The following is a 72,089-nucleotide window of genomic DNA, read 5'->3' as shown; positions in this document are numbered from 1 at the left end:
CTGAAGCAATAGTGCTTCAGGAAGGCTTGGCTAGGACATTTTCTGATCACCCAGTTCCCTTTGCAGATCCTTACTTGCCGAGTTTCTCACACAATTGTGTAAGGTCTTATTTTAATAATACACCATATGCCATATTACTCTTGGTGGTTCTTTCCCCCTGAGTGAAGCCTGACTGATAGGGGTGTTATGGAAAAATAAAGCAAGGTAGGGGCAGAGGGAATGCTGGTGGGTATTGAGCTGCTATTTAAAATAATATAATCAGTGAAGTCCTCACCAAGGAGACACCGGAGCACAGACCCGAGGCAATAAAGAATATAATTGTAAAATCCTTTCTAAAGCACATGAGGACTATTCAAAGAATAATCAGAATAATAAAAGATTTGGCCCAGAAACACCCCAACTATATATCTTATAATGATGCATAAACATAGTAATCAAAGGAGTACTATGTGATTTTCTTTAGAGCCTTCTTTTGAAGCTGTATTTTCTTAAGCCTGATGGCATCTTGCTGAGGCAAAATCAAGGCCAGAATTGTTCGTTGGGCTTTTAGAAGGGAAAGAGCTCTGTAGGTATGAAGCCATAAGAAGAAAATGCCCTCGTTAAATCACATAGCTCAGCTGACTACTAGAGCTCAGCCATCTATTTTTCCCAACACACTCCTCCAGCTTTGTCTTGTGTTCACAAGGGTAGCAATGAAAAATAAATATGAGAGTGTAAGGAAATCAGGGAGTCAGCCCCTGAGAAGGAAAAAGTGACAAAGGCAAGTTTCTGCATTGGGATTCACGGAGATGGGCTTCTTGGCTTCAGAGCTTTAAATAAAGCAGGATCGGCACTCAGCTGATGTGCTAGGGAGACAGGAAACTGCCTAACCAAACAGGGTACAGAAAGAAGATGCTCTGCTCCCGTGTTTCCTGGTTGCAGCACCCAGGGGTTGGTCTCCTGGCAACCTGCCACCTGCTTTCCCTCTGCGGAGGCTCCTCTGCCCATAGAGGGAGCCCATCCTCCAAGGAACACCAGTGTTTGAACCATCTCTTCTGGGGATTGCAGGCTGGTCTCTAGCAGAGCACAGCTAGAGCATCTGCCAGGAAACAGTTGTTTTGAGGCAGGTATACATTTAATAAAGTGGTGTCTTGGGCCTCCTGTGCCAGGGCACAGCTGACTGCTGATGGACAAGTGTGGATCTTCTTTCGACTCTAATGTCTAAAGCTAACTAGAAGGCTCTCTTTGGATCATGGGGAGTAGAGCTCTTACCTATCTGATTGATAATCATAATAGTTCTTCGAAAGTTACATTTTGCAACAAAAATGTTTGTTTCCTTCTCAGTTTTGTTTTTTTCTTAAGTAGTTATTTGTTAGTTGAAATGGATGTGTAATAATTTTAGACATTTTAACACTGTGAGACATATGACATTTTGCATACATATTTCCCTACCTCCTGAGCTCCCTTGTGGAAGCAACATGCACAAGCTGGAAAGTGGGCAGACAGGAACCGAGAGTTTCTATTTTGAGAGGTAAAAGCTGAACTTGACCTTCTGTGCATATGGAAGCAACTTGGTAAAGGAAACTATGTCCACCCCTTCAAGTGGTATGCCTTAGCCCTATATTTCCCTGGTTCTAATAAAACATGTTTTGACCCACTAACATCAACTCAGAAGCAAGCCCACTTCACAGGCCTGTGGATGCAGCTTAAGTTAGGTCAGGAGGGAAAGCCTGTGGGTTGGAACAGGAAAGCACCTAACCTGCCCATACGTGAACTCCTCCAATGATTTGCCAGCAACTTACAATGGTCCCCATTGAGTACAGAGTTTGGAAAGGAAGGAACAAACCAACAAATGTACCTGGTACCTAGCCAAGTTCATGGCAAAGTTCAGTGGTGGGAAGAATCTTATTATTTGGGACTTCTCCTACCTTTTTGTTTTAATGTTTACATTCATTTATTCCTCTTAAGTCCCAGAGAAGCTTCTGGTATAGGCCAAGACAGTGCCGTAGGTTTCGTAGATATCACTCATTGAACTGAATTAAGGTAAACAAGCATGAAAACAAAAGCCAAGAGTCTAATATTTACCTTTTTAAACATTCAGTTTCACAAAAGCCATCAGGAAGGAGTGGGTATAGTACGAACATCACATAAATGTTCCTTATCTGACAACACTACTCAGATATGTTTATTTTTCCCAATATCTAGTGCCAGTTTGTTCTAGGAAAATATCCAACATTATCCTTTGGCTTCAGAAGTCTCACGGTGCATACCGATGTCCTAGTTTGCATCCTAATGGAGGGGAAGTCTAACCTTCCCAGCTATGATAAGTACACATAACCTGATCTGTAATTAGATACATTTCAAATGACAGTGAGCAGGTATTCACTCTTTTAAACAATCTCTATTAAGTGCTAGCTTCTTCCACGTCTCCAGCAGTTACCTGCATATGGGCAATGAAGCAGTTCATTTGCCTCCATTGTGTTACCATCAGGATCCCAGAGGATTACCTCTTTACCAAACAACCAAGGACTAGGTAAGTACAGTGAGGGCAAATATTGTAGAACAGCAGGTGGGAAGGATGGGAAGATGACATTTCCTATTCTTTATTTAAAGAAATAAAATACAACAAAGATCTTATCTGAAGTGTAAAAGCCGACTTAAATTTGAGGTTTGTAAATCTTGCCCTATAACTGAAAAGCTTGAACTCCATTTGACATATTGGGAAATCTTTCCTTTCTTATTCATCTTATTGAGGATTACTAGCTTTAAGGAAGAAAAAAAGAATCACATCTTCCTGATATTTAATTAGGAAAGTACTGCTCTAGCTAGTCATATTTTATTTTTGAGTTAGTTTATGTCAAAAGTGTACTTAGAGCAAAAATGCCTTGCCAGCATATACTTTAAAAATAAAATTGTTCTTATAGTTTGGAAATGTGACAGCATGAAAAAAAATAAATTCTAAAGAAAGCAAAATAGCTTTACATTTCCCCTACCTTTCTCTAGCTCTTATTTTAATGTCAGCAATGTTTACAAGGCTTGAATACTAGAAGTTTTCTCCCCTCATAATTATTCATGAATTTCAATTAACCTGTCATGAGATGAACAATTATGTTATCCTGGTCTTTTGGCCCCCAACAGTTAGACTTCCTAAGAGTTATCTGAGCCATGTCTTACCTAAATTTCTTCTGAATTATGTTTTTTTTTTAGATGAAAAATATTATGGAGATATCTAAGCCTCATTTTAAACAAACTATTCATATAATCAGCAAAACTATTTATAGCAATACTTAAAGAATATAAGCATGCAGACAATACTTAGCTCCTCAGCCTACCCCTTATTTCCCACAACGATTTTGCAGAAATCATCCTTATTCTTTCTGTCCCTGATAAAAACTTCCTGGGCTTGCATATAGCTCCAATAGCTTCGGGCCTTTTTAAGTTAAAGTCAGAAACCCTTATACGCTATGTCTCTTCAGATTTTTAGCCCCTTAGCAGGAAAGACATGCCTATCTCCTGCTCGCCTTTAAAACATAAAACGACCTGCTTGCCCTTCCAAATTACTGGGATCTTCCCCCTGCAGCCTGAAGCAAAAAAAAAAAAAAAAAAGTTAGAAGGAATAAAGGAAAGAATGGAAAACAATATAGGATGAAGGGAGGGGAAAGCCTCCAAACAAAAAGGAAAGAAAAGAAATTATGCAGCAGTAAATGCTACTGGTGTGCATGAAAAACCCCTATGATGGCTTGTTTCCCAATCACTGAGGAGTAATTTTCCTTCTCAAGTGAGAGACCTTCTTTGCCCTTTGAAACCAGAGTTGATGTTTACTAATTAATTTAAATAGAATGGTCCCTTAGCAACCATTTCAAACAGGATCTGTTACCTCTGCTCTCTGGATTTAAAGGTACACATCCTTTTCCAAGTCCAGTGTTGGTAGAGGCAAGCAGTACTAAAGACAGGTATCCAGTGAGGCTTCCACAACGCTGATGCGTGAAAGGGTGTCTTAGAAATTGTGATGTTGCTATTTGACATTGAAATAGGTTTTTCATATAATTTAATTTGTAGTTATTGTTATATCAGATGGGATGACCTTTAGATCACCAAAGAATTACCATCTTTGTACTTCTTTTGTCTTACACATTCCTTATTATGGAGTGTGTAACTGCTATAAGGAAATCAGATTCTGTCTGCTTTGTTCTTTGCATCCTTGGAACTTCACCCCTGGCATCGAGTAATCACTCAATAAACATTTGTAGACTAAATAAATGAATACATGGATAAGTATTTTTATTTCAATTTTGATAAAGGGGACAAAGGATAAAAATGAATATTTATTAGTTTTTCAAGATATGGTTTAAAAGGACTTTTAATGAATAACTGTAAATGCTTTCTAGGGTTTTGTAAATGATAATGGAAATTTGGATCTTATTTTCACTGCAGTGTGTTGGAAACTGGTCAGTTCCCCTTTTTGACCAGATAATGAAGTTCACACTCCCAGCCACTTCTTTTGTCAGGCTCTTAGGGTCAGGTACCACTATTAGAAACACAGCTCACTGAAATGATTCAAGCCAGTCAATCTTAAACTCTGTTACTCTGCCTCGCCCATTCCTTCCCTTGGAAGGAAACCACAATAACAGCATGTGCCCACAATTCTACTTTCTCCTTCTGCCTCATGACCCACTGGGTGCTTCCCTTGAGAGGCCCTGCATGGCTTGTGTGTGAGCATAACAAAATTGTCAAGACACTTTCTGGTTTTCCTCTCTTGATCTGTGCCTGGCCTCACCATCTCTCGTCCCAGATAATATAGGTAAAATATTCCCATAGTGGCCAGATCTCCAAGTAAGAGTACCTGCATTTCTCTGAGTGCGGTAATTCTCCTACTGTTAGAGCCAACCTTGCCATTCAAATAGGAGCTGGAAGTGCTGGGGAACTAGCACCCCCTGGGAATAGCCCTCAGACAGTGGCTCAGTGGAGTGAATGTATAAACACCCCAGCTCCCTTCTGCCCAGATCTAGAAGCTCAAAGGCACATGTTACATGCTGACTTCAGACTTTCCCCAGCAATATTAAGCTCCAGATGCTCACACTGATAGCTAGGTAACCATTTCTGATTTTTAACTGACTTCTCCCTGTCTCATTTTCCTATTCCCCTACCAATATTTTCCTTTGCCTCCCAAGTAAACTACTTGGATATTGCCTTAGTTTTCTGCAGTTGCTATAACACATTACCACAGGAGAAATATATTCTCCCACAGCTCTGGAGGCCAGAAATCCGAAATAAAGGTGTCAATGAGGCCATACCACCTCTGAAGGTTTTAGGGAGCCTTGATTACATCTTCAGTTTCTGGTGCTGCCACGCAATGCTTGGCTGTGGAAGAATAATTCCATTCTCTGGTTCTGCCATCATCTTGTCTCCTCCTCTTCTGTGGTCAAATGTTATACCTGCCTCTTCCAAGGATATTTGTTGGATTCGGGCCCACCTAATCTCTATCTGCTCTCATTTTAACATCCTTACTTAATTACATTTGCAAAGACACCCCCTGCCCCCCCCCCAAAAAAAAATAAGGTCACATATATAGGTTCTGGGTAGACATATCTCTTGAGGGGCCATCATTGAACCTACTCTAGACAAGAATCTGTGTTAGGGTCTGATTCTGGGGAAATCCAAATTTAGACTACTCTGTCATGCAAAATGAATGGCGATTGTTTCAGAGTAGCTAGGATTTCAAAATTTAGATGCTGGGGTCCAGACCCATCCTTTCTTTTGCCGATGCTCTCAGAAGGCTGCTGTCTGTGCATGGAAATATTTTCTGTTTCTCAGTTCAAATTTGGCTTCTACCCAAATGAGTAATGAAACAAAATTTTATTCTTATCTGTGAATTTTTACAGCCCTTGGAACATTTATGCAGTGATGGGAGAAGTGAACCTCATAATTCCCCAAAGAACTTGTTTTCTTTATTTCTCTTTTTTCTCCTCTGCTTTCATATGCTGCTATTTCTTCTGCTATGGATGACTGCCATTATCTTCATCAAACAGCTCATGCTTTCACACTGAGCTAATCTGTCTAATTTTAACAAAACATATGCATTAAAGCTCATTTATATATGTGCATTATTTTCAGGTAGGGAGATAGTTCAGGTATTTTAGGGTTTTGAGCTATAGATATCCTTAAATAACTGTCAATTTCTTCATTTCTTAGATTAAAAGAAATAAGGCCTATAGCACACACACACACACACACACACACACACACACACACAGAACAAAGAGCTGTCAATTGACACTCTGCATAGTGCTATGGATGGCCTAGGAAATTTCAAATTTGCTGTGCTCATTTAAATAACTATTAATTTAGAAAAAATATGTTATTACCCTGAAGAAAACTAATTATTATACTGAAAATGAGTAACTTTGCTCTATCAAAAACTGAAGTCTTTGATCTTAAGGGGTAACTTTCTGTAATCTACATGATAGAATCAAGGGGTTTGGACTAAATATCTTTTTTAAAAAATTATTTATTGTTGAAAGTTTTACCTATGTCTCCTTTTCCCCATTGACCTCTCTCCACCTGCTCCCACCCCCCAGCACATGCCCCCACCTCCCTATTGTCTGTGTCCATTGGTCATGCTCATATGCATGACACAAGTCCTTTGGTTGATCTCCTACCTCTCCCCCCACCCTCCTCTGCCTTTCCTCTGAGGTTTGATGCTTCTATGTGTCTGTATATATTTTTGTTCATCAGTTTATGTTATTCATTGTATTCCACAAATGAATGAGATCATGTGATATTTATCTTTCTCCGGCTGGCGTATTTCGCTTAGCATAATGTTCTCCAGGTACATCCATGCTGTTGCAAATGGTAAAAGTTCTTTCTTTTTTTACAGCAGCATAGTATTCCATTGTGTAGATGTACCACAGTTTTTTAATACATTCATCTGCTCATGGGCACTTAGGCTGTTTTAAACATATTAGAAGAACCCATAGGCAGCAAAATATCAGACATATGTCATAGCAATATCTTTACCGATATATCTCCTAAGACAATGGAAACTAAGGAGAAGATAAACAAATGGGATTGTATCAAAATAAAAAGCTTCTGCACAGCAAAAGAAACAATCAACAAAACAACAGGAGAGCCCATTGCATGGGAGAATATATTTGCCAATATTACATCCAATAAGGGTTTAATCTCCATAATTTATACGGAACTCATACAACTTAACAAAAGGAAGATAAACAATCCAATCAAAAAATTAACAAAGGACCTAAATAGACACTTTTTGAAAGTGGACATACAGAAGGCCAAGAAACATATGAAAACATGCTCAAAGTCACTAATTATCTGAGAGATGCAAATCAAAACGACAATGAGGTACCATCTCACACCTGTCAGAATGGCTATCATCAACAAATCAACCAACGAAAAGTGCTGGTGAGGATGTGGAGGAAAAGGAACCATTGTACACTGCTGGTGGGAATGCAGACTGGTGCAGCCACTGCGGAGAACAGTATGGAATTTCCTCAAGAAATTAAAAATGGAACTTCCATTTGACCCAGTAATCCCACTTCTAGGGATATATCCCAAGAAATCAGAAGCACCAATCAGAAAGGAATATATGTACCCCTATGTTCATAGCAGCACAATCTACAATTGGACTAAATACCATTTATACATGGGGGTCTTATATGATGCTTTCTGGATGGGTACTTTTCTCTTTGCTGATAATCCAAAGTGGTCCTGCATGAAAAGATACCTGAAGCAGCCTATGGCTTTCTTTTTACTTTTCTCCAGAAGCAATAAAGATTGAAGGGCTGACTAGACATTCCCTGGACCTTACAGACAGGATTTTCTTCATAGATGCTTCGTTCACCCATATGTTTTATCTTTTTTCTTTCTGATGTTCCACTACCCATGGGCATTTTCTGTCAAATCTCTAATCTAATAACCTTCATCCTTTCCCTAAGAACCCTTGCCCTCCTGTTCCAAAAGAAGTCTAACCCATGGGTTTCTTAAAGCTCTTGAAGAGTCTAGCAGCCTTTTGCCTTCAGCTGAATGTATATCAATACTTCCCTCTGGTTGTTCATCTCAGGCCCTCAAGGGCCTAATGAGTGCAGATCAAGGTGAGCTCATCAATTTCAGTCTAGTCTTTAGTCTCCTTCTGTGTGGGAGTCTTTTATTTTCTAACTTACTTATAAAATAAAAACATAAAGATTGTTTTTCTCGAGGACATAACAATCTAATCAAATGGTCTATGTTCCCTCTCCTTGAACCTGAGTAGACAAAATCATGACAGCAGAAGTAATGTTGTGCCACATTCAGGCTCAGGCCTTAAGAAACTAGCAGTACCCACTTCCTCTGTCTTAGAACACTGACACCAGAAACCCTGAACCACCACGAACCCTGAACCGCCACGCTGTTCTGACTATTCTGAAACCACCATGTCGGAGAGGTCACTGGGAGGTGTTTCAGTTGATAGTCACAGTTGAGCCCAGTCTTCCGGCCAAACCTGCTAAGATTCTGAACATGGGAGGATGTCACCTTCAACCCTCTCCCCAGTCCACCTGCCAGTCGAATTGATGAATGCACCTCCATCAATGCCACATGGAGAAGAAGGGTTGCTCAGCTGAGCCCTGCCAGCATTTCTGAACCCCCAAACTGTGAAATCTAATAAAATGGGGATTGTTTAAAGCCACTAAATTTTGAGGGTAGTTTGTTACATAACAATATCTAGCCAGAACAATGGATTTACTGACAGGAAAGTGGAATGAGTTTTTCTCCTTAGTGGTACTGTTACCATGAATTCAGAGAATATGCTGTGAACTCCAGTAAACTGTAATGGATGAATAGGTTTCAGAATAAAACTATAATATTTTAGCAACTAGAATAATCTCATAAGTTTTTGTTGAAAATCTTATACAACCTGGGAATATTTTATGTTCCACCTTGATTTAAATTGTGGTTCTCAGCAGTATCATTTTCTAGGAGATTATTATGAATATCTGATTTAGACCTCTGAAATTCACTTGTGAGGCTATAGACATAAATTCACATCAATTTTATTTAAGTTTTAAGATATTTCTGAAATAACTATCATTGTAACATATTCAATCTAATACTGTTTTCTGAGAATACTATGGTGCAGATGTAAGTGATAAATTAAGTTTTGTGGAACACCAGGTGCTATTTGTGATGTTCCTAATAATAATTCTTATGCTTGAAAAATAGATATTAAAGGATAAAAAGAAGTATAAGAATTATTACGATATACTGTGTGTTTAGATATGTTACTGACACTGAAAAGCAGTTAAGATAAATGCTTGAAACTTCTTCTTTATCTTATTCTCCCAGCTTCTCTCAGGTGTCCTCTCTTCACACAACACATTTCCTCAGTGTAGGGAAGGGAATTACATCTATTTTAAGGGCTTTATTTAAGGCCAGGGGGGAGGTCAATGGGGGAAAAATGAGACATATATACTAGTATTTATAATACCTAAGACAATAAAATAAAAAAAATGAAGAACTTATTATAAAGTTGAAAAAAGGGCTTCATTCATAAAATATAAATGTGAGACATACATTTGAAGAGATAGAAATTTACATTTCTAGTCTTGACATTTTTACTAAGTTTCAGACCCATATTTTCAATGGCATAAATATAGCATGTCCATCTAGATAACTCTCCAATACCTCCAACTAAAAATATCCTCAAAAGTACTTCATTGTGTTCATTTGCATGATCATTCAAGTCTATCAAGCTAGGAACTTTAGAGTGACTTTTATCATCTTTTTTCTTCATCTTATAGATAATTGAACATCAAGTCCTGGGATTTCTGTCTGTGAAACGCTGCTTCTATTCTGTCTCATGTCTCTATTTCCATACAATTTAGTCTTTCATTATCTATTTCCTACAAATGCACAATTAATCTCTCTTTTCTTTTTAAGGCAGATCACTTCTATATTAGTTGTTTAAAATATTGTTAAGAGAAAAGAAAGCCCAGCAAGAAAATAGTTTTCTTTTAACATAATGCAAGAAAAAACTATGTCCTACCTGAAAAAATAGCATACTTCATTCTGATTAAATTCCTCAAAAAATGTCTAAAGTAAAATTTGTATTAAATTATAGCATTAATACTAAAGGGTGCACAAATCATAAGTGTACAGTTCACTATGTGATCACACTTGAGTAACCACCACACATTAAAAGAAGAACCTTCTAGAACTCCTAAAGACTCTTTCATCCTCCCTCCCCAAAGTAACCACTTACAGGACTTCTAATTTTTTTTTCTTAATTGAATTTATTGGGGTGAGACTGCTAAACAAAATTATACAAATTTCAGATGCACAATTCTACAACACATCACCTGTACACTGTATTATGTGTTCACCACCCTAAGTCAAGACTTCATCCATCACTATTTATCCACCCTATCTCCTCCTCCACCACCCCAACCTTTTCTCACCACATTGTTGTTCACGTTCTTTGTTGCTTAATCCCTGTACCCACCCCCACCCATTGCTCCCCACCCCCAACAGCTCTCAGCTTGCTCTCAATCTATAAGACTGTCTCTATTTTGCTTGTTAGTTCATTTTATTCATTAGACTCCACTTATGAGTGAAATCACATGGTACTTGTCTTTCTCTGATTGACGTATATCAGTTAGGATAATGCTTTCCAGGTCCATCCATGCTGTCACAAAGGATTAAATGTTCTTTTTTGTGGCCAAGTGAATGTATCACAGAATTTTTTCCCACTCATCTACTGATGGGCACTGGGGTTGCTTCTAAATCTTGATTATCGTAAAGAACACTGCAATGAACACAAGGGTGCATATAATCTTTTGAAGAACTTCTGTACTATCAATTAGTTTGGTCTGTTTTGAACTTTACATAAATGGGATACTGGTATGATTCTTTTGTATCCATCATCTTTTGCTCAACTACAAAGTTGTTTTTTATTCATATTGTTATGTGTAACAGTAATTTGCTTATCCTCATTATTGTGTAATAACCCATTGTATGGATTAACAGAATTTATTTATCTGCTCTGCTATTGATTCACATTTAAATTTTTCATTTTGGGGTTATTCTATGATTGCTGTTATAAACATTTTTATTTGTCTATGTTAAACTATGGATGTGATTGTGTTAAGTATATTCTTTATTTTTTTTAAATTTCTTTATTGATTAAGGTGTCACATATTTGTCCTCATCCCCCCATTCCCATCCCACACCCCTCCCCACAGATGCCCCAACTCCCTGTTGAACTTAACCGTTGGATAGGCTCATATGCATGCACACAAGTCCTTTGGTTGATCTCTCCCCCCTCCCCGCAACCTCCCCTATCCTCCCTCTGAGGCCCGATAGTCTGATCGATGCCTCCTTGTTTCTGGTTCTGTTCTTGTTCCTCAGTCTATGTTGTTCGTCATTTCCCCTAGATGAGCGAGATCATGTGTCACTAGAGATATACTTATAAGAACTGAATGTGAGACGAGCAATAATAGTTATGCTGACAGGCAGATGAATCAGTCTGATAGTTTCTTTCTGGACCAACAGTTCTTTAGAGACCCAATTTTAATGTCCACCAGTTCCTTATGTGTACATGTCAGCACTGACCCCTCAGCTCTGGATGGTGGACAAATGGTGGTAACGGAGCTCCGACTCCCTCTGGTTTGGTCTCGGCCGGACCCAGGGGCATGGCTTCACCCGGACTCAGGTGAACGTGGCCTCACCCAGACCCAGGGGCGCGTGGCCTCTCCCAGACCCAGGGGAGCGTGGCCTCACCCAGACCTAGGGGCGCGTGGCCTCACCCGGATCCAGGGACACATGGCCTGACCCAGACCCAGGATTCCGGCTTCACCTGGACCCAGGGGCGCATGGCCTCACCCGGACCTAGGTGCGAGAGGCCTCACCCGGATCCAGGGACACATGTCCTCACCTGGACCCGGGGGCGCATGGCCTCTCCCAGACCCAGGGGCGCGTGGCCTCACCCGGACCCGGGACCCAGCCTCACCCAGATCCAGGGACACATGGCCTCACCTGGACCCAGGGGTGCGTGGCCTCTCCCAGACCCAGGGGCACATGGCCTCACCCGGACCTGGGTGCATGAGGCCTCACCCGGATCCAGGGACACATGGCCTCACCTGGACCCGGGGGCGCATGGCCTCTCCCAGACCCAGGGGCGCGTGGCCTCTCCCAGACCCAGGGGCGCGTGGCCTCACCCGGACCTGGGTGCACGAGGCCTCACCCGGATCCAGGGACACATGGCCTCACCTGTACCCGGGGACGCGTGGCCTCTCCCAGATCCAGGGGCGTGTGGCCTCACCCAGAGCTAGGTGTGCAAGGCCTCACCCGGACCCGGAACTCAGCCTCACCCGGATCCAGGGACACATGGCCTCACCTGGACCCGGGGGCACGTGGCCTCTTGCGCGAGGCCTCACCCGGATCCAGGGACACATGGCCTCACCTGGACCCAGGGGCTCGTGGCCTCTCCCAGACTCAGGGGCACGTGGCCTCACCCGGACCTGGGACCCAGCCTCACCCGGATCCAGGGACACATGGCCTCACCCGGACCCGGGCTCCTGCCTCACCCAGACCCAGGGGCGCGTGGCCTCCCCCGGGCCCGGGACCCAGCCTCACCCGGATCCAGGGGCACACGGCCTCACCCAGACCCGGGATCTAGCTTCACCTAGACCCAGGGGCACGTGGCCTCACCCAGACCCAGGGGCGCGTGACCTCTCCCAGACCCCTGGTCGCGTGGTCTCACCCTGATCCAGGGGCACACGGCCTCTCCCGGACCCAGGATTCCGGCTTCACCCGGACCCAGGGGCGCATGGCCTCACCCAGACCCAGGGGCGTGAGGCCTCACCTAGACCCAAGGGCGTATGACCACACCTGAGCCCAGAGGCTCGCAGCCTCACCTGGACCCGGGTCTCAGGGGGGTTTCGTCTTCTTGATCCCAATTCCTGTTGGTCAATTCCCTCTCAGCAATTCCTTTGGTCATTTTCTCAGAGCTCCAGGGCGGCTGCCGCAGAACTCGTTGGGCGGTGGGCTCGGCGAAGCTCTGGTGTGCCCGGTGCGTGGCGGGCTGGTCCGGTGTTCGCTGCGTCGGCCCTTGGGTCTGCAGCGGTGGCCGGTTGCCGAGCGTGTGCACCTGGCCGCTTCCGGGGCGTTGAGATTCTTGAAGGACTCGGAGGTCAGCAAGCGCGGAGTCTCCCACCCCATGTCTCCCAGGGGCTCGTCTGTCCGTGCTCGGCAGCGAGTGGAGCCGTCCCCTCAGCTGGAGACCACTGGGGGAACTGCGCCGAGCATGTTCCAGGCCGCCCTTGTGTTGCCTGAGCCGTAGTTCTTAAAATGTGGACTTTGGGTCACCGGCGTCAGCATCATCCCACGTACCCCTCTCTTTTATTCTAGTTGTAGAGCATCTGCTCAGCCAGCCCTCTGGTGGTTCTGGATGGTGTCTGCTCTGCTCTCCCGTCGTAGTCTCAAAATTGTTGTGGAAGGCAACGATCAGGCTTCCGCCCTATGCCTCCATCTTGGTCCTCCTTTGTATAGTTAAGTCTTGATTGTTGTTGGTGTCACTGGGAGGAATTGTCCTCCAGGCCAATTGGCCGTGAGGGCCCTCTTTGTCTATATAGGAAGAGTTGCTGTGCAGGAGACATGTTTATGGGCCGGGTCTTGATGCAGCAATGCTTTGGCGTTCACTGAGTCTGCCTCCTGAATGTGACCCTTGTGCGCGTGGTTGAAATCTGGTGTCATCTCAACACCGACCACTAGATGCCCTCGTTTCTGGGTCTCCAATGTAGTGTAGGTCAGCTACTGCCTGAGGCACTCAGCAGGAAAAAGCTTCTGCTCAGCTTGTCTGGGGCGGAGCTACAGGGTGGAGCCTACAACCTTGGCTTCCTGTCAGCCCCGCCCTATGAGGTTCCTGTGTCTGTGTCCCTCTGTATTCCTTGCAAACACCTCTGAGAGAAACGCACCCTGGAGTTTCTAGTCTCTCCCCTAATGAATCTGGATTCCCAGATTCTCGCCTGGGACTGGGTTTCAGTGTAGTTGGAACTGGGTCTCAGCGCAGTCTGGCGCTTCAGCGGCACAGGCAGCCTTCCCTCTTCTGCGCGCCTTCCCGTGCGCACCTCTGGAGTTCTGCCTTCCACCGCTCCTCTGTGCCTGCGCCCCACAGCCCAGATTCATTCCCCCAGCGTGCGCCTGGCTTCCCAGGGTTTCGGCCGGAACTGGGGTTCAGTGCAGTCGGAGCTGGTGTTCAGCGCAATCTGGAGCTTTTATCTCCTTCCTGCTAGTGAACGCCGGCCAGGCCGTCAGCCGCCCCTTCCTCTCCGGCTCCGTCCTCACCGCACGCTCGCGTGCTCGTGTCTCCGCCCATGTCTCCATACCTCAGGCTTTTACGGCTCCTCTGATTATCCTTGTGGTTTTCTCTTTCCTTCTAGTTGTGGGCATTTTAGTCCGCCAGCTTTCCTGTGGTTCTGGATGATGTCCGTTTTGACTTTTAGTTATATTTTTGAAATTGTTGTGCCCGGCTGTAGGTTAGGTGTTTAACCTATGCCGCCATCTTGGTTTTTCCTTAAGTATATTCTTAAGAGTGTAATTATTTGCTTGGCGTAACATTTGTCTTCATAAATATTACCAAGCACTTTTCCCAAATGGCTCTAACAATTTTTTTCCATCAGCTGTATATGAGAGTATCCCTTAGTCAAAATCTTGGTAGCCCTTAGTATTGTCAGTATGTTCAATATTAGCCATTTGGTGAGTATATAATTGTATTCATTATGGTTTTAATTTTCTCTCCTCAATGACCTATGAGATTGGCCACATTCTTATAATCTTATTCACAATTTGGATGTCTCTTTTTTGTGAAGTGCCTGTTCAGATGTTTTGAACTATTTATAAAACTTGTTTTCTTGCTCTGGCTTAGTTTTTTGTAGGAGGTTTTTTTTTATGTATTTGATATATGATTCCTTTGTTAGATGTGTGTGGCAAGCATTTCCTACTCTGTTACCTGTGTTTTCAATCTTATAATAAGGTCTTTTGATAAACATAGACTTTTTATATTAATATGACCCAAATTATTAAGGTTTTATATTTTGGTTAGTGTTTTATAAAAATATTTCTGCATAGAAAATATTATATTCTAGATTATTTATAATTTAAGTTTATCTTCGACAATCTGGAATTAATTTTTGTGCAAGGAGTAAGTTATAGATTAAAAATTTATGTTTTTCCATATAGATATCCAATGGGCCTGTACCATTTACTAAAAGAGCCATCTTGTCCTCATTGCAGTATACTGACATCTCTTTATAAGTCAAAGTGATATTGTATGCATGGGTCAGTATATAGAATTTCTACTAAATTGTTAGTTTATTCAGCTCTCCTTTGTTAGGATTCTCATGCTGCCTGAATGATTATAGCTTTACAATGAGTTTTGAGAGTAAGACCTCTAACTTTGTTCTGTTTCTTCAAAATTATCTCAATTGTCTACTTGTGGACTTTAGCATTAGTATATAACTTTTATTTTATTTATTTTTTAAAATATATTTTATTGATTTTTACAGAGAGGAAGGGAGAGGGAGAGAGAGTTAGAAACATCAATGAGAGAGAAACATCAATCAGCTGCCTCCTGCACACCCCCTACTGGGGATGTGCCCACAACCAAGGTATATGCCCTTGACCAGAATCAAACCTGGGACCCTTGAGTCTGCAGCCAACGCTCTATCCATTGAGCCAAACCAGTTAGGACACTATATAAATTTTATAGGAGGTTTACCAAGTTTCACAAAACTTCATGGATTTTGATTGCTTTGAATTTATAGTTCAATTTAGGAAGGATAGTTATTTTTAAATTGATTCTTCCAATCTATGAATATGGTGCATCCTTCATTTACATAGGTACTCTTCATTTTCTCTTAATAATGTTTTGTGCCATACCTGATCAAAGTCAAAATTCTTATTTTGTCATATAATCTATAATAATAAAAGCATAATATGCTAATTAGACTGGACAGCTGAACAACCTTCCAGACGTCATTCTAGATGTGCTTCCAGATGAAGCTGCCATGGCGGGGGCTGAGACATAGGCGGTTAGGAGCAATCAAGTGGGCAGACGAGTGGTTAGGGGTGATCAGGCAGGCAGGCAGAATGGTTTGGGGTGATCAGGCAGGCAGGCAGGCAAGTGGTTAGGAGCCAGCGGTCCCAGATTGCCAGAGGGTGCAGGCCAGGCTGAGGGACCCCGCCCCCCCGTGCATGAATTTTGTGCACCTGGCTTCTAGTCCTATATATATATATATATATATTTTTTTTTTTAAATATATTTTATTGCTTTTTTACAGAGAGGAAGGGAGAGGGATAGAAAGCTAGAAACATCGATGAGAGAGAAACATCGATCAGCTGCCTCCTGCACACCCCCTACTGGGGATGTGCCCGCAACCAAGGTACATGCCCTTGACCGGAATCGAACCTGGGACCCTTCAGTCCGCAGGCCGACGCTCTATCCACTGAGCCAAACCAGTTTTGGCAAGTCCTATATATTAAAAGCCTAATATGCAAAAGGAGCTGCCCCCAGCCTGCAGGCCCCAGGCCAGCCAAGGCAGGTGCCAGTGGGGGGGCGCCCTGATCGCCCTGCCAGTCGCCCCACAGAGGGAGGTGGCCAGTGGTGGCAGCGGGGAATGGGGCTGGCCAGTGGGCGGTGCCAGGCCAGCCAAGGCAGGTGCCAGTGGGGGCCCCCCAATCATCCCACTGATCCCCCCACAGATCGGCCCTGATTGCTGGCCAGACCCAGGGAACCTACCCATGCATGAATTTCATGCACCGGGCCTCTAGTACCTTTTATAATATTGTGTCAAGGATCTTTTTTTTCCACTTTATTTCCTGTCACTTCCCACCATCCATGCATGGACTGACCATTTGTGGCCTATACAAGAGGCAGAGGGCCTGGACAGCATGGCTCAGTGGTTGAGCATCCACCTATGAACCAGGAGGTCACAGTTTCATTCCAGGTCAGGGCAAATGCCTGGTTGAGGGCTCAACCCCCAGTGAGGAGCATACAGGAGGCAGATTATCAATGATTCTCTCTCATCATTGATGTTTCTCTCTCTCTCTCTCTCTCTTCCTCTCTGAAATCAATAAAAATATATTTTAAAAAAGGGACAGCAAAAGCAGTGAGTGAATTTCCCTCCCATCCAGGTCTCAGTGGCCATCTGGCTTGTGTGACATAATGAGGTACAGAAACTTTTGTCCTGTATTTTTTTCAAATGTACAGTGTGAAGACCTATTTCTTGCCCTCTTTCTACCTTGACAATATGAGCCATTTTATTGTGCCCCAGAGCTTTGTAATGAGAAAGGCCCATGGTTGTTTGACATGTCCAATGAGTTAATGGTAGAGAAGTTTATTCTGTGACACTAAAATGTTGAACTGCAGGGAAATGATGAGAACTCAGATAATTTACAGGTAAACAAAGTCAGAACAATAATCTTGAGTAGAATACAAACCAGAAGAATATTTCAACCTCACTTAATTTTGATGAGGATATTGTTTTATTTTTGTTAATTATAAATATCTCTCCACACTTTTATTTCATTTCCTGAAGTTTATACACACATAGATGGATATCTGACAGCAAGGAGGGAGAAAACTGCTGAATTTGGAACCACAGTGTTGTTTTAATTACTTGGAGAGTGTAGTTCCTGGGACATATGTTGAGATAGTAAGGCCTGATCCACTTCCAGATGGAATTCTCGCACCAAAACCACAGAAGGACTGAGAATTTCATTTCACAACTAACAATGCCTCATTTCAAATCCAGCTGCCTAAAGATCCTGTTCCAAAACAGATTTACAAGAGGGCCAACAAAGACCATGCAATAAAATGTTTCTAGACAAAGACCATGTAAAGAAATGCAAAACAATCTCAGTACTAAAGACTTCTAATTGTTATTCAGTCAAATTACTCAATGACAGGAGTGATGTGTCTTCCATTGCTAATTGAAGAAATATACTGAGAACAACAATTGTGGTTCTCCATGAGAGACAGGTAATATCAAAGTGTCCAGAAAAGATTTAGCTTCCCAAAATTTTTCTGACATTCTGGGCATAATGGAACTTCAGAAAAATGGTGGTAACATAAGTAATGTGGACCCTGTACATCCTTATAATATTAAAAGGATGCACTTACAATTGGCAGACACTAAGAGTGGTAAGCATGAAGGGTATAAGTTTACCTAAGCCAACTGCATGGTTCAAAAAGTCCCCACAATGTAACTGATAAGAGACCCAGAGGCTCCTGAAATCATGAGTTGCCCAAGGCCAATTCCAGGACTAAACTTGCTCACATGGGATGATATTAATATCTGCTCATGATATACTCTTAGTTCTCAAAATATTGTGAAAGCAAATATGTCAGGGAAACTAGATGCAATTCTCTGATCACTGACACAATATTCATCTTAGTAAAGGTGTGATAGAACCTGAAATTAATTTTGTTAATTCCATATGTGAAACAAAGATACGGAATCTAATATGAGTCCCAGCTGCAGCGAGTTGGACTATAAAGTTGCGTAATGGATCATTTGATGCCTAATGTTCATCATAATAATTACATCACTGGCATGATGTGGGCAGTGGTTCTCAACTCTGGTGGCACATGCTGGGAAGCTCTAAAAAATGCCAACCCCCACCCGACAGTTTTATTTAATAGATCTGGAGTGTGCCTTGGACGTTATCATTTTTTAAGCTCCTTCAGGTGATTCAAATGTACTACTAAGTTTATGAACCACTAACCCATTGGTGTAGGTCATTATTTCTCAACTTTGGCTATTCATTAAAATTACCTGAGAAACCTTTTTTAAAATCCCAATTTACACTGGGCCCCATCCCAGATCAATTAAATAGAAGGGGGAAACTTCTGGATATAGATAATTTTTAAAGGTTGTCTAGAGTTATTCTATTTTGCAACCAGGATTGAGAATTACTGGTAGAGGGTTAGTTTTCTCACAAAGCAAGTGAAGTGTAGTTTAGTAGTTTTCTGATTTTAAAAAATACAATAAAACATGACCTTAAAAACAGACTTTCTTGTGTTTTAGGAATCTAATATATAATATATATCAAATATACATATATGAGTATATCTTTATCATGGATTGGAACATGGAGGATATAAAGGAAAAAGACATAGTCTTGCGTTCAAAAAGTGATGAAGCAGTTTCATTGAACATGAATGTTTCCGTCAGAATTTTAATATCAAAAAATTGTCAGAAAAGGCACTAGAACTTTTTTTCTAATTTGTAAAAGTGGGAGAGATCATTCTCTGTGAGTAAAAAATCTCTACTTTAGGAGATACTGTCATTAAGCTGTTCAAACTGTAATGTGCTTGAAAAATGCTGATATGCTGGATATTTTTCCTTCCTAAAGGAGTTGCTTATGAAACATCTAAAAATGAAATACGAAACAAAAGGGGAGAGTTAATTTATAATTTCTCTGTTGAAGCATTTTATGCAAATCTTAGCAGACTGGTGATTCTATTTGAAAATATCAAAACTTGAAATCAGCAATTCTTAAGTGTATGGAACCATTATGTTCAAGAATTGTCTCTCTGTATTTGCAAATGCCAAGTAGTTTTGAATAAATGAAAGAATGAACAAAAAACCTTTTATTTTATTTGTATGTACCAAAAACATCATTATGTGTTTTTATAATCTCTTCCCCATATGATGTAATACTGATAACATTTCTGTGGTTCAGAAATGCATTTACATGTTTGAATAATGAGAAAACAGAAGTTCATAGAAATTAAGGAATTTTCTCAAAATCTCACAATTACAAGTTATCACAATTATAAGATTGGTTTGATCTCAGGTCATTTGCTACTTGAAGAGCCAGTTTTCATTAGTACCTATAAAAAAGTTTTCCTTCAATCAGAAATTAAGCTTGCATTGCCTTCTCTCTCTACATAAGCAACAACTGGAAATGGCCTTCTATACCTTTGTTCATTTGGTTTTTAATACTCAATATGGTGACTATTAGCCAGAATGCAATGGTTTTCCAGTTTCTGTTGGATCTTCCTAAAAATGTATCACTTAAAATTTTTGCCTTAGTGGGTTCTGGATGGGAAATAAGAAATATTTCTGCACTGATGGTTTAATGCCTTATGGGAACTGTCATCTTTGGGAAAATCAAGTACCATTTAAAAACTCTATAAAATGAAAAAAGTCCAACTTTTTGGGGGTGATTTACTAGTTCGTCCTAAAAGCAGTTACTCAGAAATAAACTAAGTTAATCATGACATCAACTAAGTGAGTGGTATCACATTGAAGGCAGAAGCCAAGTGGTTATTTTCTAAATCCTCAGTACATAGCAACATACCTTCCATGTAGCAGGCAGTTGGCAAAGGTTTGTGGCAATGACTGTGGTGTAGATTTGAGGGTTTATATTACCTGCCATACCTTTTCTGTTTCTCTTATTCTGTCTATATTTTAATCTCAGATTTCTGCATTTGCACACAGATGCAACATTATGAAGGGGAAGAAAAAGTTCATGTTGAAGACAGTTGCATTGGAGAGAAAACTTTATTGTTCCGAGGAGGCTTATGTTCAATAGCTTTGAAAGGAATCCTTCTAACTCTAAGTAAAGGATAAAGGTGGTAACCTGAGAATAGCTGTCCATTTAAGGAAAATGTCTCTTCTTTCATCCCTTACCATCCCCACAATATATGTTTCCTGCTGTTGTTGTAACAAATTACTACAAACAGTAGTATACACAACGCAAATCTATTACTCTGCAATCTGTAGGTCAGAAATACAACATGGGTCTTACTGGGCTAAAATTAAGGTATTGGCAGGGCTGTATTCTTTTCTGGAGGCTCTAGGGCAAAATCTATTTTCTTGCGGATGATCACATACTAAAACGAATAGCCAAAATGGAAGGAAAATATGGTACATGTCATATGGGTGGTGGTAAAAAAATGCTATAAAAATATTTCAGCAAGGCACTCAAATAGATTTCACTTAAAAGTACTTACTAAATCATACATTATGATATATTTGAAAGATTTGGCCAAAGTAGCAATAAAGGAGGCAAAGATAGGCAGAGGCAGAGGCTAGAGAAGACAGACATAGATGGCTGATTAATGAGATTTGCTAGTGTTTTCATTGCCCATATGCTAGAGTTAATCATCATGATTAGTGAAGCTCAGGAGAGAAAACTTCAAATCACTGTAGTTTTTCTGAGCCTGGTTTCCCAAAACAAGATAATTTTGCGTAGTAAAGATTTTATGGTAGACGGATCATAAAAATGTTTCCAAATGTCCACTGCTTTCTTTATCTAAACCCTTTGCATTATGACCTGCATCTCTTTCCATCAATGGGTGAGGTCTATTTCTCCAACCCTTGAATATGGAATGACCCTATCACTGATGATGGCTGAAAGTATGTACCAGTCAAAGGAGACTTCAATGAGTTTTTGTTTTTATTTCTGAAATTACCACTACCTTGAGACCAAACATAAAACACTTGGAATAGAACTGAATCTGTCCCATGTCCCAACTGAGGCCCACAATATGTGAGAGAACTTAGCTAAGAGAAGACTACCAGATCTGCAGCCGAACAAGGGCTAGTAAGTGAGCCCCAGTAAGCCCACTCAGATCAGCAGAAATTATTCACCAATCCATAGATTCATGAGAAAAAAAATGGTTGTTGTGTTAAGCCATGAAAATTTGGGGTGACTTGTTTCATAGTAATAACTAACTGATATATTCAACTTTTTCCCCCTGAACAGATATTATGAATGATAGAGGATAACTCCTGCTTCTCTAAACACAAAAATAATGGTGTTATCTTTTAAAACCACACAATTCAGTGAGTATTTTACATTTGACAAAGATGGAATAAATTTTGGGGTAAGCAATGTTTTCTGCTGTGTAAAAGTAATCTTTTACCTCTTATAAGCAAATAAATTTTGAAGAGATTACTACCCACTATGCTCTTTGAAAATAGATGTCAGACTTCGGTCTCTAGTCAGGATTAATTAAAAAATTTATCCTCACATCATAAAAATCTAGAAAAAGGAAAGAAAACTGGATAAATGGGCAAAATATATGAAGCAAAACTTTCAGACTTTAGACATAAGATCAAAGAGTGCTGAGGCTAAGACCAACAAGCAGTTAACATATAAATGCAAGAAGTCTGTTAGAAGGCTGATGGACTTTGATATTCAGCAAGGGCTGAAAATCAGCATAATATTACCTGCTGCTGGATGAATGGCTGAAGGCAATCCCGTAACCTGACAATCCTTTTATTGTTTACCAATCTTTACCTTTAATATGCCTGTTTGCTTTGCTAAAGGGAAAATGTGTATTCTAGTAAATAAAAAGCTGATGGGTCCAGAGATTCAGAGAGTTTCTCTGCTAGAGTGAAGCCTCCACCTGGCTTCCCCATGCCTTCTAAATTCATATTTTCTGTCTAACATATGCATTTGTGTGCAGCCCCTTCTCCAGACTTTGAACCCTAGCTACAAATGGATGCAGCGGTCACAAAACAGGATGGTAATCTGAAAGAAGGAAACATGTAAAGTGAGTACTATGATCAGCCCAGATTTCTGCTTGAAGTCATCTTCTAGGACAAAATACAGGCAGGACAATCTAACCTAGACCTAGAGTAGAGGTCATTTTAAACCAGCTATAACAACATTTAAAAATAATGTTTGAAAGTATTAAGCCAAACTGCAAGATACTTAACTTTCTTGCCATGACAAAGTCCAAAACTCATAAAGGGAAAATACTAAAACCTAGCATTTAAAAATGTGAAATTCACCTTGTCAAGCATTTAATAAAAACTATTACACATATAAGGAATCATGGGGAAAAGACTGCAATAAAGAGAAAAACCAAGGCATACAAATAGACACACATATCACAGAGATTATGGAATTAGCAGGCAGAGAATTTAAAAGTCTTTATGAATACCCTCAAGTATTTAAAGAAAAACATGAGCAAAATAAGAAGTTAGAGAAAAGAACCAAACTCTAGATATGAAAAATATAACATATACATTTTTTGTTGAATTAATTTGGATCATATTGGTTAATAAAACCATTCCAGTTTCAAGTGCACAACTCTATTACACATCATCTGCATACTGCATTGTGAACTCACCACCTAAAGTCAAGCCTCTTTCTGCCACCATTTATCCTCCCCTTTGCCCTCTTTCATCTCCCCCTACCTTCTTTCCTCTGTCAATCACCTTGCTATTGTCTGTCTGTTTATTTTATTTTATTTATTTATTTTTTTGCTTAATCCCTTTACCTTTTCACCCAGTCCCCCAACTCCCCTCCCCTCTGACAGCTGTCAGTCGGCTCTCAGTATCTATGAGTCTGGTTTTATTTTGTATGTTACTTTATTTTGTTCATTAGATTCCACATATAAGTGAAATCATATGGTATTTGTCTTTCTCTGACTAATATAACTCAATTGTATTAAAAGTAGATTAGACACTGCAGAAGAAAAATAGTGAACTTGAAAATCTAACATCAGAAACTAAAGTGAAAAAAAAAAGAAAAAACATAATAATATAATAATAATAATAATAATAATAATGAAAGACCCTCAAGTGATTTATAATTGGGCATAATTGGAAACCAGGAAGGAAAGTGGAGGGTAATGTAAGTATACTGCTTTAAGCTTCATGTGTTATGCCTGAAGCTAGGCTGTCATAGTTAACGATGTAAATATCTAAAAAAAGTAAAATGTTAAAAAACAAGGTTTTCTTAGTGTTGATAAAGTGGGATAGTAAAATGTTCAATTAATTCAAAATAAGACAGGAAAGGAAGCAAAAAAGAAAATAAATGAAGCAAATAGAAAAAAATAGCAAGATGGTTGACATAATCCCAGCATTATAAGTAATTTCATTAAATATAAATAATCTAAACATTCTAACTAAAACACATGGCCTGTTATACTGGATTAAAAGGAAGACAACTATATCCTGTCTACAAGGTAAGCACTTTAAATATAAAGATATAGATAATTTCAAAGTAAAAGGATGAAAAATAATATATTTTGCAAACACTATTCAAGAAAATACTAGAATGGTTTTATTAACACTGACCAAAGTACACATCAAAAAAAGAAATATTAGCAGGAATAAAAGGGAACATTTTATCAAGGAGTCAATTCATCAAGATGACATAACAATCTTAAATGTTTATGTACCTAATAACGGAGATTCAAAAATACCTGAAAAAAATCATACCAAATTGAAATTAGCAATAGATAAACTCTTCATTATAGCTGATACTTCACACTCTATTCTCAGTAGTTAATGAAAAAAGCAGTCTTAAAACAGTGGAATATGGAAAATTTATAAAACACAATCATTAATGTCACTGATTTAGCATTATTGATAGAAATGTAAAACGTTTCAACCACTTCGGAAAACAATTTTGAAATTTCTCATCAAATTAAACATACCCTTAATGTATAACCTTACAATTCCATTCTTAGATATTTACCCATGGGAAATGGAGAAACGTATACACCCAAAGATAAATACATGCATGTTCTTAGAAGCTTTATTCACTATTGCCCCAAACTGGATTCAAGTCTATCACTAGGCAAATGGATGAATGATTTGTGGTGAATTCATACAATAGAAAACAGAAAAATACCCAGAAAAAAAAAGCAAGATGCATGTAACCAGTGGTTTAATTGCAAAAATTTCATGTGGTACAAAAGAAACCAGATACAAAAGAGTGCATATAGTATGTTTCCATTCAGATAAAATTCCAGATAATGCAATTGACAGAATGAACATAAATTTCCTTTGGGATTGGGGAGGGGGAGAGGTAAGGGGTCCTGATGCAAAAAGCATAAGGAAACTTTATGGAAATAAATGTTCTATACCTTGACTGTGGAGGTGGTTACTCAGATGTATACAATTGAGCAACACATTTAAAGTAGTTGTGATTTACTGCATGAAGATCATACTTTAATAAAATTTATTTAAAAAAGAATATCAGTTCCTTACCCCACTCCTAATATTAGCCTCATTTAGATGAATGTAACATATACCCAGTATGTTAATTAGGAAATAATCTTTAAGAAAGAACATTCTGTGGAATTAATTTCGGGCTAGGTGAATTGATGTTTTGAATTTTTAAATTAAAATTAGCACTGCCTTCTTTTTTTCTGAAATGGAGTAGTTAACACAAATAAATTTCATCTAGAAGGGTAATCCATGGCTATTACAAATTCCTTCTCTTGATTATGAAGATGATACAAGGTACACAAATGAAACACCCAAATGCAAATTGACTGCCTATACTTCTGTTATTCCAATATGTCTGATGAATGACGCATTATGGTCAGGTAGCTATCTTAGTTAAAGAAGACCTAAACACTAACCCAGTGCTTCACAACTCTTTTAGTACATATTGAGCATGAATAAAGAAGAGAAAAATGAGGGTAATTAATCTACATGATGCTTTTAACTGGGTTAGGAAATAGCACAGAAGAATATTTCAGCAAAGGGGAGATAATAAATATAGTTTCAGATATGTTGAGTTTGAGGTGCCTTTAAAATCTCCAGTTGGAGATATCCAGTTAGGCAGATGGTAATACAACTTGGAGCTTTAATGAAAGGCATAGGTGCTCCAAGGGACACATGCCGGGGTTCTTATTCCAGCATTAAGAAGGGTTCAGCAATCTGGAGAAAGGCTGTGCATAGATTAAGTAAGAGTCCAAAGACGAAAGATAATTTTGAAAGAAATTGGGGGTCAGAGGAGCTTTAGCTAAAGGAGCTATGTTCTGTTTGTCTCAGGACCCCTTTCTTTTTATTAACACAATTTGTCCTAAGGCAAGGTGGAGATATACTTCAAAGGGTAGGGTTTCATACAGAAGCATTGTCAGAATGGGGAATAGCCTACGGCTGTTCAGGTGTTTGGCCAGTAGGAGGCAATAACATGTAGATTAAGATGCCCTGAGCTGTCTGGCAGCAAACAATCATCCTATTCAGGTTTGGGGGGAATGCCCTTAGCTATTCCAACAGGTGATAACATATGTGACTCAACCCTTGTTGAGTCCCCAAGTTCCATCAACCTTTTGAAGAAACTCTTGCAACTATGACATGCTGGAATTGGCTTCCGGCAGACATAGGTGTGGAATGAGAGACTGGGAGAAGTAGAAAAGAGGAAAGGAGGAAGGAGAGGAGAGGAGAGATTTTTTTTAAAAGAGAGGAAAGAAATGGCTAATATTTACTGTGGACATGTCTTTCAAGAAGTTGCATGGCTAAAGGGAAGGGAACAAAAGAAAGAGGGAGAGAGAGAGACTTGAGAGATTGCTAGGGATGAAATATATCTCATTCTCCACACAAAGTGGGTGTCCAAAAATTCAATCCTATGCTGAAACTACCTGGGGTTAGCATCAGACGCCATACATTTAAAGGCTGTCTAAGAAGACTGCCCCCACCCACCTGCACTTCTTTCCACCATGCCCACAAGTTCAAGGCTTTTCTTGACATCTGCCCCTTGTTCAGATTTGATAGTTTATTAGAATACCTCACAGAAGTCAGGAAAACACTTTACTTTTGTTTACTGATTATTACAAAGGGTTCAACTCAAGAACAGCCAAATAGAAGAGGCATGGAAACATATGGTGAGGGTGTGGGGCATGCTTCCATGTCCTCTCTGGGCAGGCCACCCTCTCAGCACTTTACCTGTTCTTCAATCCAGAAGCTCTTTGAATATCATTATTCTAGTTTTTATAACCCAGTCTCTAGCCCACCCCTCTCCATCCTTGCAAGGTGGGCTGGTGTGGACTGCGGCTGAGAGTTTCCCAACTGTTTGTTCTTTCTGTTGATCTGTCCCAATCCTGAGGCTCTGGAGGGGCCTCACCCTGAATCAAGTCCATAGCAAAGACTCAGGTGAGATCACAGGGGCTCATTACGAATGACAAAAGACAATCCTATCACTCAGGAATTCCAAATGTTTTAGGAGTTCTGTGCCAGGAACTCTAGACAAAGACAAAATAATATATATTTTTGTATCACAATTTCTATCAGCTGAGGTATAGAAAACCAGTAAAGAGGATGAAGTATCTGATAGAACAGGAAAATTAGATTGTATGGTATCCATGGAGATAGAAATGTGATAAACAGCATAATCTAAGTAGCAATGTTGATTTTTGAATGAGAGATGTAAACATGGAAAACACAACAGTGAAAGGGATCTGACTGAATTCAGATTATCTATCATCTATCATTTATTTATTATCTATCTATCATCTATCTATATCATTTACACACCCTTGAAATTTGATGACAAAGAAATTGGAGGGCTTCAGAGACCAGGAAAACTGCCTAAACTCAAGTCAGAGGCTTGCTGTGCAGCTTTTGGTGTCCTACGAAACTGAAATCCACAAATGGGTAGGGTACCCCAATCTATAACGTTACACAAATTTCCCAACAACAGCAATGACCTAGAGCTAAGAGCAGAGTAGTTGATTAATTGGGAATTTTATTTTGGATTCACTCGAGTGCCAGTGTAAGAGAAATTTTTCATTACATTTTGTGTTTGAAACTTGTCAATTATTTATTGATTAGACTTTTGAAAACTGCAAAGCAAGGTTGTATATTCATAAGACTTGGTGACAACTTCTAGATAAAAAAGATGGGAGCCTGTTTGGAGCTAGAGACAGACATAAGGCTATTGAATATATTGAAGACCAGTTTTCAAGGTAGATGCAGTGGCCAAAGAATGGGGAATTTAGCAGGGCTTTAAGTTTGTTTAAGGTCTGAAGGGCTAAGGAGCAGACTCAGAACTAAGTTTATGTGAAAGGAAGAAATGTGTGGCTGATAATGGACTTTCAGAAGCTTATAAAGGTTTTCTTCCTTATCTATTTTGTTTCCTATCTCTGCTCCACATCTTCAGGGCTACCTCCTTTTTTTTTCCTACTCACTGGGCACACTGGGGCAATGGAAGAGGCAGAGATGAGGTGGGGGGCAGGGAACAGTGTTTGCCATACTTTATTATTAGAGCTCAAAATAAACAACTGGGGCAGGGTGGAAGAGAGGAAACGGGTTGGCCCTGGAGTGGAAAGGACTGGGCAACATGAGAAGCTGGAGGTGAGGCCTCCGTGCTCAAAGTGATTCGATCTTAATGGTGATGAAAACAATTTGTGTGTCAGGCATGTCTAAGTCAGAAATTGCCCAACATTGGATGTGTATGTATGTACCTCAAGCCAACTATTGATTCTTTTTACTTACTACCATTGTACATATTTTATGTAAAACATCGCAATTTTAGTGTCACAGTTTTCAATTGGTTAAGTGGTACTGAGATTCTGGTCATCACTGAAGCAGAAAATTTTTTCACGGATGCAACTATGGTTGCTTTTAAATTTCTATATTTTCTACCTGTCTTTTAATAGTCACTTAAAAGGGAAAAAAAATATGTGCATGTGTGTTTATGTGTATTACGCACATGCAGGTGCCTGCAGCACGCACACACACACACACACACACACACACACACACACAGCTAAATGAAGCCAATTGTGCATGACTGGGACCTGAATTCACTTTGGTTGTCATTACATTGTTTTGTGTATATGAGAACATACCAGTATTTTCTTAAAGCATACACTCCTATTATGTGCTTCTGTGTCTGAAAGGAATTTATGTTACTTACATGGGAGTGAAGAATAGTTATAGTGAAATGCATCTCATTCCTGAAGCACTTTTCAGAGTTTTGAGCTACTTATTTTATAAAACTCAGGTTGATTTTTTTACCTCTGAAACAGTAATATAATTTTATGTCTTTCTATAACCATAATATAATGATGGCCTGAGATAAAACTAAAATTTCCCATAAAATGTTAAATGATTCAAAGCCATTTTATGAATTGAGATTCTTATTACAATTTTTTAAATGTCAATATGAATGTGTAAATAAGCAGATCCCTTCAAGTATTCTCACTTATCCTGTTGCTATCGGGATTTTAATTCCTAGCAGATGATTAATATGGAGGAAGACATATGTAAATTGAAAACATTGTCTTTTAACGCCCTATACTAATGTCTCTTTACCTAGTAATTTGGTGAAATAATTTAGCAAAATTCATCCACAGTAAATAGGCTTCTCTTCAAGCCTAATTCACTTTTCCATCTTAAGTGAGCATAAAATTATATCTTTAAAGATCTGGGAGTAAGAAAGGCTTGACGCCTGTTGAATAGTTCAGTGTGACATATGGTTTTAAATGCGACGATTTTATCTGCAACACAGTATCTGCAAATTTGAGCTAATGTTCCTGTGAAAACAAGGAAGGATTTGTCCAAAAGCTAAAAAAACAAGAAGGAAAAAATAATTTTAGTTACCATATGTAGAATACTGAAAACTGTATATAAATAGAAAACAATATTGACATTTATGCATCCTCAATTATTTAGAAACATGTTTTTATATCTGACTATTCTATTCAAACAAAGGGATCTTAAATAAAAATTTCTCCAGGGTTCAGGCAGGTAATAGATACAAGTAAAGCAGGCACGGTGAGCATTATGGTGACTCCAGAGGGCTGCCCTGTGTAAAGCTGGAAAGGGCTTCGCAAAATTCAGTAGGCTGTGGCCATGGTCTGGCCTCCATTGCCAGATGGGCTGGATTTTCAAGAGATACCCCATAACTGGATTCCTGTAAAATCTTACATCATGTTGGCAATGGGATTTTTTTCTACATGATTTGTATTAAAATAGTTCTGTAGGTATGTGGGCTGCTGATTTGTTACCTCAATATCTGATGAGTGTTTTTGAATGAATGAAAGGATAGATTGTGGGAGAAGGGGAAAGAGAAGGAGAAAGGAGCAGAGGGGGAAAGGGAGAAAGGAAAGTAAATTTTCCAAAATATACATAAAGATTACATTTTAATCTCACTAAAGAAGATCATCTAAAATACTAATCTCAATTATAATACAAAGGAAAATAGTTTATTAAGACAGATACAAGTGATTAGGCTTTAGAATTTTATTTCTTACCAATGAAGTATACATCTGGTAAAGACTGCAAGCTTTGGTAGACTGTGGCATTGATTTTGTATAAGATAAGGATCCAGATATTTTGTTTTCAATATAAATATTGATGTAGCACAATTTGTTGGAAAGACCATTCTTTCCACATGCTCAACAGTTGCATTTTGATTATACATCAAGGATCTATCTATCATCTATCTATCTATCTATCTATCTATCTATCTATCTATCTATCTATCATCTATCATCTATCTATCTATCTATCATCTATCATCTATCTATCTATCTATCTATCTATCTATCTATCATCTATCATCATCTATCTATATCATCTTTCTATCTCTTTCTAGACTCCATATTATATTACATTGTTTATTTGACTATTGTGACAGTAGCATACTGTCTTAATTACTGTAGTTTTATAATAGGTCAAACGGTACTTTCCACTTTGGTGGTTCCCCCCTCCCCCAGAATGTCTTGGCTATACTTGGCCCTGCATATTGACATATAAATTTTAAATCATCTTGTTAATTTCCAATCCCTTTGGAAAATATTTTAGCAAGCAGCTGGACATATGTACCCAGGGACTTCACTTTAAGTACATTTCCACTGTGCACATTAAGACATATACAAAACTGTGTGCCTAAAGACATATATACAAAAATGCTTATAGCAGCACACTTTGTAACAGGCAAAGTCTGGACACAATCAAAATGTTCAACCATAGTAGAATGAATAAATTAATTTTTTATATTTTCCAAGTGAATGCTATATACAGCAATGAAAATGAACTACTGTTATAAGTAATGACACGGATAAATCTGACAATATTGAATAAAAGAAACCATTGAGTACAAATTGTGATTCAATTTATATAGACTTCAGAAACTAGTAAAATGAGTTGATGGTATTAGAAGTCAGTATATTGGTTGTCTTTGGGGTGGAAGGAATAACTAGGAGTGGCATAAAGAAGGGTATTTGGGTGCTTGCAATCTTCTATTCCTAGGCCTAGATTCTGGTTACATGGGAAAATTTATTTTGTGAAAACATCTCATGCTATATACATTATGATTACTGTACTTTTTTATATGTGTTATACCTGAATAAAACATTATTTAAAAATACAAATGTAGTGTCTGAGGCATAATAGCTTTTTTGTTTACTTGTTATTGGTCCTGTTTTGTTGGCTTGTTTTTCTTTTCCTACAGAGCAAAATTTGGGAGCAGAGAGAAGTTTGTGGGTTCAGTAAAATGGCATTACAGTGTATGCGTTAGACTCACCTGGAGTGCTCCACAGTGCAGGCTCCTAGGCCTTGAGGCGGGGCTGCTGAATCAGAACTACCTCAGCGGGAGTCCAGGAATCTTCATTTTACATAAAAACTGTTAGGTGAATATACATAGTGAAGTTTAAGAAGCAGTACTGTACTTTTAGGTTCAGCTGGGACCCCGTGGCTCAGAAATCTTTAATAGAGTTGATACCATTTCTTATCAGGTGAAGCAGTTACTAATATCAGGTATACTGTGAAACAGGTAGGTGGTTTATTTTATAAGTAAATTTTTCTATAAATAAATGTACACATCTCACATTCTTGTATTCTCTTCAGGAATCTTTTCTATCTCCATACCCCACTACACACACACACACACACACACACACACACACACACACACACACACACTCTCACACGCATGCTTCAATTTCTGGCCTTGGGTTTTGTTGAAATACTCTTGACATTTGTGCTTGAACTCTTGTAAAGTTTTTTTTTCCTTCTTTATACTATTAAGTATTTTATTTATTGATTTTGGCCTTTGTGCTTTCTCCAAATCTATTTTTCCCTCAACCTTATCACTCTTCAGGGTATTTCGTGTCTAAATGTTGACTAAATAATTTTATACACTATAATTTATAAAATATTTCCTCTTGTGTCAAGAAAGTAAGAAGTGTTATTGCAGCTCAGTTCCAAAAACAGTAGACAGAGCCTGGATGTTTAAATAGGGCCTGAAGCAAGGTTTGGCCAACCTTTCAGAGGCTGTATAACAAATATTCTTTATTTGCTTCTTCTTCAGGTGTTGGAGTCAGCTGCAGCCTCCTGAAGGTCATCCCTTAACCTTCCCTCCCTGCTATCAATACCAACCTCTATGAGTCCCCTATGAAAATAAAAACCACCCCAGGAGGGATCGTACTAAGCAATAAACACTTTTCAATTAACACTGAAGCAGAGATTATTTGAAAGTCATCTGAGAATAGGAACAAGGGGGCTGGTTGGTGTTTGGAAAATCTGGTTAGAATAAAATTAAAGAAAATAAAGTAAATAAGGAAGGAAATCTTTATAATTTTGCTTAAAATTTGTAGGTGGTCATGGTACTTTAAATCATCTGGGCTACCTTAATCTGCCAAATTAGTGTTTAAAGGCACATTACAGGCATGCCTGGTTTATTGCACTGTGCTTCATTGTGCTTCACAGATACTGTGTTTTTTATAAATTGAACGGCTCTGGGAAGTCTATGTCTGCCATTCCAACAGTATGTTCTCACTTGGTGTCTCTGTGTCACATTTTGACAGTTCTCCCAATATTTCAAACTTTTCCACTATTATTACACTTGTTACGACGATTTGTGATCAGCAATCAGCAATAAAAATGAATGAAATCTATCCATTTGGAACAATGTGGATGAATATATAGGGTATTATGTTAAGGGAAATAAGTCAGACAGAGAAAGACAAATATTGTATGATTTCACTTATATGTGGAATCTAAAAAAAGAAAAAATACAAACAAACAAAACAGAAACAGACTTATAAGTGCAGAGAGCGAACTGATGGTTGCCAGAGGGTAGGGATATGGTGGTATAAATTAAAAGGGTGAAGGGGAATAAGAGGTACAAATTTTCAGTTATAAAATAAGCCATGGGGATGTGGTGTACAGCACAGGGAATACAGTCAATAATATTGTAATAACTGTGCACCATGACATATGGTTACTAGACTTATTGTGGTGATCACATAGAAGGTATATAAATGTTTAATCACTATGTTGTACACTTGCAACTAATGCACTATTGTATGCCAACTCTACTTAAATAAAAATAAATTTTGAAATATGTGTGTTCTGAATGCTCTACCCCCCACCTCTATCCCTCTCTTCAGGCCTCCCTATTCCACGAAACACCACAATATTGCAATTAGGCCAATCTGTAACCCTACAATGGCTCTAAGTGTTCAAGTGAAGAGTCACACATAATGCTATGATACACTTAATAGAATATGGTATAGTGCAATCATAACTTTTATATGCACTGGGAAACCAAAAAAATTGTGGGACTTAATTCGTGCAGAGGGAGAGGGGACCCTCAGCCCAGCCTGCACATTTCGCAATCCGGGAGCACTGGCACCTAACCGTTCACCTGACTGCCAGCCTGATTGCCCCTAACTACTCGCCTGCCAGCCTGATCACCCCTAACCCCTATGCCTGCCTGATCACCCCTAACCACCTCTGCCTGCCTGCCTGGTCGCCCCTAACTGCTTGACTGCCTGCCTGATCACCCCTAACTACTCACCTGCCTGCCTGATCACCTCTAACCACTCTTCCTGCCTGCCTGACTGCCCCAACCATTCACTGCCTGCCTGCCTGATCGCCCCTTACCACTTGCCTGCCTGCCTGATTGCCCCTAATCACTCTGCCTGCCTGATGGCCCCTAACTGCTCACCTACCTGCCTGATCACCCCTAACCACTGTTCCTGCCTGCCTGATTTCCCCTAACTGCTTGCCTGCCTGCCTAATTGCCCCTAATCGCTTCTGCCTGCCTGATCACCCCTAACTGCTTGCCTGCCTGCCTAATCGCCCCAAATCGCATCTGCCTTGGCCCCTGCTGCCGCGGCTTCATCCAGAAGGATGTCCGGAATGATGTCTGGAAGGTTGTTCAGCTGTCTAGTCTAATTAGCATATAACGCTTTTATTATTATAGATAGATGATATTGTGCCTTTATAGTGTATGACTTCAGTATATACAGACAGAGAATAAAAAGGTCTGTTTGGCCCTAGCTGGTTTGGCTCAACGGTTAGAGCGTTGGCCTGCGGACTGAGGGGTCCCAGGTTCAATTCCAGTCAAGGGCACATGCCCATGTTGTGGGCTCAATCCCCAATAAGGGGTGTGCAGGAGGCAGCCAATCAATGATTCTCTCTCATCATTGATGTTTCTATCTCTCTCTCCCTCTCCCTTCTCTGAAATTAATAAAAATATATTTAAAAAAAGAAAGAAAAAAAATTAAAAATAAAAGGTCTGTATGATTTCCTGTTACCTTTTATTTGCCCCATGTTTATTGCCAACAGAGCTTAAAGATAAGGGATGCTTAAGTCAACAACATTTGTGTGGTGGTTACTATTCTAGAAGGCTGCTAGGAAGGAACACATTGAACAAATTATACTACATTTTGAGGCTGAACCTAACACAATAATAGCATCTACTCTGTAAAAAACTGAAAATAAGTTGGTTGCCCTAATCCCAATAAATTATTTGTATCGTGATATTGTGCAACCCATCCAACCACTTTGGTCTTGAATGATTTTTTTTTCATTTGATTACATTTTAATTTATTTGGTACAAAAGAATATTTATGACATATATTTTATATATATAATAAAGTGTGATAAAATAATGAGCAACTGTGAATTCATTATCTAATACAAGTGTTCAAACATGCTCACATAACTTCCCTCAGTTTATCTCTCCCCACCCCCCATAATATCTCCCGTGTCTTTCAGAAAGATAATCAGTACTTTGAATTTTTATCATTGTTTAGCCTATTTTATAGTTTAATCATATGTTTATAGGTATGCATAAATAACAAATTTTTCATTTTTCTTGTTTTTGAGAATTGTATTAAACATATCACATTAAATATCTTTTTATGAGGGTTAGTCTTTTTTACTTCACATTACATCACTAAAGTTCATTCGTGTTGTTGTCTGTAGCTGTAGTTCAATCATGTATATTTCACTGAATAACTATGTCACAAATGACATACCTATTCTCTTGTCAGAGAGGGAGTATTACTTCCAGTTTGTTATTGTTGTAGGAATATATTCTTCTGTACCTCCTAATGTACATACGTGCAAGAGTTTCTCTTGTGTGTATACATAGGACAGGGTTTCTTGGACTTGGAACTATTGACATTTGGGGGAAAAATAATTCTTTGTTGTATAAGGCTGTCTGGTGCATTGCTGTATAGCAGCATCTCTGGCTTCTACCCATCAGATAATAGTAGTGTCCCCCACTTGTGACAACCAAAAATGTTTGTAGACATTGCCAAATATTAGGGGTCAAAACCAATGGCCTAGAAATACAACTGTTGAGTAGAGATCAAGGGATGGTCAAATATTCACATTTATAATACACTAGAAGCCCGGTGCACAAAATTCATTCATGGGGGTGTGTGTCCTTCAGCCCAGCCTGCACACTCTCCACTCTGGGACCCCTCAAAGGTTGTCCAACTGCCAAGTAGGATTGGGCCTAAACGGAGAGTCAGACATCTCTCTCACAATCCAGGACTGCTGGCTCCCAACTGCTCACCTGCCAGCCTTCCTGATTGCCCCTAACCGCTTCTGCCTGCCAGCCTGATCACCCCCTAACCATTCCCCTGCCAGCCTGATTGATGACTAACTGCTCCCCTGCCAGCCTGTTTGCCCCTAACTGCCCTCCCCTGCAGGCCTGGTTACCCCTAACTGCCCTCCCCTGCAGGACTGGTCACCCCTAATTGCCCTCCCCTGCAGACCTGGGTCCCCCCCAACTTCCCTTCCCTACAGGCCCGATCGCCCCCAACTTCCCTCCTCTGCTGGCCTGGTCACCCCTAAATGCCCTCCCCTGCAGGCTTGATCACCCCCAACTGCCCTCCCTTGCAGGCCTGGTCCTTCCCAACTGCCCTCCCTTGCAGGCCTGGTTCCTCCCAACTACCCTCCCCTGCTGGCCATCTTGTTGTGGTCATCTTGTGTCCACATGGGGGCAGCCATCTTTGACCACATGGGGGCAGCCATCTTGTGTGTTGGAGTGATGGTCAATTTGCATATTACTCTTTTATTAGATAAGATAGAGGCCTGATGCACGGGTGGGGGCCAGCTGGTAAGCCATGAAGGGTGTCCAGGATCAGGGAGAGGGTTCCCTTGGGGCATGGGGCGGCCTGGGCAAGGAGCCTATGGTAGTTTGCAGACTGGCCACACCCCCCAGGGACCCAAGCAGAGGCCCTTGTATCTGGGATTTATTTATCTTCTACAATTGAAACTTTGTAGCCTTGAGCAGAGCCAAGCCTCCTGCTTGCTCCGTGGCCGCAGCCATTTTTGTTAGGATTTATTTATCTTTTATAATTGAAACTTTGTAGCCTTGAGCAGAGGCCAAGGCAGGCCAGGGCTGCGGGAGCTTGGCTTCCTCCATCGCTGGGAGCAACTCAAGCCTCCTGCTCTCTCCAGCTCCGTGGCTGCTGCCATTTTTGTTGGGACTTATTTATCTTTTTTTTTTAATTTCTTTATTGATTAAGGTATCACATATTTGTCCTCATCCCCCCATTCCCATCCCATACCTCTCCCCACCCCCCTGTTGTCTCCAACCACTGGTTAGGCACATATGCTTGCACACAAGTCCTTTAGTTGATCTTTCCCCTTTACCCACACCCTTCCCTACCCTCCCTCTGAGGCCCGATAGTCTGATCTGTGCCTCCTTGTTTCTGGGTCTGTTCTTGTTCATCAGTCTATGTTGTTCATTATTTCCACTAGATGAGTGAGATCATGTGCTATTAGAAATACAATTATAAGAACTGAAAATGAGACGAGCAATAATGGTTATGGTGACAGGAAATGAATCAGTCTGTAATGAGTTTCTTTCTGGGCCAACAGTTCTTTTGAGACCCAATTTCAATGTCCAACAGTTCCTTATGTGTACATATCAGCACTGACATTTCAGTTCTGGATGGTGGACAAATGGTGGTAATGCAGGTCCGACTCTCTCTGGTTTGGTCCTGGGCAACCTGCAGTAATGCACAGCTGCTAACTGCTAGTATGGGAAGACCACGTCAGCGTCTTCCATCTCTGGACTGCTTCTCTTCTGTCTTCATGGCTGGAGTAGTCCTGTCGATTCCTCTCTGTTGCTGGAATCCACATGGTCTCAGAGTTGTTTTCTGAAAATATACAAACATATTCTCGACCAAAAGTTAATAAAGGAATATTTTCTATAAATTTGACTTGGGATCCTATTTCATTTTTTGTCCAAATTATTTTCCTCTGGCTTGTTTTGTCACCTTGTGTGTTTTTCATGGGTGTCTTGCTTTTAGCCTTACAATTAATTTTCTAAAGTATTAATATTCTAGATGTAATTTACTTACAGGATATTTTTCCTTACATGATATTCTTATACTATCCCCTCCTTTTTTGATTTAAATGTTAGGAGGCTTTTGAGAATTTTATAATGTAGTCTTGATGGCTTTTACATTTTAATTTTTTGCACTATAATATTACTGTTTTAGGTTCATTACATGGTGTACAATTTTATCATGAGATGAAGTACCAATAAAAATTTTAGTTGACACTTTAGGAACACCTTTTTGTCCAGTACAATTAATTTTTCTAGAATATTCTCTTGTTTCAACTAGCCAATTTAAATTTGCCTGAAAACTTGACTACTATTTTACTGTCAAATTTATTACTCTAACAACAATCTTATTTTACCCTGTAAATATTAGTGGAAGGGATTATTTGCCTTCTTGAGTAGGTCCTGAGCATTCCTTATTTATCTTCTATAATTGAAACTTTGTAGCCTTGAGTGGAGGCCTAGGCTGGCCAGGGTGTACAGAAAGTTTGACTTCCTCCATTATTGGGAAAACCCAAGCCTCCTGCTTGCTCTGTGGCAGCAGCCATCTTGGTTGGGTTAATTTGCATAATCACTCCAGATTGGCTGGTGGGCGTGGCTTGAGGGTGTAGTGGAGGTACGGTTGATTTACATATTACTCTTTTATTAAATAGGATGTTAAATTGTTTGCCAAAGTAATTATAACATTTTAGTGCCCCTAGCTTTCTTATCAATTTATTTCTTCTCCAAGCTTGGTGTTGTCAGATCTTTTATTTTATTTTTTAATTCTTTATTGTTTAAAGTATTACATAAGTCTCCTTTTCCCCCATTGACCTCTCCCAGGCCGCCCCCACCCCTCAGCACATGCCCTCACACCGCCACCCCTATCTGTGTCTATTGGATATGCTCACATGCATGCATACAAGTCCTTTGGTTGATCTCTTACTTCCTCACCATCTGCCTTCCCTCATAGATTGGACAGTCAGTTTGATGCTTCTCTAACTCTGATTCTATTTTTGTTCATCAGTTTATGTTTTTCATTATATTCCACAAATGAGTGAGATCATGTGATATTTAACTTTCTCTGACTGGCTTATTTAGCTTAGCATAATGCTCTCCAATTTCATCTATGCTGTTGCAAGTTGTAGAAATTCCTTCTTTTTTACAGCAGCATAGTATTCCATTGTGTAGGTGTACCACAGTTTTCTAATACACTCATCTGCCTATGGGCACTTAGGCTGCTTCCAAATTTTAACTATTGTAAATTGTGCTGCTATGAATATAGGGGTTCATATAACCTTTCTGATTGGTGTTATTAGTTTCTTGGGATATATTCCTAGAAGTGGTATTACTGGGTCAAATGGCAGTTCCATTTTTAATGTTTTGAGGAAACACCATACTGTTTTCCACAGTGGCTGCACCAGTCTGCATTCCCACCAGCAGTGCACGAGGGTTCCTTTTTCTCTGCATCCTTGCCAGCAATTGTCCTTTGTTGATTTATTGATGATAGCCATTCTGACAGGTGTGAGATGATACCTCATTGTTGTTTTGATTTGCATCTCTCAGATGATTTGTGACTTTGAGCATGTTTTCATATGTCTCTTGGCCTTCTGTATATCCACTTTGGAAAAGTATCTAAGTCCTTTTCCCATTCTTTGATTGGATTGTTTATCTTCCTTTTGTTAAGTTGCAAGAGTTCCCTGTAAATTTTGAAGATTAAATCCTTATCAGAGATAACATTGGCAAATATGTTCTCCTATGCAGTAGGCTTTCTTGTTGTTTTGTTGATGGTTTCTTTTGCTGTGCAGAAGGTTTTTATTTTGATGTAGTCTCATTTGTTTATTTTCTCCATAGTTTCCATTGTCCTAGGAGCTGTATCAGTAAAGGCATTGCTACAACAAATGTCTGCTATTTTGCTGCCTATGGCTTCTTCTAAAATTTTTATGGTTTCCCATCTTATGTTTAGTCCTTTATACATTTTGAGTTTATTTTTGTGCATGGTGTAAATTGGTGGTCTAGTTTCACATTTTTGCATCTAATGTCCAAATTTCCCAGCACCATTTATTGAAGAGACTGTCTTGACTCCATTGTATGCTCTTGCCTCCTTTGTCAAATATTAATTGAGCATAATGGCTTGGGTTGACTCCTGGGTACTCTGTTCTGTTCCATTGGTCTATATGTCTATTCTTATGCCAGTACAAGGCAGTTATGAGAACAGTGGCTTTGTAGTATAGCTTGATATCTGGTATTGTGATCCCTCCAACTTTGTTCTTCTTTTCAAGATGGCTGCAGCTATTCGGGGTCTTTTTTATTTCGGATGAAAATTGGAGAGTTTGTTCTAGATCTTTGAAATATGCTGTTGGTATTTTAATGGGGATTGCATTGTATCTATAGATTGCTTTGGGTAGTATGGACATTTTAATGATGTTGATTCTACCAACCCATGAACAAAGTATATTCTTCCATTTGTTTATGTCTTCATCTGTTCCTTTATTCAGCGTCCTATAATTTTCTGAGTACAGGTCCTTTATCTCCTTGGTTAAATTATTCATAGATACCTTAATTTTTTGTTGTTGCAATGGTAAATGGAATTTATTTTTATTTTTAAATATATTTTATTGATATTTTACAGAGAGGAAGGGAGAGGGATAGAGAGTTAGAAACATTGATGAGAGAGAAACATCGATTAGCTGCCTCCTGCACACCCCCTACTGGGGATGTGCCTGCAACCAAGTCACATGCCCTTGACCGGAATCGAACCTGGGACCCTTCAGTCCACAGGCCGTTGCTCTGTCTACTGAGCCAAACCGGTAGGACTGGAAGTTTTTTAATTTTTAGTTTCTCTTTTGGTGAGTTCATTATTGTTGTATAAAAAAAGCCATAGATTTCTTGACATTAATTTTGTATCCTGCTACATTGCTGAATTCATTTATTAGTTCTAGTAGTTGTTTTTATTGATTCTTTAGGTTTTTCTATGTTCAATATCATCAGCAAATAATGACAATTTTACTTCTTTTCCAATTTGGATGCGTTTTATTTCTTCTTCTTGTCTGATCGCCATGGCTAGCACACTCATGTAGAACAGGAGTGATGAAAGTAGACATCCCTGTCTTGTTCCTGTTCTTAGGGAAAATGATTTTAGTTTTTGCCTATTGAGCATGATGTTGGCTGTAGGTTTGTCATATAAGGCTTTTATTATGTTGAGGGAAGATCTTTTAATTGGAGACAACTAAATGTCAAGTTATGTCTTATTATAGTTGTAATTTGTATTTCCTTAATTATTAACTAGAATGGAAGCTTTTTCACCTGTACTAGTATATTGGTTACACTTGTTTCTTCCTCTGTCAAGTACCTATGTTTTAGTTTTTGTCTAGTTTTCTATTAGGTTGCCTGTCTTATTGATTTGGAGAAATTATTTCTGGATATTAATTCATTGATTATTGAGTTGTAAATATCTCTCCTAGTTTGTACTTGTCTTTTATTCTCTTTACAATGACTTTAGTGAACAGAATTTCTTAATTTTATTATAATTGAAAAAATTTTTTTCATACATGAGAGCTAGAAAACATAATGCTTTTTCTCCTACCTTCTAAATTCTTCTAGCTTAGATTTCAAAAGTGAGAATGGGTGACTCATAGTTGAGGAAGAACACAACATACAAGGCAGGCAAATTCTTGCTAGGCAACTCAGAAACAATGGGTCACAGTGGGTATATAGCTAATAGGCCCTTGCTTAAAGCCTTCCCTCCTCTTTACCATGCTTAATTCAAATTAGGCTAAGGTGAGCATCCTAAAATTCCCTTTCGGAAACAGGCTTTTCCATCTGCATCTCTTAGGCAGGAAGGAGATGGTCAAAGATTCTTTCTTAATATTTTGTTTCTTAATAGGAGCTTAAAATCAATATCCCAAAAGGCAGTTTCTTGGTGGGAAAACTTTGGTCCTTCATCTGGTTAGCCTTTTTTGCCAAAGATTATAAATAAAATTGCCTACTTTTCATCTGAGTTTAACACTTTAATAGAATAACTTCTGCCTGACTTGCTCTCTCTTGGATTGTTTGCTCTAGGGGAAACCACTGCTATGTGTTGAGGACATTTAGCTGGCTTGTGAAGAAGACCACATGGAGAGGAACTAAGGCCTCCAACCAACACCCAACACCAATATGCCAGCCAGGTGAGTGAGTGCCTTTGGAAGTAGATCTTTCAGCCCCAGTCAAGCCTTCATATGACCACAACTTTATGAAAGACCCTGAGCCAAAACCCAAACCCCAGGTACTTAAATTTATGACCTTTATAAACTAGGTGAGATAATAAATGTTTATCATCATTTTAAGCTGCTAAGTTTTAGGTAATTTGTTACACAGCTACAGATAGCAAATACAGCTTGCCTTTTAATTTGCTAATGATCATTGATGATGAGCACATTACTTGACCTATTTGGTGAGAATACTACAGGATAAAAGTTGAGAAAGCTTTCTCTCAGACTGGGTATGCTTTCTGCCTTGGGTTTGGGTGCCATATACAGAAACTTCTGTTTACCTGAGTGACTTGGGTCAGGTCCTAGACTCAACTTTTCTACTTTGATATTTGCCTATGACCCAATAGGCAAATGATCTATCCCAAAGTATTCCTGTTCCTCCTGACCCCCGATTCTTAACTCGAATTCTCTATTGTAATTCCATGGTAGTTGGTGAAAATCTCCACCAACTCAAATAGAAACAACAATGTTTTTGAAAACTGCCTATGTAAGCAATAGTAGCAGGAGGCCTTCAGAGCACCTAGACAGCCATAGTGCTAAAAGCAAATTACCAAGGCCTTCTCATATGGAAGGTTGGAGCAGATAGCTTCTTTCTACTACATGGGTGTTCAATACTTTTGGAGTTGTTTTGTGGCTCCAAAAGATTAAGTGGAAAAAACTCAAAGCAATAAATGACCTATAGATAGAAATAAACTGGTTGAGTTTAGATATGCCATCAAACATGGGGTTTTATAAGCTATATATATTCCTTCAGCCTTCCCAAATGATATACGCTACCTTATTTAACTTGCTAAGTGCCAAAAATGCAGGGCTTCTAAGCAGTGTTAATATTCCCAAGGCAGGATTTCTGGAAACTAATACCCTGAAAATCTGATTTCTATTACCTCTGGCAATAACTCTCTTGGTTTTCTGGGCCTCAGTTTCCAAATCTATAAAGTGTGTAGATGGTTTGACATGACTGTTAAGATCTTTTCCAGCTCCCATATTTTAAAAAATATCTATGTATAATACCTTTGGCAGCAGAAATTGGCAGTTGAGAAGGCCAAGAGATTGTTACCAAGCTCAATATTTCAGTCCATCTGCTTGCGTGCACTGGCCCAAAGAAATTCACCAGCAGGAGTTTGCTGTGTAGAAAGGTTAATTAGATAATTGGCCAGTTTGTATATAGAGAACTCATGCTCCAAAGACTTGACTCAAGATGGCATTTAGGTTACAGATTAGGACAAAATCAAGACACTGTGGGTTAAGGGTTCAGGATCATGCTTAGAGCTGATAGGTCAGAAGAGAGGTAAAACATCATTTCTCTGGGGTTTGAGGACACCTCTAAGGTCTGTTCTGGTGTACCTCGGTCTGGTTTCATGGAAAAGTAGCTTAGGGCTCAGGAGCTGAAATATAACTTAGGCTAGGATGTTATCTTTAGCCTGCCAGAGGTCCAGACCTTCTGACCAATAGTCAGATCAAGGCTAGTGTCTTCTCCTGCCTTGGAGGTTGCCGGTTATCTAGGAAAGAAGACAGCTTTATGAGAGGCAGAGCAAGAAAGATAAAAAGAGATTATTTCAGGAGCTAGGATTCAAAGCTAAATTTAATCAAAGTCATAAGGACCCTGGGTTTCAAAATGACAAGTTTATTCTCAAATTTCCAGTTACCAAGTTCACATTGAATTGCTCTCACCCCTTAAAGACCTTTTCACTACCACTAAAAATGCCTCAAACATGTTGGTACTTTAAAAATACTTAGTTGTTAACACAATAATAGGTAAGAGTTTAAACCTGTCAGAGATATGAATAAGATACCTTGAGATGAGACAGGGAGAAGAAAGGTGACATTAACAGAACTAAGTGAACAGCTAGTCAAACTTTGCTGAATCACAGTCTTGCTCAGAGGTCAACACTGGCTTCACAAAAAGTTTTTTACCATTTAAAAATTGGCTTTGTATGTATGTGTATGAATGCATGTATGTGTTCATGTGTGCAGGTATGTAAATTTTCATAAACAACAAGTATTAATTGAAAATCTTGACGTTGTTTTGTCAGAGACCTTCAATAGAATCATAATTCTGTAAGGAGTAGGGAAACTTTCCTTACTCATTTAGTTCTTCTGGCTTATTGAAGACCTTTGAAAGACATTCAGCAGATTAACAGGAGAAAATCAAATTTTAGTGTTTGAATGGGGAATTCACATAAGCATGAAAATTCTGAAGATAGTAAGGCAAAATTGGATATTTATGTTATTTTGGGGGAAAGGGAAAAGTGTGGAACAGGAGCAGGGTCTTAGTTTTCAAAAGTGAGCATGCCCCGTTTGAGGAACTGCAGAACTCACACGGCAGGTAAATTTTTGCTAGGCAATCCAGAAACAATGAGACACAGGGGGTACCTAGTAAACATGCTTGAAGTGTTCCTATCTAATGTTAGGGTGAAAATGCTTAACGTGATTATGCTAAGGTTCCCTTCCTGAAACAGGTTTTTCTATTTTCATCTCTTTAAGGAAAGAAAAGGGAGAAGTGAAACTCTCTTTTTTGAGTCTGTTGGGCTTTAACTGATTTCAGTTCTGAATAGTCTGAATGCCAGAGTGGCACATTCCAGAGGCACTTGCTCTGGACCCTCACAATTAATTTCCTCTCATTCTTTCTAAGCAAAGAGTGTTTTCTGCAAAGTGAGTATGATGAAGCAACTGGGAATTGGGTCTGCCAAGAGAGGCTTTGTCTTTACTTGCTTGGGTGAGTCATTCTTTAGTTGGCAGCCTCTGACCATCCTCCTCTCTGGTGCCTGCACTGTGAGGCTCGCTGAGAGCACCATCCCTCCAGGCATCTTGCAGGTCTGCTGTAAGAGCTGGTGGTAAGCTGAAAGAGAACCACACACCCCTTGTGCTTGTGGTTCCTTTTGACATGTCAATCAGATACTGAATGCATTCACAGTGACTTGTTCAATTAAATGTGCCTTCATGAATCTGATGGCATTTTCTAATGCAACCCACAAATTCGATTAATTTTATTATTTTCCACATCAAAAACAGAAAGCTGAATCAGAAAAATTGTAAGGAAGGTTTCACATTAAATATTCTGATGACAACAACCTGGTGACAACAATCAGGATTTTTCCCCCCTTGGGAGGAAATAGAAAGTAGGTGGATAATTATTTAGTTGAGCTTAAAATGTTTCTTCTGCATGAGTTCCAGAGAAAATGAAGATGCCTTTGTTATTAGCAGGGTAATGAAAGGAGGGCTTGAGGTTCCAGGCAGGGAGGGGAATTTAAGAGGGTGTGGAGTTGAGGGGGATTTTTTCAATTGGGTTGTCAAAGGTAGGGAAAATGAAGGACAGAGAAAGGGAATATGTGGCTTTTAAAACAAAACTTACAGCACTGTGGCAGGGAGGCTAAAATTTACTTACTGAAGAAAACCAAGTTAAAATTGGTAAGAAATAGAGAGTTAAAAATTTACCATAATTATGGAAAATTTGATTTGTTCTTCATGTTAAATATTATGCCATGAAAATGGTCTTTGATTAAATGAAAGCTTTTCAAATAGCAGAAGAAAAAACTCTGATATACCATTAGATATACATGCATCTCATTAGGTATTTCCTTGACTGCCAAAAACTGGATTCTGATCCCTCTTTCTAGGGAAATCCTAGATTCCCTAGGGGTAGATGACAGGATTCAGGTGTTTGAAAATACAAAATTTAAAGTAACATATTTGTTGAGAAAATTTAGCTATCTCCAATATAAAAAAGAGACATTTGTCATCTGATGATGATATATATTTCCCCTGGGTCTTTTTTAAATATTAGTACACAAAATTATGAAATGTAACACTAAAACAAACCATCCTATCTCGTCTCTGGGGTTAACTGACTTGCTCTATTTCTGTGTACCTATGGGTAAACTCTTTGGGTTCTCAGTTCACTTATAAATTGATAAAGATTAGAGGGAATGAAGTCTTTGGTCATTTCTCAATCTATAGTTCTGTAGGGGCTAAAAAATATTAACACTTTTCCTTTCACCTTCTAAGTTCTTTGGACTGGGATAATAATAAAATCAACAGAGACTGATTAAGAGGAGAAAATCAAAGTTTTAATACATGAACATAGGGAATTGGCATAAACATGAAAATTCCAAAGACAGTGAGGCAACATTGGGTATATATGACATCACATACCCAATGTTAAAATTGGCATTAGAAATAGTGAATGTATATATGCCAGTGAGGCAACATTGGTATATATGACACTTTTGGACAAAGGAGAAATGAAGGAGGACAAAATATTAGATTTCAGAAGTGAGAATGAGTGATTTACAGGTATTTGAGGAAGAGCAGAATATACATGGCAAGAAAATTCTTGTTAGGCAACTCAGAAACAATGAGACATAGGGGTACCTAGATAAAAAGCTTGGAGTCTTTCTGGCCAATACTAGGGTCAAGATTCTTTTAAAGAAATATATTTTTATTTATTTCAGAGAGGAAGGGAGAGAGAGAGAGAGAAATAGAAACATCAATGATGAGAGAAAATCATTGATCGGCTACCTTCTACATACCCCACAACCTGGACATGTACCCTGACTGGGAATTGAATCATGACCTTCTGGTTCATAGGTTAATGCTCAACCACTGAGCCATACCAGCTGGGCAGGGTGAAGATTCTTAATGTGATTAATCCAAGGCTCTCTTCCCAAAGCAGGCTTCTCTGTCTGAATCTCTTGGGCAGAAAAGGGGAAGGATCAAAGGTTCTTTCTGAGACTCTCATCTACAGGGTGGCAAAACTTTGGCCCCTTCATTTCTGTCTTACCTAACATATTCAATTGAGTTTAAGACCTACATCTTTTGTATGTTTTAATACATGAAATTGAAGTGTATCTTAGAATAGTTATTTCTTTTTTAAAATTTACAGTATTTATTACCAAAAATTCCACATATAAGTGAACCCTCTTAGTTCAAAACTATGGTCACCTATATTTCCAACATACAGATACAATAGACATACACTATCTCAAGAGTATTGATAATTAGAAAAATGTAGCAAAATTTTTAGGAAGTATTGAGTTTTCAGTATTTTTCACCTTTTTTCTTAATATATTTAATGAAAAATTACAAAATTTTAATAATGGCATCCTTAGTAACCGACTCACAAAATTCCTGAAGATTTAACAATCGGCTCTTATGAGCTGGTACAAACTGGTTATAGCATACCCTTGGTCTAAGGTGAAGTAGAGAGGCCTGGGCTGGGACATAAAGTGTATAGGTAGTAGTCAAACCCAGGATATAAATGAAATTCTCTGAAGAAAAATATATTTAATAAAATAGTAAGAGAAGGTAGTAAGGATGAAAGCATGGAGGAAACCAACATTTAAAGGGCAGGCAGTAAAAAGTATGAGAAGAAGATAAGAACTAGAAATGGAGGCCACAGAGGGTGACAAGGGGCACCAAGGAAGAAGAGGAACCTAAGAAAGAGGAAGAGCATGAAATGATACCAAGAGGTGATCACAAGGAATGAAAATTACCCATTCATTTAAGGGGTCACTTGTTCATTCATTCAACATTTATTTTATTATTTTTTTATGATCCTGTCTATTTTATAGCCAGATTTCTTTTTTTTAGTTGAATTTATTGGAGTGACATTGGTTAATAAAATTATATAGGTTTCAGGTGTACAATTCCATAATACATATTCTGTATATTGTATTGTGTGTTCACCACCCCAAGTCAAATATCCTTCTATCACCATGTATCCCCCCTTTAACCTCTTCTACCTCCCCACCCTCCTCTTCCTCTGGTAATCACCACATGGTTGTCTGTGTTACAAAGGATATTTTTAAATTATTGTGTCATAGCATAATCAACAGTTTTTACTTTTCTTTTTTGAAGGTACATAAAATAATAGTGCATATTACAATTAATGTCATCTTAGATTTGCTGAAACATGCTGTGTAGTTGAAGTATGAACCACAAACATACCAAACTTAGCTAATGCCATTATTCATTAGCCAATCATTCCAAAAGGAACTTAGTTCATATTATTGGTCATCTTTGAGAGGCACATGGAAGTTTGATTCCAGAAAGAAAATAGTTGATAGGTGTTCCACAAAGGAAGTCTTCCTGTTTCCCTTTGGACATTTATTTTGGAATAACCCATTCTTCTTTATATGAAACTCTCTTGTTCCTTAGTTTTGTCCAAGAATCATTTACTTAATTCCTAGATATGCTGGTATAGGAATGTAAAATAGGCAATGAGACAGATAGTTCATACTTATGACTAAATATATTTATTTAATAGTTAATTAATTTTAAAAGGACTTGTTGAATTATCATATATTATTATCTACTAGTGATAAGACAGTAAACAGAAAGCAATATTTACCCTCATGGAACAGGTTATTAAACATTGTAATGCAGGAAAGACTGCACTGAGGTAAATAAAAGGAATTACACAAAAAATACTGAGTCATTTGAAAGAGGTTTCTGTAGATGGTGGTATCTTAGCTGAGACCTGAAAGGCAAGAAGCTTTACCAAGTGAATAATAGGAAAAGAGAGAAGAGCATTCTAAGGAAAGGAGACAGCATATTCAAAGACTCATGATTCAAACAAAACAAAACAAAACAAAAAGCAAAACAAAAAAGTCACACCCAAAATAAAAACAAAGGCATGGTATATTCAGGGAACTTAATTTTGTTTAGAATGGCTGGAAACATATGATGATGTCATGTTTTCTAAATCAAGACTTAAATCTACAAGCATTTCATCTAATCTGAGTTAAACTCTGTACTAGGTTTGAAAGAATTGCAAATAGATAAATTTTAAAATGGAGTTATATACCTAATAATTGGATAATAATATAACTTGAAAGTAGCTACCAAAGTCTTCTTGATTTTCTCACAGATGTTTAAAATCATTATATCCCTCCTGTGCAACTCCCCTGCAAAAGAAAATTATTCTCTTTATATCACACATATATTGTTTCTTCTCTTTTCCCATTCTTGGTGAAAACCTTACCCTGTCAACCAAGTTCCAAATCTTGAAATCATAACAATATGCTTGATAACATTCCCAAAATCTAAGATATCAACTTCTGTAGTTTTGAATTCACAAAATTCATTAGGTACACTAATATCAGACAAAATTGATGTTAAAATGAAATTGTTCTTAGAGGCAAAGAAGATTATCCTATCTAATAAAAGAGTAATATGCAAATTAACCATAACTCCGCTACAGACACAAGCCACACCCACCAGCCAATCAGGAGCGGGTATGCAAATTAACCCAACCAAGATGGCTGTGGCCATGGAGTGAGCAGGAGGCTTGGGTTTCTGCAGCAATGGAGGAAGCCAAGCTTTCTGCACACCCTGGCAGGCCCAGGCCTCCACTCAAGGCTACAAAGTTTCAATTATAGAAGATAAATAAATTCCAACAAAAATGGCAGCAGCCATAGAGCTGGAGAGAGCAGGAGGCTTGAGTTGCCCCCAGTGATGGAGGAAGCTAAGCTTTCTGCACACCCTGGCAGGCCCAGGCCTCCACTCAAGGCTACAAAGTTTCAATTATAGAAGATAAATAATACCCAACAAAAATGCCTGCGGCCGCGGAGCAAGCAGGAGGCTTAGCTCCGCTCAAGGCTACAAAGTTGCAGTTATAGAAGATAAATAAATCCCAGATACCAGGGCTTACGCTTGGGTCACCGGGGGGTGTGGCCAGCCTGCAAACCACCACAGGACCCTCGCCCAGGCCTCCCCATGCCCCAAGGGAACCCTCACCCTAATCCGGGACACCCTTCATGGCAAACCAGCTGGCCCCCACCCGTGCACCAGGCCTCTATCTTATCTAATAAAAGAGTAATATGCAAATTGACCATCACTCCAACACACAAGATGGCTGCCCCCATGTGGTCAAAGATGGCTGCCCCCATGTGGACACAAGATGGCCACCACAAGATGGCCAGCAGGGGAGGGCAGTTGGGAGGGACCAGGCCTGCAGGGGAGGGTAGTTAGAGGTGACCAGGCCTACAGGGGAGGGCAGTTAGGGGCAAACAGGCTGGCAGGGGAGCAGTTAGGCATCAATCAGGCTGGCAGGGGAGTGTTTAGGGGGTGATCAGGCTGGCAGGCAGAAGTGGTTAGGGGCAATCAGGAAGGCTGGCAGGTGAGCAGTTGGGAGCCAGCAGTCCTGGATTATGAGAGGGATGTCTGACTCTCCGTTTAGGCCCGATCCTACTTGGCAGTTGGACAACCTTTGAGGGGTCCCAGAGTGGAGAGTGTGCAGGCTGGGCTGAGGGACACACACCCCCATTCATGAATTTTGTGCACCGGGCCTCTAGTAATCCTATATAACAAAAGGGTAATATGAAAGTAGACTGAACGGCAGAACAACTGAACAACCAATAAAAACATAATATGCTAATGATATGCTAAGGCTGCTCAACCACTCATTATGACTTGCACTGACCACCAGGGGCAGACAGTCAACTGAACAACCAGTTGCTATGATGTGCACTGACCACCAGGGGGCAGATGCTCTGACATGTAAATTAGCTTGCTGCTGGGGTCCGGCCAATCGGGACTGAGTGAGATGGGCCGGACATGCCCTGGAGTTCTCCCGTAGTCCCTCCCAAGCCTGATTGTGCACCAGTGGGGTCCTTCAGCCAGGCCTGCACCCTCTCACAATCCGGGAGCCCTCGGGGGATGTCAGAGAGCCGGTTTCAGCCTGATCCCACAGGCCACTACCCTTTGGGAGGGCGCCAGACCCAGGGCTCATGGCTGGCAAGTGCTGCTGCAGCAGTTCAAGCCTCTCCTGATTGATTGGGACTGATTGGGGATGAGCCTGTGGCAGGCACAGTGGGGCCAGGATGAGCAGGAGCGGTAGGCAGGAGCTGCAGGTGGTGTTGGACTGCCGGTTTCAGCCCAATCCCTGCAGGCCACCCAGAGGGACCCCATCCATGCACTAATTCGTGCACTGGGCCTCTAGTTTTATAATAAGAAACAAAGAAGGACTTCTTTAAGTAATAAAAGGGTCAATATATGCACTTAACAAGAAAGGCCAAAAATACATAAAGAAAATACTAACAGAATTAGAGAAAAATATAGACAGAGATACCTTGGAAAAACCGTAAATGAGGGTTCTCTAATGGACATTTTTATCTTTGTTGGTGTTAATATTCCTCTCTCCTTTATATAGTCCCTTTTTTGAGGGAACTCATTTCAATGTTCAAATGTTCATCTGAGAATAATGCACTCTTTCCAACCACAAGATGGGAATAATTAGGGTCCCTTAGACTCTAGAGCTAACATATGATCCAAGATGGGCCAGTTAGAGAACTTTGTGAAAATGTATTGCTGTGCTGCCCCACATTTTTTTTTTTTGCAAGATTTACTAAGCTAGAATAGTATGATCCATTATGCCTAAAACCGAAAAAGAACATGCATACTAGATTAAGCCAATCAGAGAAATGGATGTCAAATAAAGTGAAAGCTGGTGCCTTGGTAATGTTATTTAAAGTCCTGGATTATTTCTGAATCTAAAATTCTGGTACACTTTTTCATTACATGAGCCATCCCATTCCTCCTTTACTGAAGCCTATTTGAGTCAGGATTCTGTCACTTGCAATTCTAAGTGCCAAAACAGCAAAATGGAGCTAATAATTACAATTCTGGTCACCAATTCCTATAGGGGGTGGTGGTGGCTATCCCCACGCTGAGCAATTCATGTACACCAGCTGGGTGTCCCACAGTTTAACTCAATTCTGACACTGTCTACCTAGAGATAATGTTAGCTCTCATACGTTAAGAACTCAGTCCTAAAGACTGTCCCCTCCCCACACACCACCTCAGGTGCCAACTAAAAGTCCAGGTTGTCACTTGTGTTTCTGAGTGGCCATCTATACATCAAAAGTTCCAACAACTCCATCGTTGGGTTTGATTAATTTGACAGAGTGGCTCACAGAACTCAGAACTCACATTTTACTTACTAGATCACTAATCCTATATAATAAAAACATAATATGCAAATCGACCAAATGGCTGAATGGGACTATGCTATGACATCCCCTGGCACCAGCCCAGCCAAGGCCGTGCAATGCAATTGGTCGGGGGCCCGGCTATCACCCCATGATAGCTCCACAGAAGGAGGCCCTGGCCACCAGCAGTGGGGCGATCAATCGGGGGGAGGGGGATCCACAATTGCCCCAAAGAGGGAGACCCAGGCCACTGACTGGTGGGCTGCAGAGGGTGGGTGGGGCCTCCCTCTGTGAGGAAATCCTGGGTCCCATGTGCCGGAGGCCTGAGGGAAGCTGGTGCTGGCAGCCGGGAGAAGGAAGGCCTACTCTTGCATGAATTTTGTGCATTGGGCCTCTAATTTATTATAAAAGGCTATAACTCAGGAACAGCCAGATGGAAGAGATGCATGGAGCAAGGTCCTAGAATTTCCAAGGTTTTTAAGAGCACTGCTTCCCCTGCAGCTCCATGTGTTCACCAATGGGGAAGCTCTCCAAACTCTATTCTTTTGTGTTTTAATGAAGGTCTCATTACCATCATTGAGTAAATCATTTGCTCTTAGCAACTCATTCAGCCTCCAGCACCTCTCCCCTTCCCAGAGGTCAGGTGGTGGAACTGAAAGTTTAAATCTTCTAATCACATGGCTAATATGCTTTTCCTGGCATATTAGCCCCTGTCCTTAGGTGGGATCCAAAAGTCACCCCATTAATATAAAAAAATACACCTTTATTGTTCCCATCACTTAGAAAATTCCAAGGGTTTTAGGAGCTCTGTGCCAGGAATAGTAGAAGACTACATGTTTTTTCTTTTTTTTTTTTTAAATTTATCCTCATAGGACAGGCTAAGAGAGACAGAGAGAGAGAGGAGAGAGAGAGAGAGAGAGAGAGAGAGAGAGAGAGAAATCAGAGTTGGTTGCCTTCCCTATTAGATATGTGCCCTGACCTGGAATTCAACCACCAAACTTTGGTGCACAGGGCAATAACCAACTGAGCCACTCCAGCCAGGCATCTATTTCTTTTTGTTATTGTTAAGTATAATTATGCTACATAAAATAATCAAATAAATTTTACAAGTACATTAGGAATTTGTAGTATGTGATTATATTCATTTATTTTATAACTGAATAGCTTTCTATTTATTACAACCAGAGATTATACTTGCCAAATTATGTGGTAATAGTATTGTGTTCCAGAAAAGAGTGAGTTAAGGAAGAAAAGGAAGAAATGACCTCTACATGACCATCAAATTGACTAGTTAACTCTCTTTTTATATATTTGAAGATAATTATTTTAATTCTCCAGCGATATATTATTGTAACCAGATTTATTCATGAAAATTATACTAGTAAAGCAAAATTTTGTTAATATAAATTATAACACCTCAATAATAAAAGTATATCAGTAATCTAAATGATTGAAAACCATTTATGACTTGTTATTGAGCAAGAGATAATATCTTTCTTTTACTCTAATCTCTGTCTTCTAATATGGTTAGTCAAATCTTCATTTTCTTGCTATGATTTTTTTGAGATGATTCTATAGTTTCCTAGTAATTTTAGATTATAAGTATATTTAAGTACATATACTCACTTTAAGGAAATAAAAAAATGATTCTCGGAAAGTTTAAATGAAAATTCTAGTCTCACATCTAATTAGATTTTTTACTTTCTATAGATTATATCAGGCCCATGGCTCTGGCTTGCAATAGAGAATGGGCCATGATCTAAACATTCAAATGTTTATTTATTTATTTACTTACTGATTCAAGCCTTTATTTAGTTTCTGGGTTTTTGTTTTGTTGTTGTTGTTGTTTTAAATAAATTTCTCTTGGCTAATAGTAAATAGCCAATGTGTTCTCCTTTATAGCAAGCTTCTAAATGTTTTCTCATGTATAACTTCCTATTTTTTCTTTTAGTTCTTCAGCCAGTATCTCCAAACATTGTTCACTGATATTGTTCCAGATTATTGCTTCATGACATGGGTGATGTACTTCCAGCTGACCTAGAATGACATCCTTTCAGCCCTTGTCCCCAGGGATCCATTCTGTTAGGATCTCCTCAACCTCAGTAGGCAATTTTTAAACTATGAGCAGATCAAGACAGCTCAAGCGCACTTGATCTAATGGAAATGCATCCCTGTTTTCCTGCTGGGCTGTGGATAGTCTGCTCCCCAAGCCACTCTCTGTTCCTTGTCTTTTCATGGGAGGCATTTGTAGCCAGCTATTTATCTTCTGATCTCTCTAGTCTGACAGCAGGCTCCAGCATCTATTTTTATGTACACTGTCAAACTTCAGGGGACACACATAAATTCCTTCTAAATGTCAAGTGCTCCCAAGGCCTCCACCATCAAACTTTGATGCACTGACTAAGGCTAAAAATTTCTGCATCTTGAAAGTGTCCAATTGTAGAGGATGATCTGGTTTCTCTTCTTTTGCAGACAAAGTCTCATCAAAAAGGCTCCCTAGAGCCTCTCTTACTTGGTTAAGTGGAAAAAGTTCTTCCCTTTTTTCATGTGTATTCCTCCAGTAACAGCACTTGTTAGTAGGCAGATAATTATCTCCTTCCACAAATTTTTTTTCTCTTCAGGAACTTCTATCTTTTGCTTATATTAGAATGGTTGGGAAAAGTGAGTGGGAGAAAAATGTCTCATTCTAACTTCTTAGCAAACTCTTGAGGGTATCTCTTCGGCTGCTCTTAATAAATAGAGGCACTTATTGGCAGTGTAATATACCGTGTGTTTAATAGCCATCATGGCAGACCATTGAATGGATTCAGACCATAATATTGAAACAGTATTCTGGAAAGGATTTGATGATACAGGATTTAATCCTTCATTTGCTGGATCATCAGGAAATCAGGGGTGTCCAGGGAAGAGGCTAGAATAGTGGAGTGATAGAGCACAGGGAAGTGGCTGTCCAAGTATCCTGAATTTCTATATATTAGTAACCAGGTGATCATTGGCCCCTCCTGTGGCCTTGGTGTTATTAGGCTTGAGCTTAAGACCCAAGATGTCATGTTACAATTTAGCTAAGATGGAGTCAATTTCCAAAAAATGTTTGGTAAAATTAGTACTACAGAGTTAAGGAAGGAGCCTTGGGAAGAGGAACCAGTGAAGAAGCAGAAACATAAAAGGAGAGGAAAATAAAATAGTGTGATAACAAGTAAATATGAATCATCTTAAAAGTAGGTCATTTATGGTAGAGAAGACAAAAAGACTGAGGTGAAAGGAACATCTTGTGTTCATTGGTGATCTTCATAAGAAAAACCCTAGGAAGATGGTGAAGCTGAAAGCTAGAGTAGAGAGATAAGAAAGCAAAGGAATAGCCCTAGCTGGTTTGGCTCAGTGGATAGAGCGTCAGCCTGTGGACTGGAAGGTCCGGAGTTTGATTTCAGTCAAGGGCACATGCTTAGATTGCAGGCTTGATCCCCAAATGGGGGTGTGCAGGAGGCAGATGATCAATGATTCTCTTTCATCACTGATGTTTCTATCTCTATCTCCCTCTCCCTTCCTCTCTGAAATAAATAAAAATATTTTAAAAAAAGAAAGCAAAGGAATAGAGATGAGGTACTGAAAGTAGCAGATGTGCTAACTCAAGTGTGAAGTTATAAAGATGGAAAGAAGTTGGGTGGTAGTAAGAAGGTCATACAGGACAGGAAAGCTTGTTTGGAAATTTTTGGTGGTTGTTGTTTTTAATAACTTAAACATGTTTGAAAGCAGAAGAATAAGAGCTGGCTGTGACTATGAAGGAAATGTAGAACACAGTCCCTCTGCATCTGGGAGGACTCTATCAAGGGCTCACACAGATGAAGGAATTGGCTTTGGGGGAAAATAAGTTCCCCTCCCCTACAAGATTGGACAGTTGCATTTGAGTATTTATCAGGGTGTGAAAAAGTGAGTGTGAACAAAAGTGGCAGCTTAAGCCAGTAAACTCCCATCTTCTGTGACAAATAGAAGGCAAAAAGATGACCAATAGTGACAGGATGTAAAGAAAAAGAGGGAAGGTTTGCAATATTCAGAAAAGGGTAGGGGAGAATTTGCAGAACTGAATCACCAGGCTACAAGGTAGGACCTACTTTGACACCTGGCTGCTGGTGGGGCTGGTGATTCTGAACAGTCCTGAGGTTGAGGAAAAGGCATGTAGAAAGAGAAGGAGCCTTTGATCCAGAGGAAGGAATGGACAGAGCCTGGGGACTAGGCTACAATGAGGAGGGGAGAGAAGAGCAAAGCTGAGTGTCTATGAGCCCAGGCGTGGGGGAGAATCTAGAGAATGGACAGGATGGAGCATGAGGCTCTGAGTAAATGGTAGCACTGTTTAAATAGGAAGCGGATAGTCTAACTGTAAAATGAGAGGAGGGGTTGACATGCTATTCTTCTGAAGGATAAACAGGTTTCAGGGATGTTGAGGCCTAGAAGGCCTGCTGAATTGTAACTGGTGTGGGAAATCAGGAGGGCATAAGACTCTTCATTGGTTTGACTTTTGATCTGAAATAACTTTCAGCAGTGCGAGATGCTGAGGAGCAGCATCTGGTACGGACAAGAGTGAAAGCCACACGGTGTATGCAAATATGTGTGTGCACCCTTGTTTTGAAAGCAAACATTTTGTTTTCAACTAATAGCTTGCATTTTGTGCTTACTTATTTTTTTTTTAAAGTACACACACAAAACAGCTTGTCACTGCTGGCTTCACAGCGAAGGAAGACAGGCCCTGGAGTGTTTTCCAGTACCCACCTCTCTAAGCTGGTTCTCACACGAGAAAGAAACTCAGTAACAAAAGGTGCCTGTGAAAGGTTCTTTTAGACTAAAATTTGGTGGAGATTAAAAGAGGGCAAAAGTTCAAATAAGAAGGAGCCACTGCCAAGTAAGCAGGAATCTTAGCCAAGGGGAAGGAAAAGGAGACACTGGTTTAAAATGCAAGTAACCATGGCGAGCCCACAGTTCAGTGCTAGAATCTGGTTCAGAAGTAATATCACACAGAGCCGGGATTGTTTATTCAAAGCAGGCCATGAGAGAACAGTTGTCTCCAATGGGCACTCGCACAGCTTGGATTCAAAATTATAAGTGCATTTTTAAAAGTGTCCAGCACTTCTCCCTGACCTGTTTGGTATTAAGCAAAAAGAAAAGAAAGCACAAAGTTTATTCTCAGTGTCTCTTGTGGGTTTCAGACAGCTTTACATATGGAAAAGCATTCTGGTGTCAGCTGTTGAACTGGTTTCCTGCTTTTCTGCTGTCAGTTGCCATTGGAAACTCTGCCTGGCTGTGTGGTAACATCGCCCGTTTCCCAAGGTTCAGACACCAACGCCCCTCGACAGGGAAGCAGGGCGTTTCTTTCTTTTCAAGTACATGTTGTGCTTTGCCCCTGTTTGTGAGTGAGAAGGGCTTGCAAACAGCTGAAGGACTGTGAGAATAAAACTGTGGTATTGAAATACAAAGCAAAGATAAGCCTGCTAAAATGTAACCAGAGGTACTGCAATGACCAGAAACTCACCTTCACCTTCCTGCCAATCCTTCCAGTCTAGAGTGTCCATTTGCCGTCGTTACCCCTGTATAGAGTGGAGCTAGAGGCACCTGTCCTTCCTTTGTAAATGACATACGTGGCTGTCAACACAGCAAGAGCTTTTAGAATGAAGGGGGCCCCCGAGTCTCTGAAATTTATGCAAAAGCTACTGCGTCATTTTGCATGTGCATTTTTCTGGGGGAATATGTCCATCACTTTCCTCAGGTTATAAGAATGGTCCAGGACCCTAAACGCATTAAGAACCAATGAACTAAAATATCACCAAATAAAGTACATTGGCTATCCTCAGAAATATTGAAAGAATGGAACCTAACGGTTTTGATTATGACAGTGAAGTAATATGGACAGTGCACTGGGAAAGCTTTCTCGCGGCCTAATGGATACAACATGGACAGGGAGAGGAAATTTTCAAGAGGCAATTGACTCTCTGCTCAAAGCTGAGAGTACTGGTGCTCCAGTCCTATCAAGGCATGGGGATTACCTTCCAGCTCTAAAAGAATGTGTCATGTCTGTATTCTTCTCTTTTTCAAATCCTGAGCCATCAGGGAGTTGGAGAAATGCAAGGGAATCTCTTTTGTCTGGAAGGGAAGAGCTCAACATGATAGTTCCACAGACAAATTTAGCAGAAAAGAGAAGGGCAGCCTAATCATGAGTCTCATCAGAGGAACAGTCTAGCATCATGTTCCAGCACTTAAAACATATCTGGAGTCAGACCGCTTGGGTTTGAAACGTGGTCCATTAAATAGTAGATATTATAACCAGGTGCTAGTTACACATCAGTGGAGAAATAATAATGCAGTTGATCCTCATCTGTCAAACATTTAGTCTGCATATTCCTGTAGTGAGGTAGGTGTTGTAGGCATACCAAGATGAATAAAACTTGTGTATAACTAAGTAAATAAATAAAGATGTGGTATGAGTAGTGACTTAATGGGAATTAATAAAGAAAATATTAAAGGAATGTAGAGATCGGATCAATTTCCTGTTAATTCTCTCAGCACTTTCCTGAGAACTTCCTTGTCTTAAACCCCAGTTGATATTTGTGATAAATCAGAAGGAGGAAAGTACTAGTTTCAATAATGCTGGTGGGGTAAGGACCAAGTTGGCCATTGTGATCTGTTAGGACTCCACTGTCTGCATTGTTTAGACGATAACACTGTCATCAACATAGTTTAGTGGTTAACAGCCCAGTTTCTGGAGCCAGATTGCCTAGATGCAAGTCCCATTTTTCCCCCTACCAGCTCTGTGACTTTGGGCATGTTACTTAATCTCTCTAGTTTCTTTCACATAGAAAATGAGGATAATAATAGCGCTTTCTAGCATTGCTATGAGGATTAAATATGCAAGTATTTCACAAACATTGTCTGGAATATAGTATGCTCTATTTCTATATTTAGTAAATTACCAAATCATCATCTCTAAATGTCTCATACTAGATACATACTAATGGATAAATAAGATGTTTAAGGATCAATGGTTGAATGAATGAGTGAAAAGTAAATGATCTTTGAAATGTCAGCAGGAGAGAAAACATGAAGAAATCATTTGAAAAGAGCTAATTTGATAGTTAAAATAGTTTCAATTGTTGCTTCCCTGTGTAGAAATTTTTAAAGTTCCAACTCTATTAATATAAAGTCCAAATCTTATGGTATGCTATATTAATTAAAAAACACACACACACAATAGGATTTGTGGTAGTAATATTTAACCCCCAAATCTCAGTGGCTTAAGAAACAAAAGTGCATTTCTTTTTCTAGCAGAGTCTGATGAAAGAGTTCTCATCCATTTGGTCACTGAGAAATTCAGGCTGTTTATCTTGTATGCTGGTACCATCTTATGTTACCATGATGGTAGAAGAGAAGAACAGAGAAGGGAAATCAACTTTTAATTGTCATGGTTCAGATGTAACATATGTCATTTCTGCTCCCAATCTATCTCTCAAAAGTAGTCATATGTCCCCAAAGCAGCTGATGGGGGAAGGCTGGCAGATGCAGGGGAACACATGGAAACTCACACAGTGAGCAGCTATCTCTACCACATATGGCTTTCAAAATTCTCAAAATCTGATCGCAGCTATTCCCATCTTGTCTTTAAAATTAAATGAGGACTTGAGGTCTCATAACACTGTGGAAATAGCTTGATGTATACAGCAGACTCTCATCACAAGGAGGTCTGTGAGTGGCCCTGAAGAGAGTCTATAGACTCCTGTTAGGATCTAGTCAGGGGGGCAAAGAAATATAGGATGGGGCTCCTGCTCTCAAGGAGCTTACAACATAGTTAAGAAAATGTGAAAAGAGTTAAGATGTTAGGGTAGTGTTGACTCATTTGCATCTGAATGCTAGAGATAAGGTAGTTTGGTTTTATATAAAGAGCTTGAGATGTGAATCAAATACCCCTGGACCCCAAAGCCCACTACTTGTATTATCTTAAGAAAGCCACTTAACCTCTAATGGTCTTTATGCACATACTAGTAGCCCTGTGCACGAATCCGTGTGCCAGTAGCTCTCTGCAGAGCCTGGCCACTCCGCGCCCGCTGCCCAGAGGCTCTCCGCTGCCCAGAGGCCCATCCGCAGCCAGGCATGAAATGCTTGCCTCGTCACCGGGGCGACAACGCAAGTGTTCCGTGCCCTGGCCTGGCCAGAGGCCCATTCATGGCCAGGCGCAGAATGCTTGCCTTCTCGCCACAGCGACGAAGCAAGCATTTCACCAGGCCACTCACGCTGCCCGCTATCAGCGGCTGTCCCCCCCACCCCGCCCGGGACTGGGGGACTCTGGCAGGGCTGAGAGGACTGGGTGCCGCCATCATGTGGCTATGGGCACTGCCATATTTGTGATGGAGTGATGATTAATTTGCATATTACCTTTTTATTAAATAAGATATACTGTTAGTGTATATACACATACTTAATAACTCAATAAGTAGTAGCTATCATTGCTATTTTTATTTTTGTGTAACAAAATATCTTTGATATGAAATAGACTTTTTTAGGCATGTGATAAAATATTATTTCAGTTTTTATTTTAAAACTCCTGTTGAAATCAGGCCAAAAGAAACCAAAGGTAAAGGTGTCACCCATCTAGTCTGAAAGAATTTCTTCTAAATCTGATCAGGTTCTAAGCCTAAGCTTAGGTCTTTCCTGCTGCATTTCAGGGGAAAACATGACCACAAATCCAGCAAGATTGCAGTAGCAGTTGATAGAGGTACCTGCAAAGGTGAATGGCCCTAGAGTGTGTACCTCATCCAGCTGCTCATTGGTATCCCACAATACCTACAGGACCCCCTCAGAGACACTCAGTTGGGATTAGAGATGTGATTGGGGAAGGAAATAGGAAAGTCTCCAATGCACTTTCTATTTCAGCAAATGCCTCCCCACTTCCAGCCGCCTTATCCTGGATTACAGGGGACTTCCTTTTCCCAAGTCCATTCCTGAAACTTTCCAAATCTCAGCTTACTGAATTATTTCAAATTTATAAAATGAGGATTATTATTTCCTTGGCCCTTTAGGTGATTCTGACTTAGAATAACAGATACATCATCTCTTCTCCCAAGCCCTGTCCATGGCAGATTAGCATCCCTGGGACCTAGAGGGTGTTGACAGATGTCCCATATATATCCTGCTCTGTGATAAAGGGGTCTGGTTGAGTGGAGCTCCCACTCTGTAACATCACAGTATATTGATACTACAACATCAGTGGATTCCTTTTTATTCTGCAAAGATTCTCTATTATGAATATGAATATCCTCTCATCATCTCTCTCAGAGCACAAAGCAAATAAAAAGGAAGAATTCCATAATTTCAACTGCATAAAGCTGTCCTGTGCTTTGTTCATTAGAGTATCCAATTCTGCTGAATAATTCTCCATAGGCACGAATGATAAAAGAGAGGGTTATTGCCCATCTGTTTGCCCTCTTGGCTCCTGTCCAGTCCTTATTGTCTCTTTCAAGCTGGATCCATCTGATTGCTTTAGTGACGCAGGAAGGCATCACCAAACATGAGCACATTCCCAGGCTCTGGGAGGCTCTCACCACACTGAGGCGGAGTGACACAAGGACTTTGCCATAGAGCATCTCAGAAAACTGGGGCTGGAGTAAGAGATTGAAGGTGGAGGCCATGACATCTGTGCCTGGGAAAGGGCCAACAGAGATCATTTTTATCTTCTGCAGCACACATGCAATCTATTCATCATCAGGCTCCAAGATCTTGACTGAGCAGCCAAGAAAGCAGAGAGAAGAGCTTTCATCCCTGCTGTCAGAGTTGCTGTTTATATTATTTTGCCTGTGTGTTTTTCCCCCCTATGATCTAATATAAAGCTTTTCCAGGTTTGGGCAAAACTTTGTCAGGGCCTTTGTTTCAAGAAGACATTTGAATGGGAGTTGGGCAAGAGGAAGAGAGATTGAAGTATTATTGTTCCTGGCCTCTAGGTTGTAGAATTCATAGCCAATTTATTTTTTTAGGGGAATGGACATGGTTTCCAAACTTTATAAACATAATCAGAAAATAAAATGGAATTCATAATTCTCTCTAACCTTCTATTCTTTTCAACTTGTGCAGAGTTACAATTTATGAAATAGAGACAGTTTACATTAGAATCAAAACCTTTTCATTGGTGAAAATTGCCTTTTATTTATTCTGTGACTTTTTATGGGCCCTATTATAGAATGGCAGTTGTAGCTGTACTTAAATGCTTTCAACTCACACTCTTAGATCTGATAGAATGTGATGGTAGGAGAACCACCACCATGTCAGAGGATCTGGGTCAATTCTAGGCTTTAATACTAACCAGGATATCTCCTTTATATCTCAGGGCTTCATTTTCCTCACCTGTGAAATTTGGACAAGATTCTTTGTAAAGTCTTTTCTTGCTCTGAAAGTCTCTTTTTCTTGAGGGTATTTGCTTCAAGTGGCATTTGCACTATGTATTAACAATTTCTCTGTATTGATTTTGTGGCTACTCTATTAAATGGAAACATGCTTATCTTTGTCTTCACGAATGTAATGGAGGCTAAAATGGAGAAGGTGACATGACCTTCACCCCTTAAAGGCACATTATCCTGAGCAACTTCTGGGCTGTGCTCCTAATCTATTTTTGATTATGTATCTTCTTTGGAAGGACATGATAATAAGAAATTTAGAAAGAAGTCACCTATTATGTTTTCACACTCCCCCACTTTCATTTAAAAAGGCGTTGCTATCATGCACTTGTTTTATAATTTACCGTTAATCTCTGTGACATGGCGGTGATTGGGATTTCAGAACATTTTGAAAGGCGCATTGTCTCATGCTGCTTGTGTACAGTGAATTGCATTTTGCTGCTATCCACTTTCAAGGTTTCTGAAGCACACTCGTAATGGGTTGTCATGATCCCAGATAAAAGCAACCCCGCAATACCAGGTTACACAACCAAGCTTTCCTTACAGGGATCTGATTTTATTTTTCAGACTTTGCCCTGTACTTGTTCAGGGTCTAAGAGAAAAATATAATAAACTATTAAGATCTAACCTCAGAATTCAGCTCCTCTAAAGTTCTGGGTAGTGATGCTACTTTCACATTAATATTTCCAAGGACAAAGGGGAAGGGAATGGTAGTTGAGATCTATTAAATCCCTTCTCTTATATATTCCAGATGCCATGTTAGGTGCACATAGGTAACTTTTTCTCAACGAATTCTTCAACAATTTCTCAGCAGTCTTTGAGCTAGGTAGTGTTATGGCCAAGCTTCAGATTCTGGATATTACTGAACATGGCACAACTAGGAAATATAGAAACTCAACTTAAATCCAGGTCTGTTAGCTTATCAAACCTATATGGTGGGTTTGTGACTGCTTCTTTCTTTTTTACTTTTAAACTGTTTGCTCTGTGTACATGTTCAGTTTCTTACATTAATTCTTTCAATATTAATAGCATTTTTTTCATTTTCTACCATGTAATCTTCAGCAACTGTGTTTATTGGATTTTGATGTTCCCCTGCAAATATTTTTAGGTCTGGATCGGGGTCTTTGCTAAGCCAACCATAAAGGAGTCTATGATTCATGAGTTAGAAAGTCCTTCCCTGATATAGAATCATCTATTCGCCTTGCCCTTTCATCAAATGGGAATGTAGCGCTTAGGGGTGAAGAACATAGGCAAGTATATAAAAGAGTTGCCGGTGAAGAATAACTGCTGCAGCCTTGTTTACATTTGAATCAGTTTAGGATCTTAATTTTTAAAAATATTCATAAAGGAGGTGAGATTTCAGGATTTTTTTCCCATCATGCATACAATTGTATGTATGTATAAAAATTGAAAATAGAGATTGTGAAAAACTCCAAGTAACCTGGACTTTATAAAAATTTCTTGCAACACTAGGCAGAGAAAGATCAACACCAAAGGCAGGCTATAAGCTGCACCCAAGTTGAAAACACTGAAGGCCACATACAAGTCATTTTACCGCATTTGAACATCAGCATGAGCCTACATCCTCAGCAATCCCTACAGTAGAGTGCCCAGAGAAAGAGAAATGTAGATTTGCCTAAGGAAACATCCTTGGCTTATGCCATCAAATATTGATATTTAATCTTCCTTTGACTTGTATTCAATTAACAGATACTTTAGTTGTAAGACAAACTAAAAATTAACAGTTTTTAATTCTTAACAAGATTTCATGTTTCCAGCAGCAAGGGATTCTTTGCAGGGTTTTCATCATATTATGTTCAAGTGCTGGTGCACTTTTCAAGATTTTGCAGTTTCTTGTCATTGCTTGTCACACTTCAGACCAGTGGCTTATGTCAGCTGAAGTGATTTTAAAGATTCATTCTTGTGAATTTAATACATTTTCTTTTTCTTCTTGGCAGACTCCAGTTGTGCATCTGGGTAGTGTAGAATGGAATTATTGGTATTCACATTCAAGTAATTTCCCAAATGAAATGCTCATTTCTTGCTGTTTCTCTTGGAGTAGATAATAATGAATTGACAAAAAAAAAAAGAAGAAGAAGAAGAAGAAAGAAAGAAAAAGAAAGAAAGAAAGAAAGAAAGAAGAAAGAAAGAAAGAAAGAGAAGATATAAAGGCTAAATGCCAGATCTACTTAAGTGCAAATTCCTGTTGCTACTTCAATACTGGAATATTCTGTTGTTTTGTACTAAGAACAATAAATCCTAATCTTCAAAATATTTTACCCTAGCTGGTTTTGCTCAGTGGATAGAGTGCCAGTCTGTGGACTGAAGGGTCACAGGTTCGATTCCGCTCAAGGGCACATGCCTGGGTTGTGGGCTCAATCCCCAGTAAGAAGTGTGCAGGAGGCAGCCAATCAGTGATTCTCATCATTGATGTGTCTATCTCTCTCTCCCTCTCCCTTTCTCTCTGAAATTAATAAAAATATACTATAAAATAAAAGCCTAATATGCAAATCAACCAGCAGGGGGCAGGGCTGGCAAGTGGGCAGTGCCAGGCCAGCCAAGGCAGGTGCCAGCGGGCAGAGGAAGGAGACAGCAATAGGGGGGGGGGAGTGGGGGCAGCGGCTACTGGAAACAGTGGCGGGGTGATAGGGGTGGGGTTGGAGCTGCCCCCCGGTGGTCAGTGCTCTCCCACAGGGGGAGCACCACTCAGCCGCAAGCCTGGCTGACAGATGGCTAGTGCAGTGGCGGTGGCAGGAGCCTCTCCTGCCACTGATGGCTTAGGTCGGCTCCCCCTGGGGAGAGGACCTAAGCTGTCATTTGGACATCCCCTGAGGGGTCTCACACTGTGAGAGGTCACAGGCCATGGTTAAGGGACCCCCCTGCCCCCCGAGGGCCTCTACTATTTAAAAAAATATATTTTGAAGGTACTTTTATTGACAAAGTATCTCACAGCAAAGGTCCTACAGGAATCAAAAGACTACTCAAGAATGCAATAAGTAACATCTCAACCTTTGTTTCACCACATGCAGTTCAGAAAGACCATTCACTTCAGTAGCTCTGAACCATGACTGCATATTAGAACCCCCTTGAGGTGGGTTTGAAACCTACTATTTTTCTGGTGCTCTCTTGCACCCATGGGTTTGGCTTAGTCTGGGGTGGGACCCATGCTTTTTCTTTCTAAAAGTTTCCCTGGTGAGTCTAATGGGAAGCTAAGCTTGAGCACCACTGCAACTTCTGGCAATTCTCTTCAACAGAGTACAAGACAGACATGGTAGCTGGAGGAAGGAGGGAAGGAGAGGTAAGGACAGAAAATGGTACTTGGGTTTGAGCTCACCAACAACTACTGGGAATTATTATTATTTTCTCTTTCTACTCCATGGCAGTAATATAGTATAACAGAGAGATACTGACCTTCGTATTGACCAAGGGATCAGATTTCTGATGGCCGGGCCATCCCTATATTTCAGATTTAAAGCCTCAGAGGCATATTCACTAGAGTTGCTGCTTTCATGTTGTTTTATTTCTCATGTTAGTACATGAGATGGAAGTGAGGTTAATTTCAAGTTGTCCAGAACTGAGATTCAGAAGTAAAAAATAAAAAATACATACTTTATTTTTTATTTCTACCTCCTCTTTCCCCAACTTATTCCCCATTGTCATTCTGCATTCCTCAACAAGGCCCACAATTATTGGGTGCCTCCTCTTTTAGGTCTATTTATTTATTTACTTATTTATTTATTTTTAAAAATATATTTTATTGATTTTTTACAGAGAGGAAGAGAGAGGGATAGAGAGTTAGAAACATCGATGAGAGAGAAACATCGATCAGCTGCCTCCTGCACACCCCCTACTGGGGATGTGCCCGCAACCAAGGTACATGCCCTTGACCGGAATCGAACCTGGGACCCTTGAGTCTGCAGGCCGACGTTCTATCCACTGAGCCAAACCGGTTTCGGCGTAGGTCCATTTTTAAAAATCATCTATTGCCACCCCTTTCTCATTCTCCTTTTTCAATATTCTCATCCTGGTTAAGAAAATGGCTGTGTTTCTGATCCTGTCCTGGATCTGTAATGCTGCTCTCCTGATGGAGGATTCTTCTACAGCCCAGTCCTGCCTGCTCTTGTCCTTTCCTACTACAAGTTCACAGGACTCTTTCTCCAGGGTTTTCTCCTATGTAAGGCCTCTGGCCCAGTTGATACATTTTCTCATATAATTCTAAGAAAATGGCCTGGGGGAAACTGGTATTCCTGTCTACAAGTTTGGAACCCTGGAGAACGAGGGACTCTAAAACATGTTTGGAAGATCAAATTCTGACCCTGCCTCATGCAAAATATTCATAAAGTGGGAATGATAATGTCAGCTTAAAAGTTGTTCTGGAGATTACAATGAAATAATACATTCCAAGTAGCTGGCATACAGTGTCACATTCCAGCTTTTGACATCTGCCTCCCCCTTATTCCCTAAGGGCAAGGAGCTGTGACATGGATGGCATCCAGACTGTTAGTAGTATTCAAGATCTCAGGTTTGGAACATATGGGATATATCCCTATAATTCCCCAATAAAGAAGGATATAAGGCTTTTCTTAATTTCTTTAAATTGGTCAGGACTCTTTTATAATTTTTAACCTATATTCATATAATTTATTATTGACAAAATATTGGGGTTCCTGAATTTGGAAATAGAAACTTTCAGAGTAGACTGTAGTGCTGCACTTATGTTGATAAAATCTGGATTGCATTGGGGATATTAACATTTGTTTTATGAACGCTCTGCTCCTCCCACAGACTTTTTTTTTTTTTTGAAAACTTCTAAGTTCACAGCACAATTGAGCATAGAGTACAGAGTGTTCTCATTTACCCCTATCCCTACACATGGATAGGCTTCCTCACTATCTATATCTTGCATCACAGAGTTATACTTGTTATAACTGAAGAATCTACACTGACATATTATTATCATCCAAAGGCCATACTTTACATCATCAAGATTCCACCCATCATCTTGGACATTCTATTGGTTTTGACAAATGCAAAGCAACATGCATCTGCCATTACCGTATAATACAAAGTAGCTTTACTACTCCCCAAATCCTATGTGCTCCAAATATTCATGCTTCCCTTCCAATACTCCCTGGCAATGACATAAAGTTTTACTGTCTCTGTATTTTGCCTTTTCAATATTGTCTTATAGTTGGAATCATACGTTACATATAGTCTTTTCAGATTAGCTTCTTACACTTAGTAAGATACATTTGTGATTCCTTCATGTGTTTTCATGGTTTAATAGTCCATTTCTTTTTAGCTTTGGATAATATTCCATTTCTGGATATACTGTAGTTTATTTATCCATTCAATAAGGACACTATAGTTTTTTCCATGCTTTGGCAGTTATTTAAAAGGCTGCTATAAACTTCTGTGTGCGGATTTTTGTTTGGACATAAGTTTTCAATTCGTTTGGGCAAATACCAACCAGCACAATTGCTGGATCATAAAACCTCCATCTTTTGTTGTGTCAAAATTTACTGTTATTGCCATTTACAACATGATAGATTAAATCAACTTTAGAATCAAAACAGAACTTTCAATCAGATAGACTTAACACTCAATTAGGATGCTGCACCAAGCAGTTGGTTATTTTGAACAATATGGATATCATAATTCTAGACACTTTTGGTGCATTGAATACTATGCCTCATGCTTCCAGTGAAGAAATTTATTGTTCCATATCTTGTGTCATGATTTTTAAGTGTCACATCCCAACCCATGTCCTACCATGCTATGCCTGCTTATACCCCACTTTAAATATGAGTGATCTGAGTCCTGGCCATGTGGCTCAGTTGGTTAAACATAGTCTTGGGCACCAAAATGTTTCCAATCAGGGCACATGCTCAGGTTGCGGGTTTGGTCCCCAAGTTACAGGAGGCAATCAATCAATGTTTCTTGCTCCCATAGATGTTTCTCCCTCTCTCCTTTGAAAGTCAATTTTTAAAAAGTTAAAAAGAGAGAGAGAGAGAGAGAGAGAGAGAGAGAGAGAGAGAGAGAGATCTGAGCATATATACTGAACTGGTAGGGTAGGCTTGACAGAAATATATTTAGAGGGAGAGATTCTCATTTTGGGGAAGGAGGATCCTAGGTCAATTGCATTGGGGATAGTACATACATACGAGAGAAAAGATTCTGAAAACAGCATGGTTGCTATCTCCCAGATGTGTCCTACGACCTATATATCATACCCCTGGGTGCATATTTAGGGCAATGGAGAGCATAAACTATATGTTAAAAGTTGAAATTATTTTTTACTAAAAATTATAAAACAATGAAGTGTAAACAATTTTATTTCAGGAACTATAGACCATAGTATAACCAAAGGGGAAAGACCCACTCTCCTCCATCTAGCCACAGATAATCCTGCTGATTTTGCAATCAAAATGGTGAGTTGTGGTGCCTGTCAGAGCAGGCCCCATGGACTCCTTGGCTGTCAGTGTGACAACCCATTGGATATCTACTAGGAACAAAGGATGCAGTAGTTACCAGGTAGAGCAGCAGTGAAGCTTGGTAAAGCAGATTTGTTTGAGAGCACATGTGTACTAGTATTAACAATTGGGAATTTTCAGCCATTAATAGTGAGACTGGAGAGGACAATAGTTTGGGTATGTAGAGCAGCAATGTGGAAGGAGCATGGGTCCTTGGATGACCCACCCCATAAGACTAGTCCCAGTGATCTACCTCCATGACATTCGATGAGAAAGTGTAATTTTGGCCAGTGTAATTTTGGCAGTGAACCTTGTATTCTAGAAGCTTATTCCTTTTCTCAGTTAAGAAACCCCACAGAGTGCTCTCATGATGCCTCATGGCCTCCTTTGTGGATCCTCCCCTGCAAAGCCTATACCCCAGTTACTTCCTGAACACCCCTTAACTCCATTTCTCTGGGAAAACATATATGTCATTTGACAAATTTGCTCAGGTCCCTATTAGAGACTGAAAATTTTAAATAATTAATATTATTTACATTTTAACAAAGATTAGAGAGAAAGGTTATGTTAGGGAAAAGAATGACTAATGGAAGGAATGTCAGGCATGGTGATGACCTATGGAGGAGACATATTTGTGCACAAAGATCTATAGGTTTCCTTTATAAACATTTTGATTGCACCATGTCCACTACTTCACTCTTTTTCATGGCTGACCTTGGGAGAAAAATCCACAGCTCTTTCCCATAAATGTCCTATATAGCAATCACATATATTTCCTATAATACAGCTAACCTGAATTGCTTCTGCTCTGAAAATTAAATATTTACTAACATGTGAATCTAATAATAATAATAATAATAATAATAATAAAGGAAGTAAAAGGCATGCACATGGTCAATACTCAAGGGTGTTCAGTAAATACAGTTACAAATGTTTAATTAAAACTCAAATTAAGGTAGAAACTGCATGCCTCAATGCTGCATCTTCTCTCTGTTTGAGCATGTACCTTGTGAGCCAACATTCTGTATGATGTAAGATCCTTTTAACAGTGTCTATCACATAGAAGACGATTAATTAGTATTATTGAATGAATAATGAATGACTACTATGTGAACAATATTGTTTAGTAGGGAATCTCTGCTTATTAAATTTCTTAGGCATTTCTAGTTTCTAAGTAACCTTGTGTATAAGACTGGTGTAAAAAACATGTGAAGGAGGGATCCAGAAAATTATAAGAAAGAAAAACTTCACTCTGTTTTCACCCTCAGCACTATATTCCTAGAATAAAATATTCCTTGCTCAGCAGTAGAGTTTATTTAAGCCCACTGAGCCAGTGTGAGGTATCTGAAGGTGGGAAACAACAACAGTTGGGTGTTGGGAATATTTATTTTCTCTACAAATTGGAAAACACAGACACAATTGCTGGAAATTTATAGCAGTAACTCAGGATGCATAAAAGATTCCCAAAGAAGCACAGGGGACTGTGACAAGCTTCAGGTGGGTGGTGTGTAATTTTACTCCTTGCAGTGGGGGTGCAAACAGGAAGAAGCTTCACCTTGTAAGGCTCATGCAAGGTAAGTCAATCATTGCTCCATTCAATGGAATGGTTCTACTCATTGAATTCAGCATGCCCGATGCATTGTTTAGGATTTATTTTTATTTGGTCAGCTGTTCCAGGTTGTATCAGCTGGAATTCTCTCTAATTGATCAATATACAGTTCTGACCAATGAGTAGAACTCATTCCCTTCTTTTAAAGAAAAGCATGCCTGCAACCTCACCCCTGGCAAAGAGGGTTCCCCTCCTCTTGCAAAAATGTTCTCATAGAACACAATAGTGATTCTCAGCTTGAGTCTTTGTAGAAGACAAGTTTGTGTTGGTAAATGTTTAACAATTGGCTGTAAGGTAGAGGGAAACCCTCATTTCTAGCATTTGTCAATTTCTGTGGTGTAAACACCATAACCAATTTCATGCTGCCAGTATGAGGCCACTGAACCCAGAGGTGGAAATGTACACAATCAACTCTCAGGAGCCAGTATGAGCCAGCTCCAGACACCATTACAGGTGGTAGTCAACCATCTCCGAGGTCCTTCTTAAAACCCACTTTCAAATGACAAGATTTCTCTTGAGACTGTAGACATAGTAAGTATGCATCCCTGCTGGTTTTCCTCTCTATAGAATCCCCACAAGAGTTAATATATATTTGCTAAACTTTCCAACAACCTGCTCTCTACTCCTGTTATTAAAAATGACCATCCCAGGTGTACAACCCCATCCACAGCCATCCCTTCTAATTCTCTCCTGTTACTCTGGCCACCTCTCCCCACTCCACTGCTGCTCCCATTTTAGTAGTCCACAAATATTTCCCAGGAACTCCTATTTTATTGTGAACTGTCCTTCTTTTTTTTGGTCACTAATTTCCCCAGAAATACCTATATCTGAAAGTAATGTGTCTCTCCTCATCCCAGTATGTGTCTGAAGTTGGTAGTGCATTGGAAATAAATGACATTTGTGCTTTGACTTTGTAAAGTGAAGAGAAAGAATCAGAGAATCCCCTTCTCTCTACTACCTCTTCTTGGCTGCTGTTACATTAGTATTTCTAAAAGCAAACTTACCTCCTGTAGCACCTCTTTTTAATTTAATATTTCTCTCTATCCTTGCTGCTTCCATTTGCTGATTTCCAGGCAAGGCACCAAACTTTTCTGGTGACTTAAGCACCGGTCCACAATTTCCCTCCCCTCCCCTTTCCCATGTCACTGTGAATTTCAATAGCCACTTACTTTTGTAAGCACATTTCTGGCTTATCACCCTCATATATTATTTATTCTGATAAAAATGAAATATCTGTTTTTCTTATATATACATTTTATTTGTTTTTATCTCAGTAGATATGGGGATTATCCTCCACTTGGCCACTACCCCAGTCCAGTTCTACCTCAGGCTGTGCTCCAGGGAGCTACCCCTACTCACTGTGTCACCTAGTTCCCTTGCTTCTCACTAGGATCTGTGGGTGGCAGTCACAGCAAGAGGTGGCAGAGGGAGGAAAGAGGTTGGTGGTTTATCCTCCTGTTCCCTCACTGCTTCCACACCATGGCTCCTGCAGTGGGTCCATCCCGCCAGGACTACAGCTTTATCAGGTGGTGCTTTCTGCATGGCTCCGTTCTTCAGTGACTCCTAGAACACTCTGCTCCAGGTCTAATCTCTCAGCTGTTATTTTTCCATGGGCCCCTATAAGTAGTCAATAAAGTCATTCCAGAGCTCCACTACACTGTGCCTTACGCTTCCTGCAATGATCCCCACTACTATAGGACCACAACTACTATAGGACCACAACGATCCCCACTGCTATCAGTTTTTCCATCCAAAATTGCCCCTTTAGCATTCTCTTCATTGGAAAATCTTACCCATCTTTAAGCTCCAGACCAAATGCTACTTGCTATCCTATATAATAAAAGCCTAATATGCTAAGTGTCCCACCATTAGACAGTTCAACCAGTCACAATGACACACACTGACCACAGAGCGCAGACGCTCCAACCAGTAGGTTAGCTTGCTGCTGGGGTCCAGCCAATCAGGACTGGGCGAGACAGACCAGACACGCCCTGGAGCCCTCCCCAGCCCCGATCATGCACCAGTGGGGTCCCCCGGCCTGGCCTGCACCCTCTTGCAACCCAGGATCCCTCAGGGGATATCAG

The 72,089-nt window shown here is 39.8% G+C and overlaps 1 long non-coding RNA gene across 2 annotated transcripts; it reads left to right on the top strand.

Moving 5' to 3' along the window:
- The first annotated feature begins 41,022 nt into the window (after positions 1-41,022).
- LOC114233206 (uncharacterized) lies at positions 41,023-66,493 on the top strand. Of its 2 annotated transcripts, XR_008556975.1 has the most exons (4): positions 41,023-41,097; positions 41,380-41,486; positions 65,178-65,221; positions 66,389-66,493. It is a non-coding gene; the product is annotated as an uncharacterized LOC114233206 (long non-coding RNA). The 2 variants fall into 2 exon arrangements; XR_008556976.1 differs by lacking the exons at positions 65,178-65,221; positions 66,389-66,493 and adding an exon at positions 64,953-65,014.
- Positions 66,494-72,089: the final 5,596 nt, after the last annotated feature.

Source organism: Eptesicus fuscus, chromosome 9, assembly GCF_027574615.1.
Source record: "Eptesicus fuscus isolate TK198812 chromosome 9, DD_ASM_mEF_20220401, whole genome shotgun sequence".
Lineage (NCBI taxonomy): Eukaryota > Metazoa > Chordata > Mammalia > Chiroptera > Vespertilionidae > Eptesicus > Eptesicus fuscus.
This window is presented reverse-complemented; position numbering and strand designations above follow the sequence as displayed.